The sequence below is a fragment of the Balaenoptera ricei genome, chromosome 1 (assembly GCF_028023285.1).
Source record: "Balaenoptera ricei isolate mBalRic1 chromosome 1, mBalRic1.hap2, whole genome shotgun sequence".
NCBI classification, from domain to species: domain Eukaryota; kingdom Metazoa; phylum Chordata; class Mammalia; order Artiodactyla; family Balaenopteridae; genus Balaenoptera; species Balaenoptera ricei.
Window position 1 is genome coordinate 124,877,592 of NC_082639.1, and position 72,089 is coordinate 124,949,680.

Genomic DNA, 72,089 nt, shown 5'->3' on the forward strand with positions numbered 1-72,089 from the left:
TGGTGTACTGTATAGCATGGGGAATATAGCCACTCTTTTATAATAACTATAAATGGAGAAGAACCTAAACATTTATGAATCACTGTTGTACCTCTGAAACTAATATAATAATGTAAATTAACTATAGATCAATAAAATATAAAGTAAGAAACAATAAAGGGGAGACAGATTATTAGATAGAAATCAATTAAATAAACACAAGTTTTGGAAATCAGGAATTAAAACACAACATGTAAGACACAACATTGGCATTTAAAGTGTACAATCTATTCATTTAAAAGAAATCATTTAAGTGGTAAAAAATGGTACCCATTCTCACAATTTTGTATATCTAGGATAAATTACTATCTACAAAAATATGTTACAAATATTCACTCAAAAAGAAAGAGAAAATTTGGATAAACCCATTTCAGTATACAAATTTAATATCAAAGTCTCTAGGTAAAATTGATTTGAATAAGTTCTGTTAGCCACTTCTAGTTTCTTTGTGATGTAAAATCTTTTAAAGCATAAAAATCAGCCTTTCTACATTATTCCACTAGACATACATGGAAGTTAAAAGAAATGAGAAGAGAGAACAATCAACCAGGAAGGTGAATTTACTGAGAAACAGTCATTCTTTCTCCCTCCTCCTTTTCTTTTCCTCCTTTTCCAGGTCTCTTTCGGTTCCAATCAAGAGAAGTCTTGAGAGTTCTGAGAATATTTCTTTGACGGCTTCAAATCACCATACCTACATCCTCTGACACAACTACACACACGGGAACAAAAATAAACCTCTGCTATCTACTCATGTAGGAGGGATTCATGCAAAATTAACTCCTACATGGAGACCAACAGGTGAGTTTTCTACCTGTTCTTTATAATGTCCTTCCATTATAGTAAATCCCACACATTATGAGGCAGAAGTGGTTACGTGAGCTTTTCCTTGAAGTCAAAAATCTTGCATTCATTTCAAGCACCTGGTGATCATAGGGTACAGCCAGGGAAGGTGCCATCCCCCCTGGGGGTGGGGGGTGGCGGTGAATGGGCTCCCACACCCATGCACCTCCTGATGTACAGATTCTGGAGAAAAGAAGGGCGATCATACCGCAGTCAGCCTGTCAGGCTGTCGGGCCACTGGGCGACCCGACCAGCCTGGAAGTGTCCCATCAGTTGCTGAAAGCAAAACTCTGTCCCCCCCCTGTGACGTCAGGCAATTTGGGCCAGAGAGTCAGAGGATAATCAAATCAGAGAGTCAGAGGATAATCAGAGGTAATCAACTCCTCCTCTCTGCTCACCTCCTTGGGGTTACAGCAACCCCATCTCCAAACCCAAATCTGACCCTGGAGTGCCAAACTGGGAGTGGCAGGTGGGCTCTGCCCGTGCTTCAGCGCCCTCTGGAGGTTGTCTGCTCTAAAGCCAACTCTCAGCCCTTCCTTCTCCTTCCCTAGTCATGAGGGCTGCCTTGGTCTCCTGCAGCTGCTGGCCTGATTTCATTCTTCTTTTTTCTCCAATTACAATGAAGTGTCTTACAGAAGTTTGGAATCTCTTGAAGAAGGAAGATCTTTTAGTCAATACACCTTAACTGTGAGAAGTTGGTATCAAGAATGAACCTGAAATACTGTATTTTTCTCCTGATGATTCCAAGGAGAGACAGCACAAGTTTTCTAAATCATAAGAAGAACCAAGGTAAATATGATATTCTGAGCCAGAGATGAAAAAGCAGTTTCTAGCACCCCTTCCTCATGTCATTTAACTGGGATTTAAATCAAACAACTGCCACTGGTTTTTAAATCACATGACCCAACTTTAAATCAATCAGCTGCTTCCCTGTAACTCACGTGACTTGGCTTTGAATAGTAAGAAATTCAGAGGTATAAAAAGGATGTTCTGAACAATAAATGGAAAAACAACATTTTAGAAAGTTTTTTTCTTTTCGAATGGACAATTCATTGCCTACAGAATAAAGGATTCTCTTGTGGATTTCTTGAACTATAAACACATACAATGTCTCCGTTGGCTTGATTGACTTAGATTTGGGTTTTTTTGTTGTTGCTATTGTTAACATATTTCTTGGAGTATAATTACTTTACCTTGTTGTGTTAGCTTCTGCTGTATAACAAAGTGAATCAACTATTCGTATACATATATTCCCATATCCTCTCCCTCTTGTGTCTCCTTCCCACCTTCCCTAACCCACCCCTCTAGGTGGTCACAAAGCACTGAGCTGATCTCCCTGTGCTGTATGCAGCTGCTTCCCAATAGCTATCTATTTCACCTTTGGTAGTGTATATATGTCCATGCCACTCTCTCACTTCATCCCAGCTTACCCTTGCCCCTCCCTGTGTCCTTAAGTCCATTCTCTACAGCTACGTCTTTATTCCTCTGCAGCGACTCCTGCTAGGGATGGATACTTCCTTTTATGCTCAGGGAAAGCCCCTAGTTTGAATATGATTTGAATTTGATCCTGTGAAACCATCAGAACTTCCCACCAGAGATAAGTGAGGAGATTCTGGCCTTTATTAGTATGCACGATGAACACGGGTGTTCTGGCTGTACTTGCCAACCCTCCTATTTACCCACCTATTTTTATCCACCTTCCTCCCTGTGAGTACCTTTGACCAACCCTGAGCTCAGACTCCTGACCTATTCCAGTGACTTTGTCAGTCTTTCTTTAAAAATGGACAGGTAATGAAATGAAGTTAACCTAGAAGCAGCAGCTCAGTAAGGGAAATAAAATCATCAGAAGTTACCTAATCACAGCCACAGCCATCCAGGGCTCTGTCTTATCTCCTGGGTCATAAGAATGGTACCTTCCTAAACTTGAAGGACATCCAATCAACTAAGCAAAGGTGTTGCTCACCTCTGGCTCTTGGAGGGATTGCTAGGCACTCTACCCAGTGTATACTAACTGCAAAACACTGTCATGGTTGTGAAACACCTATGATCCAAGAAAGCTTTTTGGGGTGCATGGGGAAGGTTTCTTTTTGACATCAAGCAAAAAATAAATCACCAAGCTCTTTGAGCACAGGGGTTCTTAAGACGGCAGTAGAAGGAAGGAATGGGCAGAAAAGATGATCTCCAATGAAGTTAAGGACATTTTCCCAAAAGAGTAGGATTTAGTCTCAGTTTAAGGAGAACACTTTTAAATAGCTGGGACAGCTCCAAACTGCAGTTTAGGGAACGAGTGCTTCAAAAGAACAGTGCTTTAAAAGTCCTGGCAAGGCAGCAAGAGGATGAAGAGTTGGTTTTGCATAGTTTTGAACACAGGAGTAAAGAAGCAGAGGCATCTCTGACTAAAAGGCCCTGAGATCCTATGGCATCAATGGGTCAGTTGCAGGGGCAGGGGTGTGGGGGGCGGTATTTCTCTCTCAATGTCTCCCAGGGCAGCCACCCCTCCCGACCCTAACCCCCAGTCCCTTCACCCTTCCTCCCTCCACTGTTGGGTCCCCAGGGACAGCACTTCTTACGCTGGAGTGCTCAGGCACCATTTCTGCAGTCTGGATTCTTCCTGGAGCCTGGCAAGTTCTGGGACAGGAAGACAGGTCTGCAAGCCCGCTGCGGTGCAGTCGGACCTGGAGGCCTGGAGAGGAACTGGAGCCCTGAAGCCCACCCACGTCCTTGAAGCCGAAGGAGGAACACATCCTCCTAACAGTACTTCTCAGGGGTCAGCGTGCTCCCCACCCGACGGTGATCCATACTCACTTGAGGCAGCAAGCACTGCCTCTAACTGGCCCCCTCGATTCCGCCTTAAGGGTCCTCGCACACGTGTGATAGCGCAGGCCCCGGATCTCTTTAGTCAGCTGAGGCCAGTGCTGCCGGGATCGCTCCAGTCCCATCCCCCAGCCCCTCCCTCTCGGACTGTATGTAATAGAAGAAAGAGCACAGAGGAATAGGCTGAATCAAGGGATCTGGGAGCCTGGGTATGAGTTTGAAGACGGAGAACCTAAGGCGCAATTACATATTACTGAAAACTCTTGTGGTGTGTGTGAGGGGAGGTTAGGGGGCTGAGAGGCTGAGTCAACCTGGTGAGTCCAGCCCCAGGACACCACACAGCCCCGCCCCCCTTTCCTTGCCATCAGACAAGGGTGACGCAACTCCAGCTGGGACTCTGCACTTCCCCCTCCTTGATTCTCCAGAAGAGCAGGTGGCCCCCCTCTGAGGGCAGGGGCAAGACCACGGACCAAGTCCCCCTGCACTAAGGCACTACTGGAAGCTCTTCCTGAACAGCAGTCCTGGCTTGGAGCGAACCCGTGCACCGCCAAAGCTGGTCTCGTCTTGCAGCTGAGGGACGCAGGCTTTAAGTCAGCTGCCTTGGCTTTAAATCAATCAGTCCCCCCTTTAAGTCAGGTGACCAGATTTTAAATCACTGTATGCCCCTCAAGCCTGCAACTTCAAAAGTTGGGAACTTCACTTTGATCCCAGCACCTCACACAGCTGAATGCACACTGTAGTCACCCCCAACCCTGGCTTAGAGGCAGGATATAAGGTAAGGGGATGGGCGTGCACACATGGTGATGAGGGTGTACTTCATGTACCAGAAGGGTCCAGGTACTCTGGGCACAGCAAGCAGTGCACGATACAGCAGCTCCCTGGCAAAGCTGGTGATGCACAGGGGGAGCAGGCACACCCAGGCATGCAGAGGCTCCAGGGCGGGAGCTGGGGCACAGCCAGCCGGGAGGGTGTGAAAGCGGAGGATCTGAGCCTTCTTGAGAAAGGCAGACACAGAGGATGGATGAGAAACAAAGACCAGATGAAACATGGATTTGAAAAACACACCATGCTCTTGAAATTGGGGTGGGGGGCACCCCAGATTTGAGTCTTCTTACTCCCCAGTAGCTAGTGCTTTGGCATTTGCCCAATTACTTATAAAATGTGACTGATAATATCTAACCCATAGAATACAGCATTTGGAGTGGTTTGCGTGTTTATGTTTCTATAGGGGAATAAACTTTTCTACAAGAAAATGTATATTTTCTGAAATAAATTAAAACCCCTTTTTAAAAAGTACTATATTGGACTTCCCTGGTGGCGCAGTGGTTAAGAATCTGCCTGCCAAGGCAGGGGACCTGGGCTCGAGTCCTGGTCAGGGAAGATCCCAAATGCTGCGGAGCAGCTAAGCCCATGCGCCACAACTACTGAGCCTGGAGGCCACAACTACTGAAGCCTGCGCGCCTAAAGCCGGTGCTCCACAACAAGCGCAACAAGAGAATCCACCACAATGAGAAGCCCGCGCACCGTAACAAACAGTAACCCCCGCTCACTGCAACTAGAGAAAGCCCACACGCAGCAACGAAGACCAAACGCAGCCAAAAATAATTAATTTTTTAAAAAAACTACTATATCCTTCTATACATCTTCTTGGGGAAGAACAGAGGGAAGGAGTGGGAGAGTGAGAAAGACCAATACTTAGTGCACATCCCTGATGCAGGTGCTCTGCTGGCTCAGATAGTTTTATCCCCACTTTACAAAGGAGGAAGTAAGCTCAGAGAGGTTTAGTAATTTTCCCAAAGCCAAACAGCTATTGAGTGGCAGAACCAGGATCTGAACCAAGTCTGTAACCTTCAAAGCCTAAGCCCTCATCACACCAAAACTCAATTAATATTTACATTTATCAAATTACATTGCAACCTGGGGAGTTCTTGGCACAGTCCTGAATAAGAGTGAGAAAGAAAGAAATAGCGTTGTTCATCCAGTCAACCAAAATTTTTTTTTATTTTTTATTTTTTTAATGCTATTCTTGTCTGCTTACATTCTTTTTATGTATGTATGTATGTACGTATGTATGGCTGTGTTGGGTCCTCGTTTCTGTGCGAGGGCTTTCTCTAGTTGTGGCAAGCGTGGGCCACTCTTCATCGCGGTGCGCGGGCCTCTCACGATCGTGGCCTCTCGTTGCCAAGCACAGGCTCCAGACATGCAGGCTCAGTAATTGTGGCTCACAGGCCGAGTTGCTCCGCGGCATGTGGGATCTTCCCAGACCAGGGCTCGAACCCGCGTCCCCTGCATTGGCAGGCAGATTCTCAACCACCGCACCACCAGGGAAGCCCAACCAAAATTTTTGAAGCAGCTGCTAGATGCCTGGCCCTGTTTGGAGTTCAGCAGTGATCAAGACAGGAAGAGTCCTACTTTCATGAACCATGTAGTGGGGAGGAGAGACAGGTGCAACTTGGGTGAGGGATTTCACCTTGCTGGGCCTCTGTTTTCTCATCTGGAAAATGGGATGGGTGTTTCTCATTTTCTGGGATTGTCCAGCCCTCACATTCTCTGATTCCATAAGAAGCATTTGTTTTCCTGTTTCTTTAAAATTCAATCAGGCCATGAGCTGTGATGAATGTCGTTAGCTGCTCCCCAAATCACTCTATTTCCACCCATTTCCTGTGATCAGGTCTATCCCCCAACATGACTCAAAATCAATCAAGTCACAGAAGCTAAGGGGCACCCAGCAGAAGAATTCCAACCCTGGCTTCTCAGGAGCTCTGCGGTCTACCTGGCCAGGTAAACTTCACGCACCTGGCACAAGGTGGCCATCCCTGGTTTCACATCAACATGATCTCAGGCACAAACCTCCTTGTTTTTCCATTTTGTCTTTACGTTACTTGCTGAAACAACTGCACAAATATGAAAAAGATATAAAAATCAGGCATCCTCTGCCCTCACTGCCTACTAATAAATGATTTTCTGCCACTTTAATGATAAAGATACAACATTTCAGCATTCCGTTGCCCTTATTATTTTTCATTTTGTTGATATTTCTACTGAATACATCTTTCAATATTTTAACAATGGAACATGTATTTAGGTTGTTCCACACACAGCCTTTGGTGGTAAGGGTTTTGTTGTTATATTTCTATTATGTTTCCTTTAAAAATCATTATCCTGTTTAAATGGATTACGTCAACTTTATAGGCATTTATCATATGATATTGATGAAATTAATACATAGAGGGCAGTAGTACAAATTGATTGGAATTGAGAGCCTCTATTAGCACAGTTAAATATAAATATTTTATATATTTATATATTTATATATATATATATATATATATATATATATATATATGCCAAATTACATGCTGAGTGAGATTCTCCTACTCTTTTTCACTCTCTGCCCCTCAAGCCTGTAAGAAATGGAATATTTCTTGCCATATCAGTAAAAAAAGGATGTCACAGTCATCAGCACTTGCAGCCCTCCAATGTGAGCCGGTGGGCCCTGAGGAACTCAGGATATGCAAATACAGAATGCTGGCCCCAGAGAGCTGAGGTGCATATCAAAGGAATGATTTCAGTGAGCCCAGACGCTTGCATCTTCCCATACAAAGAAAAGCGCTACATTCCTCACCTTGGGAGAGCTGGTTTTCCTTAGTTAACAATCACCTTTTGATGTTCCCCATTACCTGCGCCATTCCCCTCCCCTGTCCCCTCCCCCCAGTACTTTAGCTCAGGGAGGAAGGAGCGCAGAGAGACTCGGCTGAACAAGGGACCTCCGAGCCTGGGGATGCGTTTTCAGCCGCTTTCCCCGCAGTCAGGAGGAGGGGCGCTGACGCTCCAACCGGACCCTGCGCCTCCCTTTCCCCGTTTCCCCTCAGGACGCTCAGGCCGACCCACTCCCCACGCCCACCAGGCCCCGCGAGCCAGGCCGAGGGCAGGGGCGAGAGAAGGGACCGACGTTCCCCAGGACCAGAACGCTAGGGGCTGCTCTTTCTGCACAGCAGCGGTGGGTGGCAGCGAACCCCTGCCCCTCAGAAGCTGGTCTTGCACTGACGCCCGGGCACCAGACCAGGAGGAGGGTTGGCGCCCACTTACCGGGCCCGCGGTCCCCAGGACTGTCGCGGCTTTGGCGGCCGGGGCCCCTCCAGAGCCGGCAGCCTCAGTGAGGCCGCCCTCCCCTCGGGCTCCGGGGCACTTAAGTGACAGCGGAGGGAAGAGACACCGAGCCAGGAGTTCCAGCTCTGCGGAAACGCGGGATCGTTCTGGGCGAGGAGGTGGGACCGCTCTGCCCCCAGGCCTTCCGGGAGGGAGGGCGGCGCCGGGGGAGGAGCCGCCTGGAGCCTCCAGGAGCCCTTCCGGGGGTCCTGGAGGGGCGGCCCGGCCTGGGGGCCCCGCCCACTGTGGCCGCAGCCCAGGCCTTTTTCCTGGAATCCTACACAAGAAAGAAAGATACAGTCTATAGTAAATATTCACAAATGATTGTTGCTGCTGTGCTTACTATTCTATTAAAGGTGTAAAATCCATAAAACACTTTAAGTTCAAAGTTAAATACGAATTTTTACCTTTCTAATTATGTCTCTGCTATTCCCAACTGTGGTTAATGAATCAGAGACTGTGGCATCACTAGTTAAAAATGAGCTTGAGGAAAAAATAGAACTCAGGCCCACCAGACCTACTGAATCACGATCTGCACTTTTACAATCTCCCCAGTGTACTTGTGTACCCATGAATAGTTGAAAGGTACATTTCTACCTCGACATGTCTTTTCTGTCTGAGAAATACACACATTTTATCCAGTTTGATATAAATAAAACACTCAAAAATGCATATGCCTGTGTTGAAACCATCATTTTATCATTTCTTTTCCAGATAAGTATAGTCTCTACACTGGTTTTGTGGATCACATGCCATACTCTTTTCTTGTAGTTACAAATAAGGTAGAGAAAGTTACTTTGTAAATATATATATATTAGTGGATAATTGAAGACAGTCTTCTAAATTAAAAGCACTTCTCTTAACTTGCTGTTTTCTTCTTGGGTCACATTATGAACTCTTCCCGTGGCCACATGGCATGTGTACTTTTAATTTCAGGGACTGCTGCCATTCCAGGATGTGGCCATAGATTTCTCTCAAGAGGAGTGACAATGCCTGGACCAAGATCAATGGGAATTGTACAGGGGTGTGATGTTAGAGAAGTATAGGAACCTGCTCTCCTTGGGTGAGGATACCTTCCTTCCAGAATTCCTTTTCCAACCACAGGGTTTAGAGTCCTTCATTTGTAGAATGTCTCCTGGAATCTTCTGCTTCCTACAATAGGGTTTCAGATTGCAATGTTTCAGGAAGGACTAGGAGTTTGTGGGTATAATTTATCTTATTTTTTTAAAATCGCAGCCTCCCTTTTAATATACTTTGTAACTGCTTGGGATGTGTCTATATGAACTGTGTATTATATGCTTCTGTTATAGTCCTTACAATATTTTTTTGTCTTATTTTCTGTAACAATTTTCCATGGATTCTTTGGGCTTAAGGTATATTAAAAGGGAGACTGCGATTCTGGGACTTCCCTGGTGATGCAGTGGTTAAGAATTCGCCTGCCAATGCAGGGGACCCGGTTCGATCCCTGGTCTGGGAATTTCCCACGTGCCACGGAGCAACTAAGCCAGTGGGCCACAACTACTGAGCCTGCGTGCCACAAGTACTGAAGATGGTGTGCCTTGAGCCCGTGCGCCATTTATTTTTTGGAGAATAAAACTGCCTCTGAGTGATTAAAATCTAGACCAGCTAGTCAAAATGCTTTATCACCTGTTCTTCTAAACCACTGATCAACGGAACAAGTTTTACTAGGGATAACAGAGTAATTGTATTCTGGAGTTCATATCGGCAATATGTTTTATGACCTTGATGCTGGATCACGACATTTCAATGGTATAACTGCTATTAATTGTCTGTTTGTTCAACGATTAAAGTCTCACGTGATCTGAGTTCAGACTGGAGTCATCCTGGTTGGTTTCTGTCTATTGCAGATTTCTTCCAGTATGAAAGGACAAGAGCAATACGGCTTACTTTACAAAATGTCTTCAAACCAAATGATGATATAATCTACATTCAGTTAATTTATACATACCCTACTGTAGAACAGGGTTTGTTACGGTGGCAGAGCCCGGTAATTAGGTAAAACTGAAACATTTATCTGCAGTGGTTCAAGTTCTCTTCCTAAGAATATGTTTATAATCAACATTCTTTCACAAAGTACCCAATTTAATTCACCATAGCAGTCCTCATATTAACTAAATGGAGAATCCTAGGCTATATACAAATCCAGAAAGGGCCAAAAGTCATCAGCCCCTATGGATTATTACAACCCATTACTGAGACATTCAAATTATTTCTTAAAGAACCACCATGACCATCAACATCATCAATTTATATATTATTGCCCCAATGCTAGCCTTAACCATGGCTCTCACAACATGAATTCCTCTTCCCATATCTTATCCACTAATTAATATAAATGTAGGCATACTATTTATGTTAGCCATATCAAGCCTAGCCATTTATTCCATCCTCTGATCTGGTTGAGCTTCAGATTCAAAATACTCACTCACTGGAGCTCTACGGACAGTAGCACAGACAATCTCATATGAAGTCTTGCTGGCAGTTATTCTATTCTCAGTCCTAATGCTAAATGGATCATTTACACTTTCAACAGTAATTATTACACAAGAACACCTATGACTAATTTTCTCCTGACCCCTACCCAGAATTTGATTATCTCCGCAGTAGCAGAAATCCAATGAAGCCCCACTTGATTTAACAGAAGTAGAATCAAAACCTGTATATGTCTTCAATGTAGAAAATGTAGCAGGCCCATTCACCCCGTCCTTCCTAGAGAATATGTCAATTTCCTTATAATAAACATTTTCACAACATTCTATTTTTAGGAGCATTTGACAATCCCTACGTGCCAGAATTATATACAGCCCAAGTCATCATTAAAACACATCTAACAATCTCCTTTCTATGAATTCAAGCATCCTACCCACAATTTTGATATGATCAACGTATACATCTCTTATAAAAATATTTTTTACTACTAACATTAGCCCTATGTATATGAGAGTTTTCACTACCTGTCATCATACCAGGCAACCCACAGCAAACTTAAGAATTATGTTTGACTAAAGAGTTACTTTGATAAAGTAAATGATAGAGGTTTAAATGCGCTTATTCCTGGAATTGAACTTATTTCTAAGAATTTTACATTCTCCATGCTACCACATTACACCACAATGCTATATAGTAAGGTTCTCTAAGAAAGCTTCAAGGCCCATACCCCCAAAATATTGTTGTATATCCTTCCTGTACTAATAAACTCTCATTGTTTTTACTATCATTCTACTGACCATTATTTCAGGAAATATAATTGTAGTAACAAGCTCACACTGGTTAATGGTATCCCCATTCTAATAAAAAACATGAACCCATAAGCTACAGAAGCATCCAACAAATATTTTCTAAAACAATCCACCACATCAATACTACTTATAATGGCTATTATCATTAATCTAATATACTCTGGTCAAAGAACACAATGAATTACAAAAATCTTTAATCCAGCAGCATCCACTATCATGACAATCGTCCTTGTCACAAAAGTAGGACATTCCCCATTTCACTTCTGAGTGCCCGAAGTAACTCAAGGCATTCCATGAACAGCAGGCCTGATGCTATCAACATGACAAAATTGCACCCCTATCAGTTTTATACCACATGTCACCACCCATCAACCTAAACATACTGTTAATCATAGTGATATTATAAATCATAGTTGGACGCTGAGGCAGACTTAGCCATACTCACCTGGAAAAAATTACAGCCTCCTCATCAGTTGCCCATATAGGATGAATAACAGCTATTATAATGTATATTCCAAGTATAACAATCCTAAACATACTAATTTATATCATAACAACACTATCTTCTTCCTATTTATACCCAGATCATGTACTACAAGGGTATCATTATCACACACATGAGATAAAACACCTCCCATCAGGATCCTTATCCTCAGCATTATAGTGTCATTAGGAGGTCGCCCACCATTATCAGGGTTTTGACCCAAATGAATAATTATCCAAGAGATAACAAAAATGATAACATCATTCTACCAACACTAATAGCCATCACAGCAGTCCTCAGCATATATTTCTACTTGCAGCTAACATAATCCACATCACTAACTATATTCCCTTCATTAAACAACACAAAAGTACAACAATTTGAACATACAAAACAAATAACTTTCCTATCATTACTCATCATAATAGCCACACGATTACTACCCATAACACCCATCCTATCAGTGCTGGACTAGGAATTTAGGTTAGTTTAGACCAAGAGCTTTCAAAACCCTAAACAAGTACAATTTACTTAATTTCTAAAAATAAGGACTGCAGGACTTTCTCCTATATCAATTGAATGCAAAGCAAACACTGTAATTAAGCCAAATCCTTACGAGATTGATGAGTTTTAACCCCAGGAAATTTTAGTTAACAGGCAAATCCTCTAGTCAACTGGCTTCAATCTACTTCTCCTGCCTTTGAGAAAGAAAAAAGAAGAAAAAAAAAGGCAGGAAAATCACCAGCAGAATTGAAGCTGCTTCTCTCAAGTTACAATTCAATCTGTTGATTCACCACAGGGTTTGCCAGAAAGAGGGCTCAATCTCTGTCTTTAGATTTACAGTCGAATGCTAGCTCAGTCATTTTACCTCTGTTCATACACTGCTGATTATCTTCAATAAATCACAAAGATATCGGCATTTTATCTTTACTATTTGGTGCTTGAGCTGGAGTAGCAGGCAGCGCCTTAAGTATATTAATCCTGGCTGAGCTATGCTAACCTGGAGCGCTAGTTGGAGATGCCCAAATCTGTAAGGTAGTCATAACAGTCCCTGCACTTGTAATAATTTTCTTTATAGTTGTACCCATTATGATTTCAGGGTTTGAAAACTGACTTGGGCCACTAATAACTGGGGCACCTGAGGTAGCATTTCCCCCAATATATCATATAAACTTTTGACTACTTCCCCCATCATTCTTACTCCTACTCATATCACCAATAGTAGAAGCTGGTTCTGGTACAAGTGGAACCCTATATTCAGCTCTAGCCTGCAATCTGGCCCATGAAGGAGCCTCTGTCGACCTAACCATTTTCTCCTTACATTTAGCAGGTGTCTCTTCAATTCTTGGTGCTATTACTTTTATTACTATAGTCTTTAATACAAAACTAGCAGTCATATCCCAATACCAAACACCAGTATTTGTTTAATCTTTCCCAACTATAGACATATTACATAATTACCACTCTCAGTCTGAGCAGCCAGAATTGCCATATTGTTAAGAGATAGAAATCTAAACACTACTTTCTTTGACCCTGCAGGAGGAGACTGAATCCTATACCAACAGCTATTTTGACTCTTTGGTCACCCTGAAGTCTGTATTCATGGCCTACCAGGCTTTGTTATAATCTCACATATCATTACATACTATTTAGGACAAAAAGTGCCTTTCAGCTATTTGGGACTAGTATGAGTCATGTCCACTGGCTTTTTAGGATTTCTCTTGTGGGCCCATCATATGTTTACCATAGGGATAGCTGTTGACTCAGGAGCATACTTTGCATCAGCTACCGTAATTACTTCTATCCCTACAGGAGTAAAAGTATCTAGCTGATTAGCAACTCTTTATTTAAGTTTTCTTTCTCGTTTCTTTTTTTTTTGGCTGCGTTGGGTCTTGGTTGCTGCACGTGGGCTTTCTCTGGTTGCGGTGCACGGCCTTTTCATTGCAGTGGCGTCTCTTGTTGCAGAGCACAGCCTCTAGGCGCGTGGGCTTCAGTAGTTGTGGCTTGCGGGCTCTAGAGGGCAGCTCAGTAGTTGTGGTGCACGGGCTTTTTGCTCCGCGGCATGCGGAATCTTCCCAGACGAGGGCTCGAACCCATGTCCCCTGCATTGGCAGGCGAATTCTTAACCACTGTGTCACCAGGGAAGTCCCTGGTTAGCAACTGTTCACGGAGGTAATATTATATGACCTCCCACTATACTATGAGTTTTAGGCTTTAGTTTTTCTTTTTACAGTAGGTGGTTTGACAGGAATCATCTTAGCCAACTCATCCCCAGACATTGTCCTCCAGGATACATACTATGTAGTAGCACACTTCCATGACCTAATGTCCATGGGAGCAGTCTTCACTATTACAGGAGGCTTCCTACACTGATTCCCACTATTCTCAGGTTATACAGTTAACTCAGCATGAGCAAAAATTCACTTCACAAGTATATTTGTAGTAGTAAATATGACTTCCTGCAGCACTTTCTTGGCCTCTCAGGGATGTCACTACGTTAGTCTGAGTACCCTGAGGCACACACAACATGAAATATTTTATCTTTAGGCTCATTCATCTCAGTAGCAGCAGTAATGCTAATAATCTTCATACTTTGAAAAGCATTTGCGTCTAAACAAGAAGTCTTAGCAGTGGAAATTGCTACTCCTAACCTAGAATGGTTACACGAATGCCCTCCACCATATCCTATGTTTCAAGATCCTACCTATGTAAATGTAAAATAAGGAAGGACTCAAGTCCTTTTCAACCAGTTTCAAGCCAACACCATAACAATTTTGTCTTTCTCAATAAATGAGATAAAAGTAAAAAGTGATGTAGCTTTGTCAAAGTTAAATCATAGGCTAAAATCCTGTATATCACTAAGGCATATCAGTTTCATCTAGGCTCTCAAGATACAACATCACCGATTATGGAAGGACTTTTACATTTTCATCATCACACATTAATAGTGATTTTTAAAATAAGTTCTCTAGTCCTCTATATCATTTCACTAATATTGACATCTAAACTAACTCATATGCATAGAATAGATGCACAGGTAGAGAAAATGTGAACAATTTACTAGCCATTATTGTAATCTTAATTGCCCTATCATCATTGTGAATCCTTTACATGACACATGAAATCAATAACTCTTCCCAAACCATAAAAACTATGGGTCAGTAATGATACTGAAGCTACAAATACACAGATTATGAAGATTTAAATGTTGACTCCTCTGTAATCCCCACATCAGAGCTAAAACCAGGAGAATAATGACTAATAGAAGTCAACAACCGAGTAGTTAGAGATAGTCATTGAATATCAGTTTCATCTGAAATTGTTGTACACTCCTGAGTTGTTCCTTCTCAGGCCTAAAAAGAGCTATCCCAGGATGCCTAACTTAAAGAATCCTAATACCAACAGGACCAGGCCTATATTGTGGACAAGAGAGCTCGTTTTCCTGAGTTCAAAGACAGGAGAGAGGGATATGGCTGAGATATGGGGTGAATCTGGAGCCCATGGGGATGCACTTTCCAAGCTCCAGGATAGGAATGGGGCCTCTAGGGTCCCAGGCCACCCACCACACCCTCCCGAGCAGGATCTGGACAACATTCCCTGTCAGTGATGAGGCAGCCCTAATACTGGTCATGCCCCGATGTTGTGTCCTATGTGGGCCCCATGCTCTTGGGACCACATCCCACACTCTGCAGGTCCATGCTACAGGGTCCTTCGTGCCTCAGGAGTACAGACCACACAATAAGCAGTTCCCTCCCCAACCAGCAGGAGGAGGGGAGGAGAGCAGGGGCACCAGGGGAATCTCACTCAGACAACAACGCCCCAGGGGTGCCAGCGGGGACAGTGATGATGCAGATGAGGCACAGACCAAGAGATGGGACCAGAGGACACAAAAGGCAGCTGGTCAGGTCCTGGCTCATCTGCACCCAGGACACCTTTGTCCCATACACCCCCTTCCTCATACACCCTCTCCTTAAATGCAGATTCTTCAGATGCAAACAGGCAGAGCTTCAGACTGAAAGTCAGCTCTTCCAAAATGACCCATCAGCAAACACTGCAGGATTCCACTCCCTGTGCTTTGTGGCTGCTTCCCACTAACTATCTAGTTTACATTTGGTAGTGTATATATGTCCATGCCACTCTCTCACTTCATCCCAGATTACCCTTCCCCCTCCCTGTGTCCTCAAGTCCATTCTCTATGGCTGAGTCTTTATTCCTGTCCTGCCCCTAGGTTCTTCATAACCATTTTTTCTTTTTTTTTAGATTCCATATATATGTGTTAGCATACGGTATTTGTTTTTCTCTTTCTGACTTACTTCACTCTGTATGACAGTCTCTAGGTCAATCCACCTCACTACAAATAACTCAATTTCATTTCTTTTTATGGCTGAGTAATAGTCCATTGTATATATGTGCCACAGCTTTATCCATTCATCTGTCGATCCTGCCAACACTTTTACTTTACTCAATTGAGACCAATGTCAGACTTGTAAGGTAATAAATTTACGATGTTTTGAGTCACTCAATTTGCGGTAATTCGTATGAAAGCAATAAAAAACAAATACAGAGGTCCTACAAGAGCCAGGCTATATATTTATATTTAAGTATTTCTAAAATGAATTTAACCCTGTGATTCACAGCAGCAGCAGCTTCCAAGGGATCCCACCACACACCTGAGGCGAAAGCAGCCTAATAAAGAAGCAGTGACAGCAGCAGGTCACTGCCCCACACTTGGGGTAGAGGGGGATTTGATCTACTGTAGCAGCAGCATAGCCTGAATGGGAATGCATCCTCCTGTGGCACTAGTCCCATCAGCATTAGTCTAATCTGCTAGCATCTGCTGTGCCAACAGGCCCAACGTATACAAACCCTCCAACTCAGTAGCATTAAGTGAGCCAGGCTCAGTGTTTCCTGAAACTCATATCCAATGGCACTGGAAAGCCCAGATATCACCTACTGTTATGAAAACATAAAAAAAAAAACAATAACAGAAGACTGGCAACTTCAGAAAGAAAAGGGGAACAATGGAATGGGTGAAAACAAGTGGGATAAATATAAGAGACTATCATTAGTCTCATGAGTTTCTTAAATTCCCTATGATGGTCAAAGCAAAAATTATGACACCATCTGATGTGGTTCTCAATATATATAGAGGAAATACTACAGAAAATCATACTTTAAAACTGGGGACTATTAAGAGACCTAAATGGAAGTAAAATTTTGAAACTTCACTTGAAGTAATAAAAGACAGATTCCAGTAGGCTATGATAAGTTACATGTGTATAGTGTAAGGCCAAAAGCAACCACTAAGAAAACTATACAAACAGTATACACAAATGATTATAAATAAATTAGATTAAAATGGACTTACCAAAAAATGTTTAAGTAACCCACAAGAAGGCAAAATAAGAGAAACACAGGATTGAGAAACTAAGGTAAAAGACAAAACAAAAAATAAAATGGTAGACCTAATCTTTAACATAGCAATAATTATATTAACTGTAAACGATCTAAATAACCAAGTCAAAGACAGAGATTGGAAGAGTAGATGAAAAAACCACAAGCATGATCCAACTCTATACTGTCTATAAGAAGCTTACTTTAAACATCATGATATAGGTAGTTCAAAGTAAAAGGATGAAAAAGGTATATCATGTGAATATTCATCAGAAAAAGCAGGAATGGCTATATTAATATCAGATAAAGTAGATTTCAGAGCAAAAGAAATTATTAGGGGCAAAGAGGGTCATTACATAAAGATAACAGGAATAATCCACCTAGATGACCTAGTGATACTAAATGTGTGTGCACCAAACAACAGAACTTCAAAACACATGAAGCAAACACTGAAAAAGGTAAAAGGAGAGAATTTCAAATCCACAATTATTATTTGAGACTTCAACACAGCAATTTATAGAACTCCCAGAGAGAAAAATCAGCAAGGGTATGGAAGAACTGAAAACATCATCAATCAACAGGATATAACTGACATTTAAAGAACACACTCAATAAAAGCAGAATACATATTCAAGTGTCCATGGAACATTCACTCATATACCATACACTGGGTGATAAAAAAAACATTAGCAGATTTAAAAGAATTAAAATCATAGAGAGTATGTTCTCTAGCCATAATGGAACCAGACTAGAAATCAATAACAGAAAGACAACAGGAAAATCTTCAATCACATGAAAACTAAACATCACAATTCCAAATAACTCATGGGTAAAAAGTCAAGGAAAAATTTTTAAATGCATAGAATAAAAGAAAATGGAGATATAACAGATCAACATTTGTGGAATAAAGTGAAAGCAATGCTGAAAGGGAAGTTTATAGCACTAAATTGGGAAAGAAAATATTTCAAAGAAATAGTCTAATTTTCTATATTAAAATAGTAAAAACGGAAGAGGAAAAAACACTAAACAAGCAGAAAGAAGGAAATAATAAAGATGAAACAAAAATCCATGAAACTGAAAACAGGAAAATGGGGGGGGGAGGAAATCAATGAAACAAAAGGCTGGTTCTTCAAAATAAACAATCTCATCAAGAAAGATGTAGCAAGACTGATAAAGATAAAAAGAGAGATGGCACAAATCACAGATATCAGAAATGCAACCAGGGATACCATGACATATCCTGCAGGTTAATAAGGGACAAGTTATTATGAACAAGTCTACACTATAAATTCAAAAATGTGGATGAAATGGACCAATGCGTCTACACCCAAAACTACCAAAACTCAGCCAAGATGAAAGAGACAATCTCAATTTTCCTGTAACTATGAGAAACACTGATTTTTCATTTAAAAACTCCCAAAAGAAATATTCAGGTTTAGATGTTTCACTTTTACCCAAGACTTAAAGAATTAACACCAATTTTACATGACTTGATAAGAAACAGAAGTAGAGGGAACAGTTCCTAATTAATTTTATGAAGCCAGTATTACCTTGATACCAAAACCAGACTGGGATAGTATAGAAAGAAGAAAACTACAGGCCAGTATTTTTTATGAAATTGGCTGTAAAAATCCTCAGCCAAATATTAGCAAATTAACTCCAGAAATATATAAAAAGAATAATATACCATGACCAAGTGGTATTTATTCCAGTTATGCAAAGTTGGTTAAATATTTGAAAATCAAACAATGTAATCTACCATATCCAATAGACTAAGGGGGAAAAGTCATGTGATCCTAATCATTAATGCAGAGAAAGCATTTGACAAAATCCAATCCCATTCATGATTTTAAAAAAAGAAGAAAAGAAACTCCAAGCAAACTAGGAATAGAAAAGGAACATACTGAAACTCATAAAGATGATCTACAAACAACCTATACCGACATTATATTTAACTGTGAAAGACTGAACGCTTTCTCTGTAAGATCAGAAACAAGGCACCGATATCTGCTCTCACCACTTTTATTAAATATATTACTGGAGGTTCTAGTAAGAAAATAAAGCAAAAATAAATAAATAGATAAATTTAAAAGTTAAAATTTTAAAAAGTTTATTTAAAAGATGAAAGAACTATTCCTACTATGTTGAATAGGAAGGAATATATCCTCCTGAATGTTGAATAGTAATATATCCTATTATATTGAATAAGGAAAACTAAAACTGTCTGTATCTGAAGATGAGATGATAATCTAAATGGAGAAAATACCAAGGAATCCACATAAAGCTTGAGAAATAATATTAGTTTGTAAATGTTTTAGAGTACAAGATCCACACAATTTTATCAAATTATATATTAATAACAAATGTGTAGAAGCTTAAATAAAAATATGTGATGCCATTTACAACTGACCTAAATAAATACTTAAATAGAAGCCCAATAAGACATTTATAGGACCTCTATACTGAAAATTACAAAATGCTGATGAAGAAAATTTTAAAAGTCCCAAACAAATAGGGAGACATACCTTGTTCATGGATTAGAAAACACAACATAATAAAGCTGTCAATTCTCCCCAAGTTAAGAGGCTTAACACAATTACTCTTAAAATGCCCTCAAGGTTTTTGTGGATATAGACAAGCTTATTCTAAGATTTATATGGTAGGAAGAGGCTGAAGAATAGCTAAAACAATTTGTAAAGGAAGATTAAAATGGGAGGAATTAATCTACCCAATTTCAAGATTTCGCAGTAATGATGGAGGGTAGATACATAGATCAATGGAATGGAACAGAGAACCCAGCAATAGACTGACACAAATACATTTAACTTGGTTTTGACAGCAGTGCAAAAGCTATCAAGGAAGAATAGACTTTTCAAAAAATGGTACTGAAACAGTTGGACATCCCTCGACAAAAACAAACAAACAAACAATGAACCTTAACCTAAACCTTACACATCTTACACAAAAATTAAATCAAAGTGGATCATAATCTTAAATGTAAAAGCAGGACATTTTTAGAGAAAAAAAATAGGAGAAAATCTTTGGCATCTACAACTAGGTGAATAATTCTTAGACTTGACACCGAAAGTATGATCAATAAAAGCAAAAACTGATCAATTGGATCTCATCAAAATGAGTTAAAAATGCTTCATAGAAGATCCTTTTAAGTGGATGAAAACTCAAATTACACAGTGGGAAAACATATTTGAAAATCCCATAGGAGACAAATGACTTGTATCTATAATATACAAAGAACTCTCCAAACAACTTTAAAAAATCCAACTAGAGAATAGGCAGAAGACAGGAACAGACATTTCATGGAAGAGAATATACACATGGCAAAGAAGCACATGAAAAGATGTTCAACATCGTTAGCCATCAGGGAAATGCAAATTAAGACCATAATGAGATATCAGAGAATAACTAAAATTAAAGTATAGTGACAACATCAAATGCTAGCGAGTACGTAGAAAAATTATATCACATCACTGGTGGGAAAATAAAATGGTTTAGCCACTCTGAGAAACAGCTTGACAGACTCTTTTAATCCTAAAAGTAGATTCACCCTACAATGCAGTAATTGTACTCTTGAGCATTTATCCAAAAGAAACAAAAACTTAATGAAGTTCCCACAGAAACTTACACATAAATGTTCATAGCAGTTTTATTTCTAATAGCCACAAACTGGCAACTCCCCAAATGTCTTTCAATGGGTGAATGTTGAAACAAATTGTGATAAAATCTTATGATAGAATACTACCGAGCAACAACAAGGAACAAATTATTAATATATGCAAAAATTGAAATGAACTTCAAGGGAATGATGCCGAGGGAAAAGTTTTTAAAAGCCAATCTCCGAAGATTAAGTAATTCATGATTATGTTTACATATTATTCTTAAAATAACAAAACTGTGGAGATGGAGAACAGATTAGAAGTTGCCAAGGGTTAGAGATGGGGGTAGAAGGTACAGCGGGGGAACTTTGTGAGGTTTTTGTGGTCCCAGTACAAATAATACAGCAATCTTGGTTTTAATCCCTAAAGATTTTTAAAAGCAATTCCTAATAAGAGGTGTCCAGATATTTAGCAATGGCAGCAGATTAGAGGTATAGCTCCCCAACATGACAACTTCGAAAGAGATCTATACTATCAATACTAATTTAATGCATATGTTAATTTTTAAAAGGCCAGTCACAATACTTAAATGGTACATATCTTAACGATATTACTCTGGGTATCCAGCTATACCAGATGGACTAGCAGGATTTTCTGTCCATTCAATCTTATTTAAGACAGTAAATCTTATAATAAGACAGTTAAAAAAGAAAAAGAAAAACAACAAACCTCAACTACAGTTGGATATTCTCACAGCAAGATGAGGTGAAAATACGTAGCAGCGGTTCAAAAGCTTAAGCAGTGGCACCTAAATTTGGCTGCACATTAGAATCCTCTGAAGCACTTTTTAAAAACCCTCACACCGACGGTTGGTCATGCTAGACCAATACAATCATTTTAACTCTCCTCAGACGATGCCAATGTCTAGCCAGAACGGAGAACCAGCGGACTAAGCAGAAGGGGATGTTTCTACAAAGATCTCTTAACAATAAGTCCTCTCACCCAATCAAGATTTACCTCCCCGCAAAGGGGTAAAGAAGGCTAGATGTTGTCCATACTTGCTTAGCTTTAATTAGCACTTGTGACTTGCCCAAAACCTAGATCATGTTTCCCCTAAATTTCATGTTATTCCCTAAGTTTTTCAAACCCAAGGCTAAGGGGTTTGCCAGGATGAGATTTTAAGCGCTCACACAGGGGAAGTCCCTGGCAAACCAGGACAGCGGTCACTCTACACTGCAATGTAAAGCATCCTAAATAACCCTGCCACTGCTCCCAGATATTAGTCTGTGCCAACCAGTGGAGAAAAGGCATTCTCCATTACTACCATGGCAAATGCTACTGTACTTACCTTGGCTAGTCCCTATCTTTTCCAGGCGCCACTCCCCTTCACCTGCTGGTGGACGCTTTGGCCAGCTGACAATGCAGATATTTTCAAACTTTAAGGTGAATAAAAATCATCTGGAGGGCCTGTTGTAACAGAGATCACTGAGCCCCACCAGAGTTGCTGATTCCATAGGGCTGGGACCGGGCCCTAAAACTTGAATATCTAACACATTATCAGGGGATGCTGGGAAAGCTGGTCAGGTAATGGTAAAGCTGGCCAGGAAAAAGAAACCCAACGTGTCAGATCATAAAGTATGGAAGGGCAAGCCCGCCGGCAGTCCAGGCCGGGGGTGGGGGGCGGACCTGGGTCCCCAGCCCTACAGGGCCAACGGCAGACCGGCTCGGGCGCCCCTCGGAAGCGCGGGGTCCCCGCTGCCGAGTCTGTGGCCCCGGCCGGCCCCGGCTCCCCTCTGCCCACCCTGCGCGCGGGGGCTGGAAACGGCCGCGGAGAACCAGGCAGGGCGGGAAGGGGGGCTCCAAAGAGGGTCTGGCGACTCGAGTCGCTCCGTTACTCGGTGGGCTCAGCGCGCGCCGTGGGGGAAGAGAGGTGGAGGTCCGGGAAGAGGGGACGGGCGGCACTCACGTAGACCAGCAGCAGCCATGGGTAGACGGCGGGCTCGGCCACCACGGGCGACTCCAGCCTCAGCTTCTCCCCCACGTTTTCGCGCGCGGCCCCCGCACCAGGCTAGTCTGGCGGTTGGGGGAGGGGCGGGGCGCCGCCGGCGGGGGCGGGACAGGCGGGCGGGCGGGAGGCTGAGGGGAGGGAGCCTGGCCTGGGCCTCAGCCGGCGCCGCCGCCACCGCCGCCGCCGGCCTGCTCCCGTCTGGCCCCCGGCTCCCTCTTTGTGGTCACAGGCCCGGGGCCTCCAGCGCTGCTGCCAACTGGGGCCGGCGTGAGGCAAGCACAATGAGCCGGGGCCCGGCTGAACCACTCACTCGCGGCGAGCGCCTCCCGCCCCGTGGACCCGCCCCCACGCACGCACGTACGCACGTACGAACGCACGCACGTACGCACGCAAGCACGCACGCACGTCTTCAGCTGCCCCCCCGGCCACACCCACCGGCCCGAAGTGGAGACCCGGGGAGACCCCTCGGGGCCTGGGGTGGCGGGTTCGACTCCCGCCCTTGACGTACCGTGACACCTCCCCCCCAATATGTTTCTAGGTATTATATGTATATATGAATATACTATTATATACACACTTGCGTATGAATTTATATGTGTATGTACATGCGCATATTTACATATAGGGGTGTGTGTATACACATTGTATATATGTATGTGTATATATCTTATATATATGATATATGTATGTATATATACGATGAATTTCTATATACAGTACATATATATTTTTATGCTATATGCTTTTATATGTAGGTGTATATGTGTGTCTATATGTACGTACGTGTATGTATTGCATATATTATATGTGTATGTATGTATACTGTCTATATGCACACCTAAATATCTTTGTATGTGTGTATATACGTATGCTATATATGTACCTAGGTGTGTATATTGCATATGTTATACGTATGTGTACATACTGTATACATACCAACTATGCATTTTATATGTGTGTATGTATAGTGTATATGTATGTGTGTATTGTCTATATTGTGTGTATATGTGTGTATACATACTGTATATATACAAACTGCATTTTATATGTGTGTATATATGTATGTGTGTATTGTATATACTATATGTGTATATGTGTGTACGCATACTGCATATGTACACAGCTGTATATGTTTGTATGCTTGTACATATGTACGTGTGTGTGTATATACACACACACCCCATATGGATTCTGTTTGTCTGGAGAACCCTCACTGATACGGACACTTATGACAATTGAGTACCTGCTCTTTGCCAGCCAGGGAGCCAAAGGCTTGTCTTTCGGTGTCTCCCTTAAGTATCACGAGTCCCAGGAGGGAAGGTGATGCTGCTCCTACCAGTTGAGGTGCCTCAGGGTCAGTTAGGTGGACAGGGCGGGGGGCTGGAGCCTGGTGGAGCCCAGGTGGAGTTCTAGCAGCAGTACAGCCTAGCAGTCCCACTTCCCCGGGTGCTTCTCACAAAGACGCCGAGGGAGAGTCGGGACCTGAAGGAGGGAATGAGGAAGCTTCCGTGGGTCCGCAAGCCCAGACCAAGGCTGACTCGTCAAGAGTGTTAGAGGTCAGGACTGTGGTTACCCTGGGGGTGGGCTTACACAGAGCCATTCATATCCTGAAAAAGTATCCATTCTGCTCTTGTTTGTATGGTTACCCCCCTCCCCCAAATCTTTTAAAAACAGATTCTCTTGGTTGCTGGGAACACACACGGGGAAGTTGTGTGTGAGGGGGTAGGATCCAGGGGACAGGGAGGATAAGCCCCCCACTCGTAGGGCAAGGAGTGGCTCAGCTTTGTGAGCTGAGGATGGCCCACGAGGTTCCAGAGAGAAGGGTCCCTGCTCCGTTCCTGCTCTGTGCACCCCATTCCCAGCCTGAGAAGCCCAGAGCCACCCACCCCCCCGCAACACACACACACCAGGGAGGAGAGCCAGTCACCCTGGCTCCCAGCCTCCGGCTCCAAGGCTCCCGGCACTAGGAGCTATTTTCAGCTTTCATGCCCTAGGACACGGCCAGAGCTATTGTCTCCGGAAACTCTCTGTCTGTCTCTCGCCCGGCCTCCCTCCCTTCCTCCCTCCCTCCTCCGCTTCTTCCCCTCCAGCTCCATCTGTCCTCCCCTCCACCCTGCATTTCTACACAGGATGGCTCACAGACAGCTGCTCCCCGTGCCCACCTGCCACCATTCCATGGATGTCAAAGCAAGCCCTGGGGACTTCCCTGGAGGTCCAGTGATTAAGACTCCGAGCTTCCACTGCAGGGGACGCGGGTTCGATCCCTGGTCAGGGACATAAGATCCCACATGCCACACAGCACGGCCAAAACAAAATGAATAAATAAAGTTATAGTGATGAAACAGCCCTAGTGGTGCAAGGATGGGACGTATAGCTCTATGGTATAGAAAAAAGGTCCAGAAACAGATATATGAGAACTTGATATGATAGAAAGTGGGGAAATTAAGGAGTTTTCAATAAATGGCATTAGGACAATTGCATATCCATGTGGGGAAAAGTAAATTAGAAAAAAAAAAAAGCAAGCCCTGGTCAGGTGTGACCTTGGGCCCAGGGCCATTGGCACAGGTTGTCATGTGGGATGTTCTTCCTTAGACTCCTCCCTCCCTCCTGTGTCACTGTCACTTCCTCCAGAACCTTCCTGGACTCCCCTCCACAAGCCCGGGGTGTGCCCTCACCCGCCCTGGATCACCAGAATTCCAATCCCGGCCCACCCTTCCCCGCCAGGTAGAGAACTGTGCATGGTCAATAAGACCGTAGAGGTCATTGGCCATTGCTATTGCAGCTGGAATTGTTACTGTGTTTAGATAGGGTGACCAACACCCGCCCCCAGTTTGCCCAGGACCGCTCAGGTTTGAGCGCTGGAACTCTGGGGAAACTCTCAGTCCCGGGGAACCCCAGAAGGCTGGTCAGCCTATTTAGGACAGATCTTTCACTTGATCTCCCAACCCCTGAGAGCCAGAAAGGGAATCTCCCCCCTCCTTCCATTGTAACCTTCATTCATTCATCCACTCATCCCTTTATTCAACTCCTTTATTCAGCAAGTATTTATGAAGCATCTACTACACAGCAGACACTCTACTAGGTGCTGGGGACATAACAGCATCCCTGTCCTCAAAGAGCTCACGTTCTAGCGAGGGCAGCAAACAGTAAACTGAGAAGGTGTGATTTATTACATGGGGATGATGTCTCGGAGACCACTGCAGGGCAGGGGAGGTGGGAGAGGAAAGGGGCAGTTCTAAATGCAGGCGCTGACGGGATTGGGGCAGACCTTGCCCTGGGCCAGGCTGGTTGCTTCAACACAGCTGTCCTCGCCCAGAGCCATCCTGCCCCCGCCTCACCCAGTTCTTCCGTGATGTGTGGGGAAAATCTGTGGTTGTCACAACTGGGAGGGAGGGCCCCTGGAATCAAATGGGTGAGGCCAGGGATGCTGCTAAACCCCACACAGTGCCCAGGAGGGGCCCTCAGCAGAGGATGACCCGCCCCGAATAACCCCAGTGCCACGGGGGAGACCCTGCACTAATATTATTCAGACCCGCTGGTGCCCCGATTCCTGCACAGGCAGGGACTCTAACCGGCTCACCTCTGTATCCCGAGGTGACCTAGAGTGGGGCAGCCACGAGGGCTGAGATGAGTATCGGGGTGAAATGACAAACCTCTGCACCCACTCTCCCCTCCGCACCCCAGGGGCGATGGTCTCTATCTCCTCCCCGTGCAGGTAGCTTTTCCCTGAGCCATTTCTTCTTGTCAAGGTCCCTGTCGCAGGTTGGGTTCCCCGAAGATGACGTTGAGAGCAAGGATTGGAGTGCAGGTGGTTGATGTGAGGCCTGCAGGAACAGATACAGCTGCCATAGGGTCCCACAATTCCACTCCCGGGCATAGATCCGGAGAAAACTCTAATTCAAAACTATACATACACCCCTGGCATTTCCCTGGTGGTCCAGTGGTTAAGAATCCACGCTTCCAGTGCAGGGGGCGTGGGTTCCATCTCTGGTCAGGGAACTAAGATCTCACATGCCGTGTGACAATAAAAGAAGAAAGAAAAAAGAAAGAAAGAAAGAGAGAAAGAGAGAGAAAGGAAGAAAGAAAAAAAGAGAGAGAGAGAAAGAAAGGAAGAAAGGAAGAAGGAAAGAAGAAAGAAAGATACATGCAACCCAACGTTCATTGCAGCACTATTTACAGTAGCCAAGACATGGAAGCTACCTAAATGTCCACTGATGGATGAATGGATAAAGAAGATGTGGTACATATATACAATGGAATATTATTCAGCCATAAAAAGAATTAAATAATGCTATTTGCAGCAACGTGGATGGACCTAGAGATTATCATACTAAGTGAAGTAAGTCAGAAGAGAAAGACAAATATCATATGATCTCACTTATATGTGAAATCTAAAATACGACACAAATGAACGCGTCTACAAAACAAGAACAGACTCACAGACATAGAGAACAGACTTGTGGTTGCCAAGGGGGAGAAACAGTGAGGGAGGGTTGGATTGGGAGTTTGGGGTTAGCAGATGCAAACTATTAAATATAGGATGGATAAACTACAACGTCCTACTGTCTAGCACAGGGAACTATATTCAGTATCCTGTGATAAGCCATAACGGAAAAGAAAAAAGTTTTATTTATAGGTTCCATCCCTAACTGAGCTGGCCCATCCCCTCCCATGGTTCTAAGTGCAGCCCGAGGCTGCAGACTTCCCACCGTGGTCTTCAGCTCCAGAGCAAGCCACCTGCGAACCACCCACATCTTCCCAGCGGCTGGCAACTCTCCTTTGCTACTGATTCCAAGACACATCCAAATAGCAAAAATGTGACCATGAAAAGAAACTCAGGCATGTTCAAATCAGGGAAATAACATTCTTAGCTCTGTTCAGTACTCGCTTAATTTTACAAGAGCTTAGATTTACAAAAAAGTTGCAAAGATCTGTACAGAGTGTCGTGGACCCTGACCCAGTACCCCTATTTCCAACTCATTAGTACCTTAGTGTGACATGTTTATCCAACTAAGGAACCAAGATGGATACATTGTTATTAACTAAAGTCCACACTTTATTAGAATTTCCCTAGTGTTCCCCTAACATCCTTTTTCTGTCCCAGTCTCCTCTGGGCTGTGACATTTCTCAGACGTCGCTGGGTTTTGATACCTTGAAAGTTTTGAGGACTGGTCAGGTGTTTTGTCCCTCAATTTGTTTGTCTGTTTGTTTTCTGGTGTTTTCTTATGGTTGGTCTGGAGTTATGGGGTTTGGGGCGGAAGACCCAGACAGAGATAAAAATGCCATTCTCCTCAGGTCACATCAAGGATACACACCATCAACGGGACTTATGACAAACGATTTTACCCTTGATCACCTGGCCAGTATCGTCTTTTTTTTCTTGCTGCGTTGGGTCTTCGTTGCGTGTGGGCTTCAGTAGTTCTGGCTCCCAGGATCTAGAGTGCAGGCTCAGTAGTTGTGGCCCACGGGCTTAGTTGATCTGCGGCACCTGGGATCTTCCCGGACCAGGGCTTGAACCTGTGTCCCCTGCATTGGCAGGCGGATTCTTTTCTTTTCTTTTTTTCTTTTGCAACCAAAACGTTAATCCCAAGGATTCTCACAAAACATATTACAAATGACAGCATGAAAAAAAAAATTGCACAGTAACTCAAAGTTCAGCTCTACAATATACTCTTAATCTGGCAGGACATTGGTATCTTGATAATCTCAAATTTCCAAAAAATATTACAAAGAGCTATGTATTCATGTACAGCAATCACAGAGGGGACGTATGACCTAACTCAAAGGTAAACTAACTTCCTTGAAACTTCTTAGGTTTTAAACTCCCTGGACAATCTCTTGTCCAGTGTGAAGACTAGTGGAATTTTTAAACCTCTAATCTAGGGTAAGGGTGCGGCTTTCATTTTTACCTGCTGGCTTGGGTTCACAGCACCTTTTAAAGACTGCTTGCTTAACTACAGCTGCATACCATATCCCAGCTACAGAAAGTCTTTTCAATGTTTGCCAGTGTTGTTTCCATAATAGTAAACATCACACTTTAGGTGGGCAGGAGTTAGAGTTTTATTATCAGTCTAGGCAAGACCAAAAATTCAAAGCAAGTTCAATTTTGCTTAAGGGAACATTGTAAGGTAACAATTCTTCATATTACATGCCTCCCAGGACCCATTTCAAACCATAGAGAATGACACCTTTATGTGTCACTGTCCCAAGAGACAAACAAATGTGAACAACTAAAACATTTAAAAAGTGCACCAAGCTTCGGAAGTCTCAAACAAAACTTGAATTTTCTGTACATACTCCTGCCAAATGAAGTTATTGCCTGTACACCACTCCTCTTGCAAAGTGGTCTTCTATTTCCTTTCATCTGACCTAGATCGGCTAGGAGACCTAGAGAAAGATTGGGACGGCTTGTGATTTCTCTCTTGGGACAGGGATCTCTCTCTTCTCCTATATCTAGAAAGGGACCTGCTCTGGCTGACGGAGAAGGCTCTCCATCTTGGAGATGTGTGGGAGGTGGAGGACTCCTCCTCCCATAATCATCTCGAGGGCGACGACCCCAAGAAGGAGGCGGTCACGATTTCGACTTCTCTTTTCCCCATTCGACAGGTCCACTCTTACTCGGCAGCCACATAGTGTTCTCCCATCTAGTTCTCGGACAGCATCGGCTGCATCTCGGGGATCTTCACATTCAACGAGAGCGAAGCCGGGAGGGTTTTTAGCACCCCACACACTTCAGAGTGGTCCATAATAGCCTAAAGCTCGTTCCAATTCAGCCTTGTTACCACTGTTTCCAAGATTCCCTACATAAACTTTACAGTCCAACGGACAGGAATCACGTTGCAAGACCCTCGTGGCTCCTGGGTTTCACGGGCCACAGGGTGGTCCCGGGCCTCTAGAATCTGGTAGCTGGATCTGCTCGCACAAGCTGTCCTGTGGGGATGCGTTTCCCCCTATGTGTCCAGCCCGGGGCCCTGCTCTCTTGGCCCGGCCTCCCGGGTGAGAGGGTGAACCCCAGCTCCCTGGAGCAGACACTCAGAGCCCTGGTGACCGGACTCACGGCTGACGGGGCTGGAGCGGCGGCTGGACACGTGTGGCCAGCCTGGTGGTGTTTGGCCCCGTCTGCAGTTCCAGTTCCAGCTGAGAAAGAGCCTCCCTGTGTTACTCTCTCCTGGTTGTGTAAGGATCCCCGGTGTCATTTGACAGAAATGTAGACGGTGTGTTCTTTCTCTCTTTTCTCCCTGCTTCCTCTCCTCCCTCTCTGCCTCCCTCTCTCCCTGTACCTCTTTCCCTGTTCCGCTCTCCCTCTACCTCTTTCCCACTCCCTCTCTCTCTCTCCCTCTGTCTCTTCCTCTCTCCCTCCCTCTCTCCCTCTCCCTCTCCCTCTCTCTTTCCTCTCCCTATCTCCCTCTCTCCTCTCTCCCTCTTCCTCTTCCCTCTGCCTCTTTCCTCTCCCTCTTCCCTCTCCTCTTTCTCTCTCCTTCTCTCCCTCCCCCTCTCTCCCTCTCCCTCTCTCCCCCCTCTCTCTCCCTCTTCCTATCTCCCTCTCCCCTGTCTCTGCCTCTCCCTCCGTCTCTCCCTCTGGGAGGGAGTGAGGGAGATGGAGAGATGGAGGGAGCGGGAGAGTTGGAGGGAGAGGGAGAGGGAGAGGGAGAAGAGGGAGGAGAGGGAGGGAGGAGACGTCTCTCCCTCCCTCCCTCCCTCTGCCTCCCTCCCTCTCCTCCCTTTCCCTCTCCCTCCGTCTCTCCGTCTCCCTCACTCCCTCTCAGAGAGGGAGAGACGGAGGGAGAGGCAAAGACAAGGGAGAGGGGGAGAGGGAGAGAGGGAGGGGGAGAGAGAGGGGGGAGAGAGAGGGGGGAGAGAGGGAGAGCTCTCTTCCTCCCTCCCTCTCCCTCTCTCCTCCTTCTCTCCCTCTCTCCCTCACCCTCTCTCCCTCTCCCTCCCTCCATCACGTTCCCACCTTCTCCCTCTCCCTCTCTCCCTCCCAGAGAGGGAGAGACAGAGGGAGAGGGAGAGGGAGAGGGGGGAGACAGGGACACGGAGAGGGAGGGAGGGAGGGAGGGAGACAGAGAGGGAAGCAGGCACCCTCTCGCCTTCTCCCTCTCCCTACCTCCTTCTCCGACTCCCCCTCTCCTCTCCCTCTGTCTCTCCCTCTCCCTCCCTCCCTCTAGGAGAGGGAGAGGGAGAGGAAGGGAGGGAGAGGGAGAGAGGGAGGGGGAGGGAGACGGAGAGGGAGAGACGTCTCGCCCTCCTTCCCTCTCCCTCCCTCGCCCTTTCCTTTCCTCTCTCCCTCTCCCTCCCTCTGTCTCACCCTCTCCCTCCCTCTGTCTCTCCCTCTCCCTCACTCCCTCCCAGAGAGGGAGAGATGGAGGGAGAGGGAGAGACGAGGGAGAGGGGGAGAGGGAGAGAGGGAGGGGGGAGAGAGGGAGAGGGAAGAGGGAGAGTGGGAGAGAGGGAGAGAAGGAGGAGAGAGGGAAAGGGAGGAAGAGACCTCTCTCTTTCTCCCTCTCTCCGTCTCTCCCTCTCTCCCCCTCTCTCTCGCCCTCTTCCCTCTCTCCCTCTTCCCTCTGCCTCTTCCCTCTGCCTCTTTCCTCTGCCTCTTTCCTCTCCCTCTTCCCTCTCCTCTTTCCCACTCCTTCTCTCCCTCCCCTCTCCCTCTGGGAGGGAGTGAGGGAGATGGAGAGATGGAGGGAGCGGGAGAGTTAGAGGGAGAGGGAGAGGGAGAGGGAGAAGAGGGAGGAAAGGGAGGGAGGAAACGTCTCTCCCTCCCTCCCTCCCTCTCCTCCCTCTCCCTCTCCCTCTCCCTCTCCCTCTCCCTCCGTCTCTCCGTCTCCCTCACTCCCTCCCAGAGAGGGAGAGATGGAGGGAGAGGGAGAGACGAGGGAGAGGGGGAGAGGGAGAGAGGGAGGGGGGAGAGAGGGAGAGGGAAGAGGGAGAGTGGGAGAGAGGGAGAGAAGGAGGAGAGAGGGAAAGGGAGGAAGAGACCTCTCTCTCTCTCCCTCTCTCCGTCTCTCCCTCTCTCCCCCTCTCTCTCCCTCTCCCTCTCTCCCTCTCCCTTGTCTCTGCCTCTTCATCTCTCTGTCTCTGGGAGGGAGTGAGGGAGATGGAGAGACGGAGGGAGAGGGAGGAGAGGGAGCGAGGAAGAGGGAGAGAGGGAGGGAGAGAGGGAGAGAGGGAGGGAGAGAGGGATAGAGGGAGGGAGGGAGAGATGTCTTTGTCTTTCCCTCCCTCCCTCTATCCCTCTCTCCCTCTCCCCCCTCCCTCTCCTGCTCCCTGTCCCTCTCCCTCCCTCTATCCCTCTCTCCCTCTCCCCCCTCCCTCTCCTGCTCCCTGTCCCTCTCCCTCCACCTCCTTCCCTCTCTGGAGAGGGAAGGAGGTGGAGGGAGAGGGAGAGGGAGAGGGAGCACGAGAGGGAGAGAGGGAGAGGGAAAGAGGTATAGGAAGAGCGGAACAGGGAAACAGGGACAGGGAAAGGGGGACAGGGAGAGAGGGAGAGGGAAAGAGGGAGAGGGAGAGCAGAGCAGGGAAACAGGGACAGGGAAAGAGGGAGGCAGAGAGGGAGATGGAAACGGGGAAAGGGAGGGGGGACGGATAGAGGGAGAGGGAGAGAGGGACAGGGAAAGAGAGACAGGGATGGAGGGAGGGAGAGAGGGACAGGACAGGGCAAGAGGGACAGGGAGAGAGGGAGGGAGAGAGGGAGGGAGAGAGGCAGAGGGAGAGATGGAGGGAGAGTGAGAGGCAGGGAGGTAGAGGGAGGGAGGGAGGGAGGGAGACAGAGAGGGAGACAGAGAGGGAGACAGGGAGAAGGGCTGATGGGGGCTCCCTCCCCCTCCCATCCTCTGCCCACTGCTTTCTCTTTTTTCTGCTTCAACAAACACCAGGCGCCTTTCAGATCAGCCCTGAAGTCAACGTTGATGCTTGGGACGGCCTGACCTCCCCGCTACCTTCCAGCCCAGGACCACAGCTGGGAGATGAAGTCTGCGGGGCCCTGGGGGGGGCGGCGGCGGCGGAGGTGGTGGAGGCAGGCACCTCCTCTGACGCCCAATCTCTCCTCGTTTACGAGGCAGCCGCCAGCTCCCCTCCCTGACTCCCCAAGATTTGGGGCCATTTTAATATGTGTCGATAATGCCATGAGCTACTATTTAACTTTTCCACGAGGACCCATCTCCCGAAATGCAGTGGTTTTCAGGCTTGGCTGCACTAGAGAACCCCCAGGGAAGGGAGAGACGTCTGTACCTCCCTCTCTCTCCCTCTCCCTCCGTATCTCCTTCTGGCTCTCTCCCTCTCCTTCTGGGGTGATGCCCGATGAGCTCAGATTCGCAGATGTTCCCCCCATCCCCTCTCTGTGCCTTGCGTGGGGCCTGGGCCTTCTCACTGTGGCCCGGGAACAGCCTCGACATTCAGACATCGGTTCCTGCAAGGACACTTGCGTTTGGTCCATACCACATGTGGCTGCAGTCTGTGCTTCTCCCATTTAGCATCTTCAGTAGATGGGTGCTGTGCATGAGCCCTTCATCTTCCCCGCAGACACCACTGGTGCTTGCTCGGCCTCGCGGGTGATGTCCACGGGGGACAGACCTGTGTCCCCACCTTCTTGGGCTGCAGACAGGCCACGTTGGTCCTGTGGTGACTGGGGGCTCCCAGGAGAACCCCACCGCAGACCCAGAGAGGTGGCCCCAGAGAAGGTGGCGTACGCCTGGGGCCAGGCCTCACCAGCCAACCACGGGCCACCTGCAGCAACAGGTCTCTCGCCGTCCAGGGGCTGGGTGTTCGGGCGCCGTGGGGATGAGCTGCTGTCTGCACGGCAGCCAAGTTTGTATTGTTGAGCCCGGGGAGGCCCCTGGGTGGCTCCTGGAGAGCCTGGTCACATTTCTTCCTGCCCTTGGCCTTAGAGCTCATCATGGTTCATGCCGTTTCTGGTTCCAAAAGGACCTGTGTTCATAAAGACCACATGTTAGGACAGCACCAAAGTGTCTAGAAATCCAGGCCAGGAGGAGGAGGGAGGGGGTTTGGCTGTGCCCGCCAGTGGCCTGAGAGCCCTCCCACCCACAGAGACCTGGCCCGGGGCCTGTGGGGAGGGCGTGGCCCACGGTCCCCAGCGCTGGCTGTCTCTGGGTTCCAGGAGAACTGCGCGATCCTCGGGGAGCTTGTAAGGCTGCAGGCTCAGAAGTCCCGCCTGCTGGGATTCAGCACGCGTGCCGACTCTGTGCTGGAGATGAACATGGCCAAGACCAGCCAGGTGGTGGCCACTTTCCTAGGTAACCCCGCCTCCCCGAGTCCCAGTGGGGACGGGGGTCAGGTGGACCTTGACTGGACGTGGTGCTGCCTGAGACCCCACTGTGTCAGCCCTTGGGGGTCGCCTTCCCCAACCCTTCATTCTGCCTCGAGGGGCGTGGGGTGGGGGGCGGCTGGGCAGCTGCCACAGGGACATAGCTGAGCCTCTCCCCTCCGCCCGCAGATGAGCTGGCCCAGAAGCTGAAGCCCCTCGGGGAGCAGGAGCGGCCGTGATCCTGGAGCTAAAGAAGGCTGAGTGCCAGAGGCGGGGCCTGCACTTTGACGGGCCCATCAACGTCTAGGACCTGCGCTACTACATGAACCAGGGGGAGGAGACGCGCTACCACGTGGACCAGTACCTGCTCAATGAGTCCTTCCCCATGCAGGTGGTCACGCGCGGGCGGCTGGGCATCTCCCAGGAGCTGCTGGGGCTGACCTTCGACCTGGAGGAAGGCACCAACATGCGTCACGAAGATGAAGATGTGAGGCTCTACACGGTCCGGGACGCGGCCTCGGGCAAGGTCATCCATCAGCAAGTTCTACCTGGACCTCTACCCTCGGTGCATGCGTGGGGGAACCTGTCGGCCGTGGGCCGGGGCTCCTCTGTGGTAGCGGGGCCTCACCCGCGTCCCTCCCCAGGGAAGGGAAGTCCGAGCACATGGCCTGCTTTGGCCTGCAGCCGGGCTGCCTGCAGCAGGACGGGAGGCGCCAGATTGCCATCGCGGCCGTGGTGGCCAACTTCACCAAGCCTACGCCCAACCCGCCCTCCCTGTTGCAGCATGATGAGCTGGAGACCTACTTCCATGAGTTCTGGCAAGCGATGCACCAGCTCCGCTCCCAGGAGGGGGCGGGCGAGGGGCTGAAGGCAGGGGGCGGGGAGGGCCCGGGCTCTCCCGTGGTCCTCAGGCAGGCCCTCGCCACGGGATTCTTCCGCTGATGTCACACCGCACGAGGAGACGCTCTCGGTGTCAGTTTCCATCATCAAACCCCACGCACTGGGCGCGTAAACGACGGAAGTGGATGTCCTCGAGACTCTGGAGGCTGGAAGTCCCAGATCAAGGAGTCAGGACTGGTTCCCTGCATGTTAAATACAGGTATTCAAGAGTTGCCTTTAAAAAAGACAAAATAGAAGAAAGGAACGTTGCATGCAAGGCTGGTGACAGGCAGTGATGAGAACCAGAGGTTAGGCTCTGGGGCCAGGAGCACCACGCCCTGTGAGGTCCTGGGGCTGCTGCAAGTCTCGGTGGAGGCTCAGCAAGTCCCAGTGACTTCCCAATGGGGGGGTCCCCAGCTGAGCGTCTGGGCCCAGGACCCAGTGCTCGTTCAGTCTTCCTGCAGTCAGCCCTTCGTCCTGAGAGCGATGCTCTCACAGACTGCAACCGGAGCGCGTGGGGACACTTTACTGAGCTGTGCAGCCGTCACTACTGCCCTGTTCTGGAACATTTCCCTCACCCCAAAAAGGTCCCTCACGCCCTTAGTTATCATTCCCTCCCCTCCCCTGTCCCTGACAACCAGGAACCCACTCTGACTCTGTGGATCTACCTGTTCTGGACGTTTCCCCTCAGTGGGGTCACACCCTGTGTGTCCTTCTGTGTCTGACTTCTCTCGCTGAGCACCGTGTTCTCACGGTGCATCCACGTGGCAGCGAGTGGCAGGGCTTCACAGCTTTGCGTGGCTGCGGGCCGGAAAAAAGACAAACGAAAACAAAGGCACGTTGCCTGCGACTCTGGTGACAGCCAGTGATGAGAACCAGAGGGTAGGCTCTGGGGCCGGGAGCGCCGCACCCTGTGAAGCCCTGGCGCTCCTGCCAGTCTCGGCGGGGCACGGGCAGTGCCGTCCCCCAGGAGCTGCTGGACAAGCTCATCAAGTCCCGGCTGGCCAACTCCCGTGCGGCCGGGCCGAGGGAAAGGAAAGGGGCTCCCGGACCGCCCGGATGGAAAGCACGGCCTGGACACAGTGCCAGCGCCCCCGTCTCCTTCCTCCCGCCCTCCAGGCCTCTTCAACCTGCGCCAGATCGTCCTGGCCAAGGTGGACCAGGCCCTGCACACGCAGACGCCCTCGGACCCGGCCTAGGACAATGCCCGCCTCTGCCAGGAGATCCTCAGGGTCCCAGCCACGCCAGGTAGCCAAGCACACGCCGGGCCCACCTTAGCGGTCGGTTGGCGGCTACTGCCCAGTTCAAGAGGATCCTCTGGTGGTGTGTGAAAGGGAACCGACTGACGGGCTCTGGTCGAGGCCCGCTGACCTCTGGCCTCTTCCTGCCTGGGTTCCTGGGCTGGTCCCTCCAGCTGTGGCCCGTGGAGTCCGAGGGTGGGCTGGGCGTATCTGCACGTGCTTTCTGGAGAGCCTGGAAGAGGCAGGAGAGGGCTTCATACCCCGGACGGAACGCGTCGACGAGGTTTGCCCGTGCGTGTCGGTGCGGAGACGCAGTTCACTCCCTCGTGAGCGCTTTAACCCGCGCTCTCCCCGTGCTGGAGGGCGAGCCCTGACTCATCCCTCGGAGCCTCGGGCAGCTGTCCCTGTAAGAGGCTTAGGGGTGAACCCTCGTGAGCTTCAGCAGAAAGTCGGCAAAGATTGATTTGTGTCCCTCCACTGAGTTGCCCGCAAGGTCCCCGTTTTCTAGAAGTGTTGGGCCAATACTCCCTCTAGTGGCAGGGGACTCAGACAGGGCTGCTTTGAGGCCCCAAGCTCTGGGCTCTGGGGAAGGGGCACGGAGCGGCCAGGGGGCCGGGCAGGAGCCTCTCCGCGTGTGTCCCAGGGACCCACCTGCCTGCGACCTTCGGCCACCTGGCAGGAAGCTACGACGCCCAGTCCTATGGCTACCTGTGCAGCGAGGTGTACTCCGCGGACACGGTCCACACACTCGTTTCAAGCAGGAGGGCGTCCTGAGTGGCAAGGTGAGAGGCCGGCCTGCCGTGCAGACCAACACGGAGGTCCTTGGCCTGGGCCTAGATGCTTGTGCCGCCCGCCTGGGCCTGCCAGGCTCTGAGGGCCCTGCCCAGAACCCCCTGCTCCCCTGCCCTTTGTTGAGTCACAGCAGAGGTGGCCACACCCACACCCTCCGTGAAGGGGGTGCTCCACCCTCCTGCAGCCCCGCCCCCTCTCCTCACGTTGCCATGGACTACAGAAGCTGCATTCTGAGGCCAGGGGGCTCCGAGGATGCCAAGGGCATGGTGAAGCTCTTCCTGGGTTGTGACCCCATGCAGGACGCCTTCCTCCTGAACAAAGGGCTGCAGGTTGAGGGCTGCAAGCCGCCGGCCTGCTGACGGCACGGGGTTTTGCCCCCCCAGGCGGGCCGGGTGCCTTAGCGCCCCGTCGGGGCGGGGGAGGGGCCGTGTGTCCTCCCAGCCCCCGAGTCCCCGGCGGCCGGCCTAGGCCAAAAGTCTCCACCTGGAAGTGTCTGGAAAGCCTGGCATCAAGGCTCCCCCTTGTTGCACTAATGCAATCCCTTCCTGGGGAGCTTTCCTGGTAACAAAACGGTTCTTTGAAAACGCAGCCATTAATAAAAAAGACTCTACTCCTGGTCTCTGCCTGCCGTCCCTTCCACCACAGGAGTGGCATGGGGGCCGTCACCCTGGGGGGAGTTCTGACCTTGGTCGGGGATCAGCCCTGGGGCCGTGGTGACGCGTCTGGGTCACTGGGAGACGGCTGAGCTGTGGGGTGAGTTCAGACGGGGATGGTGCCCCGCACCCCGACCGGGCAGGCTCTCCAGTGAGGGGGTGTCAGTTTCCTGCCGGCCTCTCGCCCGTCACTGTTTGGCATCTCGGGGGCTGTGACTGGCTGGAGCTGGTTCTGGCGGTGGGCACAGCTGCGGGAAGCCTGGCTGTGGCTGTCCCTGTCCCCGTGTCCTGTCCTCCTGCTCACGGCCGGCCGGCTGGCTCCCTCTGGTCATCGGCAGCTGCTGAAGTCTGGACCACAGCAAGGGGCCGCCTTCCTGGGTCCTAGCAATTCTTCCCAAAGGCCTTAGGGATGTGTTTTGGTGGCAGTAGGAATTCAGAGAGGGTGCTGCACCACTGGAGCGGTAGGGTGGCTCTGGACCGTCCCGTGTGTCCTTCCCTGGCCTTTGAGCTCCTTGGGAGCCCTGCCTCCACAAAGGACGCCAGGCAGCGGAACGAGGGCGCGGGCGGCGCCCCGACCTTCTCCCCGTGGCCCAGGCGGGCAGGCCGTGCCACGCTCTGTCCTCCCCTCAGCCTGCCCGCCCGTTCTGTTGTTATTTTACCGAAGAGGACACAGACATTCAGAGAGGCTAGGGTCCATGCCTGAGGTCTCATATCCAGTAAGTGTCAGAGCCGGGGTTTGAACCCAGACAGCCTGTCCCGGAGACCGCGCCCTTACCTCTACACAAACCACCTCCTGGTTCCCTTTATCAGCACAAGACTCATTTCCCTGACAAGCCCAGGCCCCATAAAGGCAACCCTGCCTCCCCCACGTGACCAGCCCTTGCCAACTACTCACCCCAGTGGCAGAGGGACGAGCCACACAGGGGACCCGCCCATCTTGGCCATGGGGACACAGACACCCACTCACACCCAGAAGGACCTCCTCTTTACCTTAGGCCACACGCCCATGCCGAAGGAGCTGCTGTCTGCCAGCTGGTGCAGGTACAGTTCTGTCCTGGAAACAGAGAAGGGACCAGAAGTAAGGGAGGACCCACCCACACCAGTGGCCTGGCAGGGCAGGTGGGCATCATGGCACGGGGCTCCACAGAGTGCCCCAGGTGGCCCCGGGGTCTGCCTCAGGCCCTGGCCCTGCCTCCCGAATATTCCTCACTTGCTGCCCTCAATGGGCCCTTCTTAAGTGAAGGCCTTCCAGAAGCTTCCTTACTCCTCAGTTACCCTGCTCTGAAAACTGGGAGTTTCCTCCCTAATCTGCCCTCTCTCCAAAGGGTAAGGTGCCCCTCTGGCCTTAGCCAAGAGGCTCAGGACAGGTTGGGCCTGCCCTTCAGACGGGGGTGGAAGGCAGGAGACAAATGATGGGGGACGCAGAGGCAAATTGAAAATTATCACCCCTCGCCTGGGGTGAGCACTCCCTGGAGCTTCACTAGATAGAACCTTACTCATTCGTTCAACAGATGAGGAAACCAAGGCTCAGAGACAGGGAGCCACATGTCCAAGAATTCCCAGGAGTCAGCGAGGGGCAGAGATGACTCCCTGGGCCACCTCCCCCAGAAGGCCCTCCCAGATGAGTCTTGTGGCTTCTCTGCTGTTCCACCTGGTGCCTCCTCGCCCTGAGCTACCTCAGGTGCACCCAAGGCTCTCACAGAGTTTAGGAGCTTCTGGAAGATTTGGGGTCTGCTGTTCCTTGCCCACCTCCCACGCTGCTGTCAGAACCTGTACCAAAATGTCACCGTCACAGCAGACATCCACCACCACCCCCCAGCGTGTATAAAGAGCCATATGTGAATTATCTCACTTAATCCTGTAAGGTCAGCAGTCAAGGTACTATTTCCACTTTACAGAGGAAGAAACGGAGGTTCAGAGCAGGTGACACCTGGCCAGGTTCACCCAGCCCAGGAGCAGTACCAGGCAGCAAGAATCAGAGGCCAGATTCCTAACCACTGGGCTCCACTGCCTCTCACCTCTGGGCAGAGGCAGGGCTGGGGCCCTGGAGAGCGGAGGCCCTTTGTCTCACTGCCCTCGGCTGTCCCTGCTCAGCCCAGTCGCTCACCTGAGAGCCAGGTCCAATCCGGATAGCATCTGGGAGAAAACCTCGAAATTGCCTTCCCCTTCCAGCTGCCGGGCCACGTGGCTCTTCTCCAACAGCATCGTCTGCCAGGGGAGAGGACAGGCGCCGGTCAGCACGAGGCCCCGCTAGGCTGCCCGCACACCCCCACCAACCCCCAGGCCCACTCTTCGAGGCAGCACCTCAGGCCCCAACTTGGCTGGACGCCTCCAAATCAAAACGTGCCAGGCCTTTGTCTCACTGATTCAGCGTCCACGCAGGCAATCAACGAATGCAACGGGCTCATTCCGATGAAGGAATCCAAGGGTACTAACAATTAACCCAGAGCCGCCCTCCAACACACTCTTATGCAACCGAAGCCCTTAATAACTTGACCCACATGGTGATGCACGGTAGACTTTCAGGGCCGGGACAGAAAGGGATTTATCGTGCACCAGCGAGTCTGGGTATTCTCCTAGCTCCGCATACAAACAACCCTTCTAATAACCTAATCCTGTTTTCTGTTCAAACAGAATGTTGGCGGGGGCGTGGGGGGGGGGAAGGGGAGGAGCCAGGTGATTTCAGAGAGAGGAACAAACAGGCCATGTGCCTGTCACACACGGGCTGCCGCAGAAGGCCAGCGAGCGCCTGTTTAATTTCAGCTTACGCTTTTAAGACCCAGCTAATGAGCGGCTGAATTATGTATCTACTCATGAATATTTCATCCCTGTGATACTCCGAGGCACAGACGAGCTGGCCTGCTCCGGGAGGAGATGTCTGGGCACTGAGTGAGGTGGGGAGGAGCTGGCCTTGGCCTGGGGAGCGATGACCATTTAGACACATTCCAGGGTCCCAGCTGGAGGCGTGGGCCCTGCTGAGTGGGGCTGAGGCTACTGCAGCCCCAAAGAGCCCCCTCTCCCTCCCACCCAGAGGCCTCACCTGGAGCTGGGCGGCCGTGACTCGGCCTGTGGCGTTCAAGTCCAGTGACATCACCATGGAGCACCGGGTGGCACGGCGGCTGTGGCCGGTGAACACGGAGCCAAAGGCCCGGAGGACAGTGAAGGTGGCTCGAATCTTCTCCACTGGTGGGGCACAGACAGGGCATCACCCGTGGCCCGGCTGCTGCCACCCCCACCTCTCACAGGACCCCATTCTGGCCCCAGGCCCCAGCAGGGGCCCCTCCACTCCCCCAACTCAGCTCTAAGCCACACCTCTTCCGCTGCTGGGCTGGCCCTGTGCTGCAAGCAGGGGCGCGGGGTGAGCAAGAGTGAGCCCAGAAGGGGAGATACACACACCTAGGATTGGTACGATCTGAGTGACAAGGGCTGCCCTAGGGCCTCCTGGGCCTGGTGGAGTCTAGGAGGAGGGCAGAGCATTAACATTCTTGGACCTGCTGTCGGGGAACGCCCATCACAGCCAGCTCAAAAAGCCCAGCAGTCCCAAGCTTTTTAACATAACTATTTAACAAGCACCCACTATGTGCTAGGCACCTGGATACAGCCTAGCCTGACTCCCACTCCCCCAACACACACTTTCAGCAGATCTACATTCTGGGAGGGCCTCTCCTTGCTGTATCCCCAGCTCCTCACAGGGCTCTAACCTGGGCCAGGTGCAGAACAGGTGATCAATAAAGCATTGGAATAAGCCCAGTGGAGAAGCAGGATAGTACAATGGTTAAACAAGCTTGAATATGGCCTCTCCCCGTTGTTAGTCACCTGATTTGGAGCGAATAAATTAACCTCCCTGTGCCTCAGATACCCCATCTATAAGATGGGGGTAATAATAGTACTTACTTACCTCATGTGGTTGCCACAAAGACTAAAAGATTTAATAATGTAAAGTGCTCAGAACATGCTCCAAATGTGGTGGTGTTAGTATTGTTTGTTATTATTAGAAAAGCAATACTGCCTGGGCCATATATTCTCAGCAGGGGGAATACTGCCCCCAAGAGGGCAGAAACTGATTCTTGAGGATGGGGGCAGTTTTCCTTTCTTATGTATAGAATAGAGCACAGATACACACACACACACACACACACACACACACACACGTCTGTGTGTGTCTGTATATATATACACACATACACACACACTGCATAAACAAATATATGGTGAATCTATGGCATTAACTTTTCATGGTGGGAGACGATTAGGAGAAAGAACAACTAAAAAGGCTCCTCAGAGGGGCAACAATACATTGAGAACACTGGCCCAGGGGTAACAGCTCTGGAGCCAAACTGTCTGTGTTTGAATCTCGGTGCTAGGATGTATGAGCTGTGTGGCCTTGGGCAAGCTGGTTAACCTCCCTGCGTTTTAATGGCCTCATCTATAAAATTCAAATAATAATAATGTCTACCTTATAGGGATGTTTTAAATAATAAATAAGTTAACCTGCTTGGAATAGAGCCTGGCGCGTAAGTCCTCAGCAAGCATTTACCACGATCCCCATCAATATTGTAATTATTATCACCAACTGACACTATTTTTTATTGAAGTATAGTTGATTTACAATGTTGAAACTCTTTCTTTAATGCCCAGCTCAAACATCATTTCCTCAAGGAAGCCCCCCGGCCCCTTCTCTGTGCTCCCTCCGCCTCTCCCCTCCCCAGCTCGGCCAGCAAGCGGTGCAGAGCACTGGAGTCTGGCACAGATGTGCAGCTGAGTCTCCCTTCCGGCTGTCAGTGCCTCCTTGTCTTTGTTTTTACTTATCGGGTCCTCTGCACAGTCCAGTGGGCTGTGCGCTGCACAAGGACACCACACCTAAGGGCACAGCATTTATATCAGATAGCCATAGGCCTGTATACTTATTAGGATGATGGCCCAGAACGTGGTGGTCAAGTGTTTGGTTCTAACAATGTCAATGCGTGACGACGGTTCCACATGTGGCAGTGAGTGTCTTAGGCAAGGAGTACCTGTTTCTAATTCACACAAAAGTACCCAACAGACTAGGGGTGGCCCTGCCCAGAAGCCAGCACAGGGTCTGCACACAGGTGCTCAGTGAACGCTAGCTGAGCAGATATAAGAAAGAGCCGCCCAGCACCCCCTCTGACTCTCCCTTCCCTTCCCCCACGCCACCGCCCCCACCACGTCCCAGCTGCACGTCACCTGGAGACCACTGTACCTGAGACCCTGCCATCCACACTGCCTGCCATCCCCACCAGGTGCTCCAGGACCTGCTCGCAGCAGGTGGTCTTGCCAGCACCGCTCTGGCCCAGGGCCACGATGCTCTGGTCCCTCTGCTGGCTCAGCAGAGCCCAGTACGCCCGCTGGGCCAGGGAGCCAACGTGGGCGGGTAGGCCATCCCAGCAGCTCCTGGGCACCTGCAGGAAGAGCGCCGGCATCAGCCTTCCCACCCGGCCGGGGCCCAGGGAGCACTCCACAATGCTCCAACCCGGCCTCAGGCCCAGATCCACGTCCATGCCTCCCATCCTACTCCAGCCTTGTCAGAGACGTCGTGCATTTTTCTGGGGAGAGCCCAGCCTGGAGATCTAGTCCTGCCACTGGCTCGCTGTGAGTCCTTGGGCAGCCTTGGACCCTGCTCTGAGCCTGGCCTCTTCTTCAGCCAATGAGAGGCTTGAACTAAAGCTGCATTAGCTCATGGGGCTCATCTCACTTGCTACACAAAGGACTGGATCGTACCTGTCTGAAATGAAGCAGGTGGATAAAATGGCTCAATTGATGAGTGACGTCTGCCATGGAAACAGAATGGGGCATGGGGGAATTGGCGGTACGTGTGCTATGTATTTGCTATAACAGATTTAGATACCGGAAGCCCCTTTGACTTCATTCATTCATCCATCCATACATTCATTCACTCAGTAAAAAAAAAAAAATTCATTGAGTGTCTACTACATAGCAGGCACTAACCCAGGCACTGGGGGCACAACACTACTCAAGGCGAATAAAGGAAATCTCTGCCAACCGTGAGGAGATATCATTATACACCTATTAAGATGGCTAAAAAACCGGTTTTTAATTTTTTTTGACACACTACCAAGTTCTGGTTAAGATGCAGAGCAAGTGGAATTCACCCACAATGCTACACAATACAGCCACTCTGGAGAACAGCTTGGCAGCCTCTTTTACAGTGATACGTACACTCGTCATACAACTGAGCAACCCCACTCCTAGGTATTTACCCAAGAGAAATGGACATTTGTGTTCACCAAAAAACCCTCTGTCACTGGTTATATTGAGTAGGTATTCAAAATCATCAACAACCTAGAAACAACCCAAATGTCCCTCAACTAAAGAACTAAGATAACCAACCACCCTGGTTTTAGCACTGAAAGTCCCATGTCCCAGAAAAACCATTCCCTCCCACGGAAACCAGGACAACTGGTCCCCCTCCGAACAGATAAACAAAGCTGTGCAATAAAATACGATAGAATAAAAGAACTAACGGCTCACAGCTGCAACAATATGGGTGAATCTCAAATGCGCTGTGCATTGTGATAAGTGGAAGAAGCCGATTCCAAAGGTTACACGCAGTACAATCCCATTTATATGACTTTTCAGAAAAGGCACAACTAGGGAAAAGGGACAAAAGAACAGATTAGTGGCTGCCCAGGGCGGGACATGGGGGAGGGGATGACCACAAGGGTATGGAGAACTTTTGGGGGTGATGGGAACTGTCCTGTAATTGAAGGCAGAGACAGTTTCACAACTATACGTGTTTGTCAGAAACTTACAGAAGTGAACACTAAAAAGGGTGACATTAACTGTATGTAAATTATACCTTAATAAACCTGACTTAAGACAAAAAAAGCCCTGCCTGTAGAGCTTGCTTTCCTTTGGGAGAAGACAGATGATAAAAAACCAACTAATTAAATTATACTGAACGGGAGTCATTTGAAAGCCATGAGCTTGGATGAGATCACCAAGGAAGTGGGCGTTTAAAGAGGGAGACAGAAGAGGTGTAGGGATGGGGCACCCAGACTTGGAGAGATCAGGGACCAGCAAAGGAGGCTGAGAGGGAGGGCCAGCGGGACAGAAGGAAAACCAGGAGAGCGGAATTCCTGAGCTGCGGAAGGGAGTGATGGCAGGAGGAGGGAAGGACCAGCCCCTGAAGTGCTGCTGAGGGTCAAGTCAGAGGAGGCCGGAGAATTGTCCACTGGGCTTGGCAGCATGGAGGTCACTGTGACCTTGACAAATGTCTGCTTAGCGTGGTTTTCAGGGAGAACGGAAGAGGGCGGTGGAGGTAGTGAGGGCAGTAGAAAGGCACCAAAGGGAGCAGGGAAACGGGCCTGGCTGGAGGAGGACCTTGGAAGCCCAGGATGCTAAGCGGGTGACAAGTGGGCTAGCATCCACCCTCCCAGTGGCTTGGCAGGACCAGGGGCACAAACTCCGGTGTGGCGGCCCTCCCCCTCCCCGAACCCCCAGCCTGGGGCTAAGGAGCACCCCCAGTGCACTGTTGGCCTTTCCTACCCCGAGGCCCCCAGGAACAGCAATGAGTCCCCATCCTGACACAAATCAAAAGGCTCACAGACCTACTAGAGAATGGACCTGAGGATATGGGGAGGGGGAAGGGTAAGATGTGACAAAGTGAGACAGTGGCATGGACATATATACACTATCAAACGTCAAACAGAGAGCTAGTGGGAAGCAGCCGCAGAGCACAGGGAGATCAGCTTGGTGCTTTGTGACCACCTAGAGGGGTGGGATAGGGAGGGTGGGAGGGAGGGAGATGCAAGAGGGAAGAGATATGGGAACATACGTATATGTATAACTGATTCACTTTGTTACACAGCAGAAACTAACACACCATTGTAAAGCAAGTATACTCCAATAAAGATGTTAAAATAAATAAATAAATAAAAAAGGCTCAGCAGGACCCCAAACCTGGCAAAGTAGGACAAGCCGTCACACTGGCTGGACACAGCCTAAGGGAACGCAGCGGGCAGGGGGTCCTGAGGTCCGAGCCTCGGAGCCACCTGCCGCTTTGGAAACATAAAGTTCAAGGGCCAGGCTATCCCAATCGTCAGCCTTCTCAGGCCTGCAGGGGAACAGGGAGGATTCTGCAGACCCAGGCCCCACAGTCACACACAGGTACCCCCTGCATGCTTGCACACGGGCATGCTCAAGGGCACACGCACCCAACAGCTGCAGAGGCCTCTGCACACAGGTGTGCCCATCTACACCCCATGCAGTCACAGCACACTCACCCCAAAAGAGGCCTGCACCCCCAGGCACGCACCCAGCTCCCAGCCACCCGGCAAGCCCAGACCCCCAGTGAGAGAGGCCCCCAGCCCTGCCTGGAGCCCTCCTAGCCCATCTTCAAGGAGGCCTCAGTCCCAGCCTCACCGCAGGTCTCTGCTCCCACCTGGTGGCCATTTGAGGAACCAGAGGGGACTCAGCCAAAGACAGAAGGAAGCTGTGGGTGTGGGAGGCAGCGTGACTTGAGGGGGACCCACGCCCACCGCAGGGTTACAGGGGCTTAGGGGGATCACGGGACTCAAGTTCCTCCTACCAGGTTGGGTCCCAATCCCCGCACTTTTAGGCTCTTTGACCCAGGCCGTGTAGCAGACGCCGCAATCGAGGACAGTCACGGTCGAGAGAACTGGGCTTGCGGAGAGACCTGTGACAAACACCCCTCCCAGGGACCCCTAAGGAACCAGAGCAGGCTCTCGGGGCCTTGGGCTGCAGTAACAGAAGCACAGCCTGCCTGGCAACGGAGGGGAGAGTGCAGCGTCGCCCTTCCAGGCTAATGAGAACCTACTGTATAGCACAGGGAACTCTACTCAATGCTCTGTGGTGACCTAAATGGGAAGGAAATCCAAAAAAGAGGGGATATATGTATATGTATAGCTGATTCATTTTGCTGTACAGCAGAACTACGCTCAAATAAAATTAATTTTTAAAAAAAGGTGCCTTTTGTTATGTTAATGAGGTGACTTTTGGAAAGCCAAATATATATGAGATGACCAAATATATATATATATATATATAATATTTTTTTTTCCTTTCTAGATTACCAGTTTATTATAAAAAGATCTAACTCAGGAACAGCCATATGGAAGAGACGCACAGGGCAAGGTATGGGGAAAGGGGTGCAAAGCTTCCATGCTGTCCCACCTGGCACCTCCCTGGGTACACCAATCCAGAAGCTCTCCAAACTCCATTCTTTTTTTTTTTTTTTTAATAATTTTGAAGAACTTTTTTTTTAAATTATTTATTTATTTATTTATTTTAGTTGTGTTGGGTCTTCGTTTCTGTGCAAGGGCTTTCTCTAGTTGTGGCAAGCGGGGGCCACTCTTCATCGCGATGCGCGGGTCTCTCACCATCGCGGCCTCTCTTGTTGCGGAGCACAGGCTCCAGACGCGCAGGCTCAGCAGTTGTGGCTCACGGGCCCACTTGCTCCGTGTCATGTGGGATCTTCCCAGACCAGGGCTCGAGCCCGCGTCCCCTGCATTGGCAGGCAGACTCTCAACCACTGCGCCACCAGGGAAGCCCCAAACTCCATTCTTTTAATTTCACTGAAGCTTCGTTATGTAGACAGGATTAACTGATTCAACCTCAAGCCCCTCTCCCCTTCAAGGGGGTGGGGGGGAGGGTGGAAGAGACTGAAAGTTCCAATCCTCTAATTCTGGTTGGTTCCCCTGGCAACCAGCCCCTTCCTTAGGGGCTTTCCAAAAGTCACCTCATTAACACAAACTCAGGTGTGGTTGAAAGGGTTTTGTTATGAATATCAAAAGACACTCCTATCTGGAAATTCCACGGGGTTTAGAAGTTTTGTGCCAGGAATGAGGGACAAAGACCAAATATATATTTTATTATACCTACTGCCTAATACTAAATCTTACTGCTAATAAGGTAAGTACAATTAAAACTATAGTGAAATACCATTTTCACCTATCAAATTGGCCACATGGAAAAGTTTGATATTACTCTGTGTTGGTGAGGATACTGGGGAACAGGCAATCTCATACACTGCTAGTGCAAGTATGAAGGGCAGCATCTGCTGAAATTTTCAATGCATATTTCCTTTAATCCAGCAAGTCCACTTTTGTGGGCAATTCAGAACCCTCTCTAGAATAAGGGTCAGCAAATTTTTTTTTTTCCAAAAAGGGCGAAAATGTAAATATTTTAAGGTTTGGGCCACGTGGGAGATGGCCAAATATATATTTTTGGTCTGAATGAGCAAATATGTATTTTTCTTCATAAATCACAATATTGCACCCAGCTCAATAAAAATCTCCAAATGCTTTGCACATCAGCTGGCTTTGACAAGTCTTCACCTCTCCCCCCACCCCCTTCCTCTCTCCCTAAATCATGCTCTGAGTGTTTCTTGAAGAAATAGAAAAATCTTGGCTCCTCCAGCACATTGCCTCTCCACTCTCCATATTTGTGGTTGCCTCACTGACCCAGGTTGGCCACACGTCCCTTGCCAGCCACCTTACAGCCTGGTGAGATCCTGGACCTCCCAGATGGGCCTCCTGGCCTAGGGATGACCAGTAATATTTCTCTCAAATGCTAGCATCTACTGATCTGTAGTTGGGGACTGCCTGGAGTGTTGTATTGAGAAGGATCCTGAGCTATGGCTGAACTAGCAAGAAAGTGTGTGGTGATTGACTAGCAATGTCTGCCATGGGCGCAGGAATGGTTCGGAGTGGTGCCTGTGCCAAGTATTTGCCATTTCCAGCCTGGGGCTTCCCCTGCCACAGTGAGGCAAGAGGCTGGTCAGTCTTTTGCTGGGAGGCTCCCCTGACTGCTCCATCACAGGGCTGTCTTTCTACCCCTGCTCCCTTGCTACCTGGAGTTTTGCTGTCTAATACGGCAGCCACTAGCCACATGGGGCTATTTCAATTTAAATGAATTAAAATTAAATTAAAACCTCAGGGGCTTCCCTGGTGGCACAGTGGTTAAGAATCCGCCTGTCAATGCAGGGGACACGGGTTTAAGCCCTGGTCCGGGAAGATCCCACATGCCTCGGAGCAACTAAGCCCGTGCACTACAACTACTGAGCCTGCGCTCTAGAGCCGGTGAGCCACAACTACTGAAGCCCACGCACCACAACTACTGAAGCCCGCGTGCTACAGCCCGTGCTCTGCAACAAGAGAAGCTACCACAGTGAGAAGCCCTCACACCACAACGAAGAGCAGCCCCCGCTCGCCGCAACTAGAGAAAACCCGTGCACAGCAACGAAGACTCAACGCAGCCAAAAATAAATAAATAAATAAATAAATAAATAATTTAAAAAACACACACGTAAGATGATTTTTTTTAAAAAAGATCTGTATGTAGAACACTGAGCACCTAAGGGCTCGATTATGGGCTGTTATCATTCAAACGGGACTGATACAGAACTTTTCAAAGCTTCTGCTTCTGAGGTTTACACGTGCTGCTATGCGTAAGCCGGAAACTGATCATCACCATCTTTACATCACTTTGTGAAGTCATAACAATGGTGTTATGCATCTAGGGTTTTACAGGCAGTGCCAATTTCACATATTTAACACATTCTCCTGCCAAGAACCAAATACTTTATTTCAAAAATAAAATTACACTTCAGAACATAATATGGTAACCAGAGCCGAACCGAAGCTCCCACAATAACAACCAGAAAACTGGACAAAGTATATGAAGTAACTGTTTTCAGACACAGAAGGGGCTAGAGTCCCTGAAAGAAGGGAAGCAAACTAGGAGGACCCCAGGCTGCGTCAGCTCTTCGCCCGGAGGCACTTTCTGAAATGTGGTGCTGGGAGGGGGACCCAAGCAGACCATGGTGGTCCTGCCGAGGCAAAGGCACCAGGAGTTCACGGAAGACGAGGTGCCTGGAAACACCAGAAAAATAAATGAAATGAAGAGCTATATAGCTATTATAAGCCAGTGGTGATGACAACTTACTAGGATATACTCAATCCAAAAGAAGACTGGAGAAGAAAAAAGCAACAAGGAAACAAATAATACATACGAGATTTAAATCCAACTAAATTGGTAATTATTCAAGTGTAAATGGTCTAAATAGTCTAATTACAAGGCAGAGGTCAGAGAATAGACATACCATGCAAACACCAATATCAAGAAAGCTCGAGTGATTATAACAATATTAGACAAAGTAGACGTCAGAACAAATATATTATTACCAGGACAGACTTCTCATCATGATAAAAGTGGTAGATTCATCAAGATGACATAACAATCATAATGTGTGTGTACTGGGAATTCCCTGGCGGTAAGTGGTTAGGGGTCCATGCTTCCACTGCAGGGGGCACAGGTTCAATCTCTGGTCGGGGGACTAAGATCCCGCAAGCTGCATGGTACGACCAAAAAACAAAAAAATACCGTGTGTACCTATCACAAGAGATGCAACAATGCCTCTCCTAGGCACTTACCAAAGAGAAATGACAGCATTTGTTCACAACAAGACTTGATGAAAAATATCCATAGCAGCTTTACTCATAATTTCCCTGAACTGGAAACAACCCGATGTCCATGAAAAGTGAAGTGTGTTAATAAGTCCATACATTGGAATACTATTCAGCAATAAAAGAAACAAAAATCCCAACACAAGCAACATGATAATGAACCTCAAGGAAGAACATGGTGCTGAGGCAAAGGGGCCAGACCCAAAAGAGTGCATAGGATTTGATTCTATTGATAGGATGTTCTAGAAAAGGCAAATATAATCTATTGTGACTGGAAGCAGAAGCAGATCAGTGTTTGCCTGGGGCTGGGTGGGATGAGCTATTTAGAAACAGGGCCCAGAGTGTACTTTTTAAAGTGATGGAAATGGTCCATATATGGATCGTGGTAACAGGTACACGGGTGCACACTTTTGTCAAAACTCAAACTCTATACTTAAATTGGATGTATTTTATTGTGAGTGTTTTATACCTCAATAAAATTGCTTTTTAAAAGAACAAAAGCATACAGCATATTTATCAGTAAACAAAGAAAAATTAAGTAACAACTGGATCCTTAGACATGTGGTATCTCACGAGAAGGAAATCAGGCATATTCTGAAAGAGATAAGCTAAAAAGTAACACTAGAAGAAAAGGGCCCAAATCAATGTTCCCAATAAGCTATCCTATTTCAAGTTCTCTTCCATCACCAATTCTGAACCCACTTCTTGGTTTAAAAGTAGAAGCCACAAAACAAACCTAATTTCAATCTTCTGAAATAGTCATAGATTATATGGTAAGCAAATGAATTCTGAAAGAGCAAACTTTGAAGACAATGAATTAAAAAATAAAATCAAAGCAGTGAAATATTTCCAGTAAGGAAAAAAAAAAAAGATTTCTTTGGAGAGTAAGTGCCTCTTACAAGGGAAGAAAGAATATGTGCTTCTTGAAGAAGCTGTCCTAGTTGCTCTCACTGTGTTCTACTGTTATAAACAGTCTCTTTGAGGGACTAAAGCAATTCTCTCTGCCCCCACCTCCATCCACACTTTGCTGGGATTTCTCTTGGAAACCACCAAATCACAAGAATCTTCTCTGTTCATCAGCGAGCAGAGTTGGGACAAAGCTCTGAACTCTAAGGCTGACCTAAAAGCATCACGCAGAACACAGAGCGGGTGTGACAATACTCTTCAGCAGACGGCCCACTGTGCAAAGCAAGCAAGTCACCTTAATTCCGAGATGCATGAACACAGTCATCGCCCTACACCCTCAGGCTCTTGCCTGAGCCTTTCTTTCACCTTCTGACCCCAGCTGAACCCAAGCACATGGTACCCTGCAAGCCCCTGTGCCTCCCACCCGCTTTTGTACCACAGCACAATTCACTGCAAATCTATCCTCCCATCTTCAGATGACTTCTCACCACCTCCACTGCTGGCCGCTGGTCCCAAAGCCGGGATCATCTCTTGCTGAGCGCTGCAGCATCTCCTGCTTCTTGCTTCCACAGCACCGAGACGATGCTGCATGAGCACTTGAGTCAGGGTGTGCCGCCCCAGTGCTCAAACTTTCCTGTGCCCCATCCCAGGACCAGTAAGAGTGGAGATCCTCGTGATTGCCTAAAAAGCCTCGCCAACCACCCCCCACCTGTCTCGCGGTCCCTCGCACTCAGCCCCTTGGCTGCAGCCACCTTGCTCTTCCTCCACCACGTGGTTCCAGTCTTAGGGTCTCTGCCCTGCTGAGCCCTCTGCCTGGACCCACTTCCCCCCAGTACACAGGGGCTCAGCCCTCACACCTCCCCAGGACGCTGTTCAACCGTCCCTTTATAAGTGGTGCCTTCTCCAAACACCCTTTTGAAACTGCCGCACATACCGGCAAGCCCTGCCCCCCTCTGGCCTCTACAATTCTCCACAACATTTACTACTGTGCGGACAGTGTGTATTCGTTGGTCTGTCTCCCGCCCCCCCCCCAACCCCCCGGTAGAATGTTAGCTCCAGGGACTTCCCTGGTGGTCCAGTGGCTAAGTGCAGGGGGGCCCGGGTTCGATCCCTGGTCAGGGCACTAGATCCCACATGCCACAACTAAGAGTTCGCATGCTGCAACTAAAAGATCCCACGTGCCACAACTAAGACCCAGCGCAGCCAAATAAATAATTAAATAAATATATTAAACAAAGAATGTCAGCTCCATAGGGGCACCCATAGCAGTACTATTCACGGATGCATGGTACACAGTGAAAGTCACTGAATGAATGACGGAATTTTTAGTAGATTTCAAACAAAGCCCGAGAACCACCTCATAGCATATCTCTACATTTCCTGGTCTTGACTTTGACTAGAAGTAGGAATACTAAAATAAATCAAAAATAATGTATAAAACCCTCAGAAAAGGTATCTCCCAAAGAGCTAAAACCAGGGGATATTAATGACAGTGCACTGCCACCTGGAATTTCAGGCGTTTGGGGCTCCTAAAGTCCTAAAACCGCCCAATCATCCCTCTACTGTCAGTTCAAAAAGCTGACGGTCAACTTTTCCAGTAGAGGTGATGTTTCCTGGGTCCTTAGAACTCTCTAGGAATATATATTAAGACCCCAGCTTTGCTAATATTGCTAGAGCATGTAGCATTTTCCCTTAATTATGTGGACCCAGGCAACGAGACAGCTACAAAGTTGAGTCAGTTGCAGATGTTGGCTGATTGGCTAGACTTTCCTTTTGGCTAAGAGTGGTTTCCCCACACTTGCCGTGGGATCTAAACTCATGGCTCTGAAACATCACCAGTAGCCCCTTCCAAGAATTTCGGAGACTTCTGGGCAGTAGTAAACACTCCTTACAGCTGTCTGATACTGGCATGCCAGAGGTCTGTGGGTTTCACATCCATCCTTTTGCAGAGTGAGCTGGTGGCAGGTGGAAAGTCCTCTGTGGCCTGACGCTGTTCTAGTCTCCCCTATGTGCTGTTTTGTTTAATAAGACATTTCCAGTGGAGCACTTAATATATATTAGATTCTCAATGTCTCATTCAACAAAGCACATAAAGCAGAGACCTGTGCACTGCCCCCAAATTCTGGATTTTAGTATCATGATATATTAACTAGGAATTGTATAGTTTATATGCTTTTTTAAAAAACAAACTCCAGCACTACTTACAATAGCCAAGACATGGAAGCAGCCTAAATGTCCGTCCACAGATGAATGGATAAAGATGATGTGGTATATATCAATATATACACAATGGTATATTATGCAGCCATAAAAAAGAATGAAATAATGCCATTTGCAGCAACATGGACGGACCTAGAGATGATCATACTAAGTGAAGTGAGTCAGACAGAGAAAGACAAATATTACATGGTATCACTTATACATGGAATCTAAAAAAATGATACAAATGAACTGATTTACAAAACAGAAATAGACTCACAGACATAGAAAACAAACTTATGGCTACCGAAGGAGAAACGTGGGGAGGGATAAATTAGGAGTTTGGGATTAACAGATACACACCATTATATATAAAATAGATAAACACAAGGACCTACTGTATGGCACAGGGAACTACATTCAGTATCTTGTAATAACCTATAATGGAAAAGAATCTGAAAAACAATATATATATGTATAGCTGAATCACTTTGCTGTACCCCTGAAACTAACACAACATTCTATCAACTATACTTCAATTAAAAAAAAACCCAGGGCTTCCCTGGTGGCGCAGTGGTTGAGAATCTGCCTGCCAATGCAGGGGACACGGGTTCGAGCCCTGGTCTGGGAAGATCCCACATGCCGCGGAGCAACTAGGCCCGTGAGCCACAACTACTGAGCCTGCGCGTCTGGAGCCTGTGCTCCGCAACGAAAGGCCACGATAGTGAGGCCCACGCACCGCGATGAAGAGTGGCCCCCACTTGCCGCAGCTAGAGGAAGCCCTCGCACAGAAACGAAGACCCAACACAGCCAAAAATAAATAAATAAATAAATAAATAAATAATAATTTAAAAAAAAGAACTTTGTAAGGTAGCAATTTCTGTCTTTCCAATGTATCCTTTTTATAATGAAACATACATTTTTTTTCAAAGTCCATGGCAAGTATATTTCTTATGCCTTAGCCCCAAACGCCAAATATAATTTATGCATTCTTTCAACCCGAATGTTCTTTGAAAGCATGCTAAATATGTTTGAGACCAACGTTAATAAATATTTAAGAAATTAAAGTGAAAAGTAAAAATCGAAAAGAAAAGGCACCAGACTGGAAAGAAAGGAGTACATTTGTTTTTATTCAGAGACAGGATCTTACATGTAGAAAATCCTGAAGAACTCACACACATACACACATACACAAATCTACTAGAACTAATAAATTAGTTCAGCAAGATTGTAGGATACAAGATCACCATACAAAATCCAATTCTATTTCCATGTACTAGCAATGAACAACCAAAAATGAAATTAAAGAAACAATTTCATCCATAATAGCATCAAAAACATTAAAATATTTGTGAATAAATTTAAGAAGACACATAAGACTGAAAACTACAAAGCACTGCTGAGAGAAATTAGGGACGACGTAAACAACTGTAGAGACATTTCATTCATGGATTGGAAGACTTAATGTTGTTAAAATGACAGTTGTCTCCAAATCTATACATTCAACAAAATCCCTACCAAAATCTGAGTAGGCTTTTTTTTGAGGGGGGGCAGAAATTGAAAAACTGATGCTAAAATTCATATGGAAATGCAAAGGATCCAGAAGAGCCAAAAACAAGTTTGAAAAAAAAAAGAAAGAAAAGAATAAAGTGAGAAGATTTTTATTTCCTGATTTCAAAACTTACTATAAAGCTACAGTAATCAAGACACTGTGGGACCAGCATAAGGACAGACATATACATCAACAGAACAAAACTAAGAGTCCAGAAATAAGTCCTTAAGTTTATGGTCAATCAATTTTCAACAAAGGTGCCAAGACAATCCAACGGGGGAAGAAAACGTTTTTATCTTCAAACAAAAAAACAAACATTTTTCAGACAACTAGATAGCCACATGCAAAAAAAGATGAATTTAGACTCTTACCTCACGTTATACATGACAACTCAAAAATCAAACAAAGACCTAAGAGCTAAAATGCTAAAACACTTCTAGAAGAAAAAGAGAAAAAAATCTTTGGGGAATTCAGTTAGGCAAAAAGTTCTTAGATAAGACACTAAAATTCATTCCAAAAAGTTGTAAACTGGACTTCAAAATTAAAACCTTCTGTACTTCAAAAGTCACTATGAAGAAAATGAAAAAGAAGCCACTGACTGGGAGGAAGTATTTGTGAATTATACACATGATAAATAACATAAATAAAGACAATCAATTTTTTAAATGGGCATAAGATTCAAATAGATATTTCACCAAAGAAGATATAAGAATGGCTAATCACCACAAACATGTCCAATATCACTAACTGTTAGGGAAATGCAAATCAAGACCCCAATGAAGCACCACTTCACACCCACTAGGAAGGCTAGAATCAAAGACAACAGCAAGTGTTGATGAGGCTATGGCAAACCCGGAACTCTCATAAAATGATGGTGAGAATGTAAATGTAGTATAATTTAGAAAGCAATTAGTGATTCCTTAGAAAGTTAAACATGAATTCACCATACAGCCCAGCAGTTCCACTCCTAGTTACATACCCAGGAGAAATGAAAACATACATCCACACTTGTACGTGAATGTGAACACAGCAGCATCGTTTGTAATAGACCAAAAGTGGGAATAATTCAAATGTCCATCAACTGGCGAAGGGATAAACAAAATGTGGTCTATCCACGTAATGGAATATTATTCAGCAACAAAAGGGAACGAGAGACCGGAACACACAACGTGGATCAACCTCCAAAACCTGGTGTTAAATGAAAGAAGCCATGTGCAAAAGACAAACAGTCTACAACCTGTAAGATTCCACTCATATGAAATGTTCAGAAAAGGAAAATTACTATAGAGACAGAAAGCAGATTATTGGTTGCCTGGGGATGGGAGCAGGAAGTGACTACAAGTGGGCACAGGGGGTCTCTTTGACACATGGAAATGTTTTAAAATTAGACTGTGGTGCTGGCTGCACAACTCAGAGTTTACTAAAACTCATCAAATTTACACTCATAGTGAGTGAATTTTATAACATGTAATATCATGCCTCGATAAAGCTGTTTTTCAAAGAGTAAAAGTTGCAAAATTTTGTTTTGACCAAAACCATGTTTCAAAGACACCAATTCTCACACGAATTCAAAAAGATCAATATTCAGACTCTGGATTAAGCTCTGAAGTCAGTGTGAGAAAATGAAATGTCTTCCATGGCAATAATGATGTGACGTCATAGTACTTTAACCATGATGTTCTTTATATATGAGAGTAACATTTGCATACTTTATGAATTAAGCATCTATTTTGGAGTCTCCTTATAATCGGAAACATCCTTCTCTAACAGGAGAGGGTATGCAGTCAGAGAAGTGAGTAGATTGTCAACAGACAGATGGAATTTATCAAATGTTATGTGCCCCACTTGCATATGATGAAATTATTTCAGTATATCACAGAAGAAAATGGTAGCAAAACATCTTAACCATACAAATTGATTTTAACCGACAAATTGATTTTACTGTCTATTTGATAACCAGTATCCCTTTAAAACCATTCTTTCAATGAGCCAAACCCAGGACACTTGTCAATCTCTAAATGAGTAAGTTTTACTGACAGCAAATTAGGAATCCACTTCATTGATGTCCGTTAAGACGTATGGTTTCTATGTAAGGATGAGGAAGATAAAGGCAGCTGTCATTTACTTAACCTTTTTTATTCTGGAAACCGGCAATTAAAAACAAAGAAGTTAAGCATTGATCCTGCTCTATTAGTCTTCTATTGCTGTGTAACAAATATCCACAAACTCAGTGACTTAAAAACACCACTAATAAATACCTCCCAGTTCTGGAGGTCAGAAGTCCTGGCTGGCTCTGCTGGGTTTTCTGCCTAGGGGCTCACAAAGCCAGAATCAAGGTGCTGGCAACCTGGGTTCTTATCTAGAGGCTCCAGGGAGGAATCTGCTCCCAAACTCATTCATGCTGTTGGCAGAATGCAGTTCCGAGGGCTGTAGGACTGAGGTCCCCGTTCCCTTGCTGCCTGCCAAGGAGGAGGCGTCACCCTCAGCTCCTCGACACACTCACAATCCTTCTCATGGGGCCCCCTCCACCTGCAAAGTTGCCAAGGGTGCGTCCCACCTTTCTCCTGCTTCAATCTCTCTGACTTCTGCTGCCGGCCTGAGGACATTCTCTGCTTTTAAAGGGCTGGTGTGAGCAAATTCAACCCACCCAGAACACAATCTTAATTATATCTGCAAAATCTCTTTCAGCGGGTTACCCCTGGGAGTAACCCCTGGAGGCTTTTAAAAGTCATGGGAGACGTCGCAGAAATCTGCCAACCGCACCTGACTGTCTTTACAGGCAAATATATAGCGCAAGTGGATGAGTAAAAAGCAGTCAACGTGGAAGGAATGGCATGATTAGCAAACTCACCGCTTCCTAACTTCCTAATAAAATAATCGATTTATGCAGAGATCGTCAGTGAAGATGAAACGAATGGCAGATGACAGCTGAATGAGGAGCCGGAGAGCTGAGCGCACCTGAGCCCACTTTAGAGAAGTGACGGACGGCAGAGCGGCCCCTACGTGTCATGTGCCTCTTGCTACAAAGTCCGAACCTAACACGCTAATCCAGCTGTTGGAGCTGGCTTTCAGCTCATAGGAAATTTAGGAAGCAGAAGTGCAATTTAAATGACACCACGAAAAAGCAAACAGAGAAATCCAGAATGTGGAACACTCTACAGCCGGCCCAGTTTCTTCAATACGTCAATTACCTGGGGGTGGGGGTGGGGGTGGGGTGGGGGGCTGTTCTGGATTAATGGGATGTTATTACCAATTACAATACAAGAACAATATTTGGATCCTGATTCAAAAAACACAAGAGTAAAAGGACATTTTAAAGTTAATCAGAAAAACCTGAATATGGACTCAGTATTAAAGTAAGAATCATCATTTTCATTGGTTGGCATAAAGGTCTTAAGGTTGTATGAGAAAACATTCAGATTTTTTAGAGACGCACATAGGGCTGAAATGCTACGAGGGGTTTGCTAATTGCTTTAAAATATTCCGGCAACCACAAGAAGAGGGGATGGACAAAGCAGGTACACAAAATGTTGAAACATACCGAATCTGGCTGATGTATATGCATGGGGGCTCATTGTTCTGGTCCACTTTTACCCCGGACTAAAAATTTTTATAATAAACGATTTCATTTAAGAGATTTCATTCATTGAGCATCTGCTGAGAATCAATCACTGTGCTCAGGGCTTCGCATCCACTTCCTGCTGGATCCTCACTACGGCCTTATGAAGCAGGTACCATTTGTATCCCCACTTTTATAGCTAAGAATATGAAACAACGACCAGTGTGGGGTGTAGCCGACAGGCCTGCCAATTGCCCGCCACCCCAGCGAAGCCTCAGAGGCCAAGGAAATGAAAGATTTCTACATTTTTTTGTTTCACAAAGCAGTCTGACAAGTCGCCTGCAGCCCGCGTTGGAGGGCGATGCCCCAAACCATGCGCCAACCGCAGCACAGGGGATGCTGGAAGGTTCGGAAGGAGACAAAAGGCGGAGACAGGTAGAGGGTGAAAGAGAAACAGAGGGACCACAGAAAAGCAACAAGGTGGAAACACACGGAGACAGTCACGGAAAGGGGCGGAGGGAAGAGATGGGGAGACAGTGGGGAAGAGGGATGTGCTTGAAGGGGGATGTCACAGACCTAGAGTCAGACAAAGCTACTGCAACCTTGGTCCACCTTCCACTCTGCCCCACCCCTCACACCAACCAGAAAACGGGAACGCCTCGGAGCAAAGGAGGGACCAGACACGTTCAGTATAGAGCTCTGTCCACGTGTAGTTACAGATCCGTGTCAGGCACGGTTACCTTGTCCTCTCTCCCCATCCCCCAGCCCCCATCCCGTGACCTTCTCCCCAGACAGCTCACCAGCTCCAAGCTCAGAGTCAGGAGGAAGGGAAGGAGGAGTTATTTATTTATCTAAACCATGTTTCAGTTTTTTAACGGCCTGAGATAAAAGTCACAGACCCTCAGTGCCCAGCAAAGCTGTTCTCAGCGGGGAAAGTCTGTGAGGCTGAAGTTAATAGCACGAGGGCCACGTTAATGCCACTAGGGGGTTCAGATCAGAGGCTCCTGGAGGCGGCTTCAGGTGACGGTTTAATCACAACGGAAAAAACGGGTCTGGGGTTTGCAACGTGTGACTGGGGGGGTGGGGGGAGTGGGGATGGCAGAAAGGGGTTACAGGAGGGAGCGTGGGGAGCAGAAAACACAAAGGAAGACAGAATCCTCAAACAGAATCCTCAATGCCTTTCAGAGACTGGAACTAGACCTGCAGAGGAGGGCAGCCCTGTCGCACCGACCCCCCACCCCGCCCCGGGCATGTTAATAACACGGAACCACTTGCTCAAATTACACGTTAAAAAACACCTTCTTGGCCTTCCCTGGTGGCGCAGTGGTTACGAATCCGCCTGCCAACGCAGGGGACACGGGTTCGAGCCCTGGTCCCGGAAGATCCCACATGCCGCGGAGCAACTAAGCCCGTGCGCCACAACTACTGAGACTGCGCTCTAGAGCCCGCGAGCCACAACTACTGAGCCCGCGTGCCACAACTACTGAAGCCCGCGCACCCTAGAGCCCTTGCTCCACAATAAGAGAAGCCACCACAATGAGAGGCCTGCGCACTGTAACAAAGAGTAGCCCCCGCTCACCGCAACTAGAGAAAGCCAGTGCGCAGCAATGAAGACCCAACACAGCCAAAAATAAAATAAAATAAAAAATAAAATAAATTAAATTTTAAAAAAAACTGTAAATGACGCCTGCCCTCAAAAAATGCCCTGGGGTAGGGCATAGGCAAGGAAATTCAACACATGACAAATTTTTCAAGAACTCAATATGAAGAGGGAAGGTGTAGTCACTCTTTAAAAAAAAAAGGAAAAGAAAAAAAAGGACATGCCTAAAGTTCACTATAAGGAATTCTCAGCCATATGCAAATCCAACGTCCAAAAAGGTTTCAGCTCACACCAGTCAAATGACCATCAGCAAAAAGTCTACAAACTATAAATGCTGAAGGGCTTTTAGAGAACTGTGTACCTTCTAGCTGCTGGTGGGATGTAAAGTGGTAACAGCACTAACACAAACTGAACGGAGCTGCTTTAAAAGGTAAAAATTCAGCTACCATATGATGCGGCAGGGCACCTTTTGGGCCTATAACCTAAGGCCACCAGAATCGGAAAGACAGAGGCAGGCAAATGTGCACTGCAGCAATATTGAAATAGCCAAGATATGGAAGCAAAAAAAAGGTCCATAAACAGATGAATGGACAAAAAAGAAGTGGTATATAGACAGAATGGAATATAAGTCACGAAAAAAAATAAAAGAATGGCATATGCAGCACCACACATGAGCCTAGAGATAATCACACAACGTGAAGTAAATCAGAATGCGAAAGACAAATGCCTTTTGATATCACTTATGTTATCTGAAAATTCATAAAAATGAACATATTTCCACAGAGAAAGGCAATCTCAGATTGAGAAGACAAACTTATGGTTAAGCCAAAGAAAAGGTGTGAGGAATGGATAAATTAGGATATTGGGGTTAACGCACATATACTAATACGTATAAAATATATAATCCCCAAAGACCTATGGAATACCAAGAGTGGTCTACTCAACACTCTGTAATAACCTACATGGAAAAGAACCCAAAGATCAATAGATATATGTATATGTGTAAATGAACAAGATTCTGTACACCTAGAAAAAAAGACATTTTTCAATCAAGTTTGCTCTGATAAAAACTACAACTTAAAGACACAGACAAGAATTAAGGAGGCTAAAACTTATGGGGGTTTGTCCTGGCACATTCCACTCTAATCTGCAACCTAAAAGCACAACTTGCAGCAAGGTTCTGTTTCCCTAGCAAGCAGAGTTGGCAACGTAGAAGTCTTCCCACCCTAAGGCCGTTTCCTCAAACAGCAGCTCAAATCTACTGCTAATGGTCACTAATATTCACAAGGACTGCAGGGCTGTAAATGACTCATGCCCTCAAAAAATATCCTGGGGCAGGGAATGGCCAAAAAATCCAAACGCGGCAAATTTTTCAAGAAGGCAATTAGAAGTTGTAAGTTTAGCTCAATCTTAAAAAAAAATGAAAAGGACATTGATAAACGCAAAACATCAGGAATTGTCAGACGCATGGAAACCCAATCTACACAAAGGTATCACCTCACACCAGTCAGAATGACCATCAGCAAAAAGTCAACAAACAATAGATGTTGAAGAAGTTGTGGAGAACAGCATAACCTCTCGGTCTAAGTGGGATGTAAACTGGTAACAGCCAATAATAGGAACAGAATGGCAGTGTGTTTAAAGGTAAAAAGTGAGTCACCATATGATCTGGAAGGCCCACTATTGGGCCTGTCACCTGTGAAAGCCAGAATCCAAAAGACACGGGATGGAAAATCGTGTATTGCAGCAGTATTTACAATAGGCAAGACATGGAAGCAAACAAAATGCCCATCAACAGATAAATGGACAAAGAAGAAGTGGTATACGTACCGAATGGAATAGTAGCCTCGGGAAAAAAATGAACAATGCCGTTTACAGGACTACAGATGAGCCTAGAAATAATCATATTAGGTTAAGTCAGTCAAAAGGGAATGACAAATATCCTATGATATCATTTATACATGTTATCCTAAGATTGCTACCAATGAACATATTTCCACAGTAAAAGACACTCACAGACTTATAAAACAAACTAATGGTTAACCAAAATGAAAGGTGGGAGGATGGATAATTTAGGACTAAGGGGCTAACATACATAGATTAATGTATGTTAAATGTATATAAACATATAACATATAAACTATATGAATTATATAATCACTAATACATAGAAAATATGTAATGACAAAACACCTACCAAATACCAAGGGAGGTCTACTCAACATTCTGTAATAACATACATGGTAACATGATCCGAAGATGAACAGACATATGCATGAATCATTGAGCAGATTCTGTACAGCCAAACAATCACAACACTCTAATCAAATTTACTCCGATAAGAAATAGAAATTAAATTTAAAAAGCAAACATAAGTAAGGAGACGTAAACTTCTGGGGGCTTGTCCCAGCACATTCCACTCTAATTTACAACCTTGGAACACTACCTCCAGGAAGACTCTGTTGCCCTAGTAACAAGAGTTGAGAACGAAATAATGCTGCCACCTTGTGGCTCTTTCCCACAACAGCAGCTTTAAACCCAGTGCTAATGGTAGCTTAATAGTCACAAGGACTGATGGGCTGTAAATGACGCCTGCCCTCAAAAAATGCCCTGGGGTAGGGAATAGGCAAGGAAATTCAACACATGACAAATTTTTCAAGACGTCAATATGAAGAGGGAAGTTGTAGTCACTCTTTAAAAAAAAAAGGAAAAGAAAAAAAAGGACATGCCTAAAGCTCAGCATAAGGAATTATTAGCCACATGCAAATCCAACGTCAAAAAGGTTTCAGCTCACACCAGTCAAATGCCCATCAGCAAACACTGCAGGATTCCACTCCCTGTGCTTTGTGGCTGCTTCCCACTAGCTATCTAGTTTACATTTGGTAGTGTATATATGTCCATGCCACTCTCTGACTTCATCCCAGATTACCCTTCCCCCTCCCTGTGTCCTCAAGTCCATTCTCTATGGCTGAGTCTTTATTCCTGTCCTGCCCCTAGGTTCTTCATAACCATTTTTTTCTTTTTTTTTAGATTCCATATATATGTGTTAGCATACGGTATTTGTTTTTCTCTTTCTGACTTACTTCACTCTGTATGACAGTCTCTAGGTCAATCCACCTCACTACAAATAACTCAATTTCATTTCTTTTTATGGCTGAGTAATAGTCCATTGTATATATGTGCCACAGCTTTATCCATTCATCTGTCGATCCTGCCAACACTTTTACTTTACTCAACTGAGACCAATGTCAGACTTGTAAGGTAATAAATTTACGATGTTTTGAGTCACTCAATTTGCGGTAATTCGTATGAAAGCAATATAAAACAAATACAGAGGTCCTACAAGAGCCAGGCTATATATTTATATTTAAGTATTTCTAAAATGAATTTAACCCTGTGATTCACAGCAGCAGCAGCTTCCAAGGGATCCCACCACACACCTGAGGCGAAAGCAGCCTAATAAAGAAGCAGTGACAGCAGCAGGTCACTGCCCCACACTTGGGGTAGAGGGGGATTTGATCTACTGTAGCAGCAGCGTAGCCTGAATGGGAATGCATCCTCCTGTGGCACTAGTCCCATCAGCATTAGTCTAATCTGCTAGCATCTGCTGTGCCAACAGGCCCAACGTATACAAACCCTCCAACTCAGTAGCATTAAGTGAGCCAGGCTCAGTGTTTCCTGAAACTCATATCCAATGGCACTGGAAAGCCCAGGTATCACCTACTGTTATGAAAACATAAAAAACAATAACAGAAGACTGGCAACTTCAGAAAGAAAAGGGGAACAATGGAATGGGTGAAAACAAGTGGGATAAATATAAGAGACTATCATTAGCCTCATGAGTTTCTTAAATTCCCTATGATGGTCAAAGCAAAAATTATGACACCATCTGATGTGGTTCTCAATGTATATAAAGGATATACTACAGAAAATCATACTTTAAAACTGGGGACTATTAAGAGACCTAAATGGAAGTAAAATTTTGAAACTTCACTTGAAGTAATAAAAGACAGATTCCAGTAGGCTATGATAAGTTACATATGTATAGTGTAAGGCCAAAAGCAACCACTAAGAAAACTATACAAACAGTATACACAAATGATTATAAATAAATTAGATTAAAATGGACTTACCAAAAAATGTTTAAGTAACCCACAAGAAGGCAAAATAAGAGAAACACAGGATTGAGAAACTAAGGTAAAAGACAAAACAAAAAATAAAATGGTAGACCTAATCTTTAACATAGCAATAATTACATTAACTGTAAACGATCTAAATAACCAAGTCAAAGACAGAGATTGGAAGAGTAGATGAAAAAACCACAAGCATGATCCAACTCTATACTGTCTATAAGAAGCTTACTTTAAACATCATGATATAGGTAGTTCAAAGTAAAAGGATGAAAAAGGTATATCATGTGAATATTCATCAGAAAAAGCAGGAATGGCTATATTAATATCAGATAAAGTAGATTTCAGAGCAAAAGAAATTATTAGGGGCAAAGAGGGTCATTACATAAAGATAACAGGAATAATCCACCTAGATGACCTAGTGATACTAAATGTGTGTGCACCAAACAACAGAACTTCAAAACACATGAAGCAAACACTGAAAAAGGTAAAAGGAGAGAATTTCAAATCCACAATTATTATTTGAGACTTCAACACAGCAATTTATAGAACTCCCAGAGAGAAAAATCAGCAAGGGTATGGAAGAACTGAAAACATCATCAATCAACAGGATATAACTGACATTTAAAGAACACACTCAATAAAAGCAGAATACATATTCAAGTGTCCATGAAACATTCACTCATATACCATACACTGGGTGATAAAAAAAAACATTAGCAGATTTAAAAGAATTAAAATCATAGAGAGTATATTCTCTAGCCATAATGGAACCAGACTAGAAATCAATAACAGAAAGACAACAGGAAAATCTTCAATCACATGAAAACTAAACATCACAATTCCAAATAACTCATGGGTAAAAAGTCAAGGAAAAATTTTTAAATGCATAGAATAAAAGAAAATGGAGATATAACAGATCAACATTTGTGGAATGAAGTGAAAGCAATGCTGAAAGGGAAGTCTATAGCACTAAATTGGGAAAGAAAATATTTCAAAGAAATAGTCTAATTTTCTATATTAAAATAGTAAAAACGGAAGAGGAAAAAACACTAAACAAGCAGAAAGAAGGAAATAATAAAGATGAAACAAAAATCCATGAAACTGAAAACAGGAAAATGGGGGGGGGGGAGGAAATCAATGAAACAAAAGGCTGGTTCTTCAAAATAAACAATCTCATCAAGAAAGATGTAGCAAGACTGATCAAGATAAAAAGAGAGATGGCACAAATCACAGATATCAGAAATGCAACCAGGGATACCATGACATATCCTGCAGGTTAATAAGGGACAAGTTATTATGAACAAGTCTACACTATAAATTCAAAAATGTGGATGAAATGGACCAATGCGTCTACACCCAAAACTACCAAAACTCAGCCAAGATGAAAGAGACAATCTCAATTTTCCTGTAACTATGAGAAACACTGATTTTTCATTTAAAAACTCCCAAAAGAAATATTCAGGCTTAGATGTTTCACTTTTACCCAAGACTTAAAGAATTAACACCAATTTTACATGACTTGATAAGAAACAGAAGTAGAGGGAACAGTTCCTAATTAATTTTATGAAGCCAGTATTACCTTGATACCAAAACCAGACTGGGATAGTATAGAAAGAAGAAAACTACAGGCCAGTATTTTTTATGAAATTGGCTGTAAAAATCTTCAGCCAAATATTAGCAAATTAACTCCAGAAATATATAAAAAGAATAATATACCATGACCAAGTGGTATTTATGCCAGTTATGCAAAGTTGGTTAAATATTTGAAAATCAAACAATGTAATCTACCATATCCAATAGATTAAGGGGGAAAAGTCATGTGATCCTAATCATTAATGCAGAGAAAGCATTTGACAAAATCCAATCCCATTCATGATTTAAAAAAAAAGAAGAAAAGAAACTCCAAGCAAACTAGGAATAGAAAAGGAACATACTGAAACTCATAAAGATGATCTACAAACAACCTATACCGACATTATATTTAACTGTGAAAGACTGAACGCTTTCTCTGTAAGATCAGAAACAAGGCACCGATATCTGCTCTCACCACTTTTATTAAATATATTACTGGAGGTTCTAGTAAGAAAATAAAGCAAAAATAAATAAACAGATAAATTTAAAAGTTAAATTTTTAAAAAGTTTATTTAAAAGATGAAAGAACTATTCCTACTATGTTGAATAGGAAGGAATATATCCTCCTGAATGTTGAATAGTAATATATCCTATTATATTGAATAAGGAAAACTAAAACTGTCTGTATCTGAAGATGAGATGATAATCTAAATGGAGAAAATACCAAGGAATCCACAAAAAGCTTGAGAAATAATATTAGTTTGTAAATGTTTTAGAGTACAAGATCCACACAATTTTATCAAATTATATATTAATAACAAATGTGTAGAAGCTTAAATAAAAATATGTGATGCCATTTACAACTGACCTAAATAAATACTTAAATAGAAGCCCAATAAGACATTTATAGGACCTCTATACTGAAAATTACAAAATGCTGATGAAGAAAATTTTAAAAGTCCCAAACAAATAGGGAGACATACCTTGTTCATGGATTAGAAAACACAACATAATAAAGCTGTCAATTCTCCCCAAGTTAAGAGGCTTAACACAATTACTCTTAAAATGCCCTCAAGGTTTTTGTGGATATAGACAAGCTTATTCTAAGATTTATATGGTAGGAAGAGGCTGAAGAACAGCTAAAACAATTTGTAAAGGAAGATTAAAATGGGAGGAATTAATCTACCCAATTTCAAGATTTCGCAGTAGTGATGGAGGGTAGATACATAGATCAATGGAATGGAACAGAGAACCCAGCAATAGACTGACACAAATACATTTAACTTGGTTTTGACAGCAGTGCAAAAGCTATCAAGGAAGAATAGACTTTTCAAAAAATGGTACTGAAACAGTTGGACATCCCTCGACAAAAACAAACAAACAAACAATGAACCTTAACCTAAACCTTACACATCTTACACAAAAATTAAATCAAAGTGGATCATAATCTTAAATGTAAAAGCAGGACATTTTTAGAAAAAAAGAATAGGAGAAAATCTTTGGCATCTAGAACTAGGTGAATAATTCTTAGACTTGACACCGAAAGTATGATCAATAAAAGCAAAAACTGATCAATCGGATCTCATCAAAATGAGTTAAAAATGCTTCATAGAAGATCCTTTTAAGTGGATGAAAACTCAAATTACACAGTGGGAAAACATTTGAAAATCCCATAGGAGACAAATGACTTGTATCTATAATATACAAAGAACTCTCCAAACAACTTAAAAAAATCCAACTAGAGAATAGGCAGAAGACAGGAACAGACATTTCATGGAAGAGAATATACACATGGCAAAGAAGCACATGAAAAGATGTTCAACATCGTTAGCCATCAGGGAAATGCAAATTAAGACCATAATGAGATATCAGAGAATAACTAAAATTAAAGTATAGTGACAACATCAAATGCTAGCGAGTACGTAGAAAAATTATATCACATCACTGGTGGGAAAATAAAATGGTTTAGCCACTCTGAGAAACAGCTTGACAGTCTCTTTTAATCCTAAAAGTAGATTCACCCTACAATGCAGTAATTGTACTCTTGAGCATTTATCCAAAAGAAACAAAAACTTAATGAAGTTCCCACAGAAACTTACACATAAATGTTCAGAGCAGTTTTATTTCTAATAGCCACAAACTGGCAACTCCCCAAATGTCTTTCAATGGGTGAATGTTGAAACAGATTGTGATAAAATCTTATGATAGAATACTACCGAGCAACAACAAGGAACAAATTATTAATATATGCAAAAATTGAAATGAACTTCAAGGGAATGATGCCGAGGGAAAAGTTTTTAAAAGCCAATCTCCGAAGATTAAGTAATTCATGATTATATTATTCTTAAAATAACAAAACTGTGGAGATGGAGAACAGATTAGAAGTTGCCAAGGGTTAGAGATGGGGGTAGAAGGTACAGCGGGGGAACTCTGTGAGGTTTTTGTGGTCCCAGTACAAATAATACAGCAATCTTGGTTTTAATCCCTAAAGATTTTTAAAAGCAATTCCTAGTAAGAGGTGTCCAGATATTTAGCAATGGCAGCAGATTAGAGGTATAGCTCCCCAACATGACAACTTCGAAAGAGATCTATACTATCAATACTAATTTAATGCATATGTTAATTTTTAAAAGGCCAGTCACAATACTTAAATGGTACATATCTTAACGATATTACTCTGGGTATCCAGCTATACCAGATGGACTAGCAGGATTTTCTGTCCATTCAATCTTATTTAAGACAGTAAATCTTATAATAAGACAGTTAAAAAAAGAAAAAGAAAAACAACAAACCTCAACTACAGTTGGATATTCTCACAGCAAGATGAGGTGAAAATACGTAGCAGCGGTTCAAAAGCTTAAGCAGTGGCACCTAAATTTGGCTGCACATTAGAATCCTCTGAAGCACTTTTTAAAAACCCTCACACCGACGGTTGGTCATGCTAGACCAATACAATCATTTTAACTCTCCTCAGACGATGCCAATGTCTAGCCAGAACGGAGAACCAGCGGACTAAGCAGAAGGGGATGTTTCTACAAAGATCTCTTAACAATAAGTCCTCTCACCCAATCAAGATTTACCTCCCCGCAAAGGGGTAAAGAAGGCTAGATGTTGTCCATACTTGCTTAGCTTTAATTAGCACTTGTGACTTGCCCAAAACCTAGATCATGTTTCCCCTAAATTTCATGTTATTCCCTAAGTTTTTCAAACCCAAGGCTAAGGGGTTTGCCAGGATGAGATTTTAAGTGCTCACACAGGGGAAGTCCCTGGCAAACCAGGACAGCGGTCACTCTACACTGCAATGTAAAGCATCCTAAATAACCCTGCCACTGCTCCCAGATACTAGTCTGTGCCAACCAGTGGAGAAAAGGCATTCTCCATTACTACCATGGCAAATGCTACTGTACTTACCTTGGCTAGTCCCTATCTTTTCCAGGCGCCACTCCCCTTCACCTGCTGGTGGACGCTTCGGCCAGCTGACAATGCAGATATTTTCAAACTTTAAGGTGAATAAAAATCATCTGGAGGGCCTGTTGTAACAGAGATCACTGAGCCCCACCAGAGTTGCTGATTCCATAGGGCTGGGACCGGGCCCTAAAACTTGAATATCTAACACATTATCAGGGGATGCTGGGAAAGCTGGTCAGGTAATGGTAAAGCTGGCCAGGAAAAAGAAACCCGACGTGTCAGATCATAAAGTACGGAAGGGCAAGCCCGCCGGCAGTCCAGGCCGGGGGAGGGGGGGACCTGGGTCCCCAGCCCTACAGGGCCAACGGCAGACCGGCTCGGGCGCCCCTCGGAAGCGCGGGGTCCCCGCGGCCGAGTCTGTGGCCCCGGCCGGCCCCGGCTCCCCTCTGCCCACCCTGCGCACGGGGGCTGGAAACGGCCGCGGAGAACCAGGCAGGGCGGGAAGGGGGGCTCCAAAGAGGGTCTGGCGACTCGAGTCGCTCCGTTTCTCGGTGGGCTCAGCGCGCGCCGTGGGGGAAGAGAGGTGGAGGTCCGGGAAGAGGGGACGGGCGGCACTCACGTAGACCAGCAGCAGCCATGGGTAGATGGCGGGCTCGGCCACCACGGGCGACTCCAGCCTCAGCTTCTCCCCCACGTTTTCGCGCGCGGCCCCCGCACCAGGCTAGTCTGGCGGTTGGGGGAGGGGCGGGGCGCCGCCGGCGGGGGCGGGACAGGCGGGCGGGCGGGCGGGAGGCTGAGGGGAGGGAGCCTGGCCTGGGCCTCAGCCGCCGCCGCCGCCGCCGCCGGCCTGCTCCCGTCCGGCCCCCGGCTCCCTCTTTGTGGTCACAGGCCCGGGGCCTCCAGCGCTGCTGCCAACTGGGGCCGGCGTGAGCAAGCACAATGAGCCGGGACCCGGCTGAACCACTCACTCGCGGCGAGCGCCTCCCGCCCCGTGGACCCGCCCCCACGCACGCACGTACGCACGTACGAACGCACGCACGTACGCACGCAAGCACGCACGCACGTCTTCAGCTGCCCCCGGCCACACCCACCGGCCCGAAGTGGAGACCCGGGGAGACCCCTCGGGGCCTGGGGTGGCGGGTTCGACTCCCGCCCTTGACGTACCGTGACACCTCCCCCCCAATATGTTTCTAGGTATTATATGTATATATGAATATACTATTATATACACACTTGCGTATGAATTTATATGTGTATGTACATGCGCATATTTACATATAGGGGTGTGTGTGTACACATTGTATATATGTATGTGTATATATCTTATATATATGATATATGTATGTATATATACGATGAATTTCTATATACAGTACATATATATTTTTATGCTATATGCTTTTATATGTAGGTGTATATGTGTGTCTATATGTATGTACGTGTATGTATTGCATATATTATATGTGTATGTATGTATACTGTCTATATGCACACCTAAATATCTTTGTATGTGTGTATATACGTATGCTATATATGTACCTAGGTGTGTATATTGCATATGTTATACGTATGTGTACATACTGTATACATACCAACTATGCATTTTATATGTGTGTATGTATAGTGTATATGTATGTGTGTATTGTCTATATTGTGTGTATATGTGTGTATACATACTGTATATATACAAACTGCATTTTATATGTGTGTATATATGTATGTGTGTATTGTATATACTATATGTGTATATGTGTGTACGCATACTGCATATGTACACAGCTGTATATGTTTGTATGCTTGTACATATGTACGTGTGTGTGTATATACACACACACCCCATATGGATTCTGTTTGTCTGGAGAACCCTCACTGATACGGACACTTATGACAATTGAGTACCTGCTCTTTGCCAGCCAGGGAGCCAAAGGCTTGTCTTTCGGTGTCTCCCTTAAGTATCACGAGTCCCAGGAGGGAAGGTGATGCTGCTCCTACCAGTTGAGGTGCCTCAGGGTCAGTTAGGTGGACAGGGCGGGGGGCTGGAGCCTGGTGGAGCCCAGGTGGAGTTCTAGCAGCAGTACAGCCTAGCAGTCCCACTTCCCCGGGTGCTTCTCACAAAGACGCCGAGGGAGAGTCGGGACCTGAAGGAGGGAATGAGGAAGCTTCCGTGGGTCCGCAAGCCCAGACCAAGGCTGACTCGTCAAGAGTGTTAGAGGTCAGGACTGTGGTTACCCTGGGGGTGGGCTTACACAGAGCCATTCATATCCTGAAAAAGTATCCATTCTGCTCTTGTTTGTATGGTTACCCCCCTCCCCCAAATCTTTTAAAAACAGATTCTCTTGGTTGCTGGGAACACACACGGGGAAGTTGTGTGTGAGGGGGTATGATCCAGGGGACAGGGAGGATAAGCCCCCCACTCGTAGGGCAAGGAGTGGCTCAGCTTTGTGAGCTGAGGATGGCCCACGAGGTTCCAGAGAGAAGGGTCCCTGCTCCGTTCCTGCTCTGTGCACCCCATTCCCAGCCTGAGAAGCCCAGAGCCACCCACCCCCCCGCAACACACACACACCAGGGAGGAGAGCCAGTCACCCTGGCTCCCAGCCTCCGGCTCCAAGGCTCCCGGCACTAGGAGCTATTTTCAGCTTTCATGCCCTAGGACACGGCCAGAGCTATTGTCTCCGGAAACTCTCTGTCTGTCTCTCGCCCGGCCTCCCTCCCTTCCTCCCTCCCTCCTCCGCTTCTTCCCCTCCAGCTCCATCTGTCCTCCCCTCCACCCTGCATTTCTACACAGGATGGCTCACAGACAGCTGCTCCCCGTGCCCACCTGCCACCATTCCATGGATGTCAAAGCAAGCCCTGGGGACTTCCCTGGAGGTCCAGTGATTAAGACTCCGAGCTTCCACTGCAGGGGACGCGGGTTCGATCCCTGGTCAGGGACATAAGATCCCACATGCCACACAGCACGGCCAAAACAAAATGAATAAATAAAGTTATAGTGATGAAACAGCCCTAGTGGTGCAAGGATGGGACGTATAGCTCTATGGTATAGAAAAAAGGTCCAGAAACAGATATATGAGAACTTGATATGATAGAAAGTGGGGAAATTAAGGAGTTTTCAATAAATGGCATTAGGACAATTGCATATCCATGTGGGGAAAAGTAAATTAGAAAAAAAAAAAAGCAAGCCCTGGTCAGGTGTGACCTTGGGCCCAGGGCCATTGGCACAGGTTGTCATGTGGGATGTTCTTCCTTAGACTCCTCCCTCC

General features: G+C 46.4%; 2 pseudogenes; one reads left to right on the plus strand and one right to left on the minus strand.

The window, feature by feature from the left end:
- Nucleotides 1–28,769: 28,769 nt before the first annotated feature.
- On the minus strand, nt 28,770–33,501 carry LOC132367545 (serine/arginine-rich splicing factor 3-like; annotated as a pseudogene).
- Nucleotides 33,500–37,139, plus strand: LOC132367620 (thimet oligopeptidase-like; annotated as a pseudogene).
- The last annotated feature ends 34,950 nt before the right edge of the window (nt 37,140–72,089 follow it).